Source organism: Bombina bombina, chromosome 3, assembly GCF_027579735.1.
Source record: "Bombina bombina isolate aBomBom1 chromosome 3, aBomBom1.pri, whole genome shotgun sequence".
Taxonomy (NCBI): Eukaryota; Metazoa; Chordata; class Amphibia; order Anura; family Bombinatoridae; genus Bombina; species Bombina bombina.
The window spans coordinates 39556793-39619706 of NC_069501.1; the positions used below are offsets into that span (position 1 = coordinate 39556793).

Sequence of the window (62914 nt, forward strand, 5' to 3'; positions counted from 1 at the left end):
ATAGTTTTTGCCATGCGACTATGATGTTCTTAAGCATAGATTGATAAAAGATGTTGGATGGTAGCGCGGTTAGAGGGCAATGGAGTAGAGCCTTCAAACCGAAGGGGGCGACCAATTCTGATTCCCCGGAAAAGGAGGAAATTTGCTCCTTTTCTGATATCCAGTCTATCGCGATCCTGGCGATACACGCCAAATTGTAGGCCTGGATGTTGGGGAGAGCCAGCCCCGCTGCGAGCTTGTTATTCATAAGTCGATGGCATGCAATTCTGGGTTTAGAGCCTTTCCATAAAAACCGCGCGCATGCTTTATTATACTTCATAACATCTTTTTTGTGCAAAAAAAGCGGTATGTTTTGTAAGACATATAGAAATTTAGGGAAAATAACTGATTTGATCAGCATCACTCGAGCCGAAAGTGATATGGGCAATCCAGCCCATTCATCTAATTTTTTACCACATTGTTCCAGGCAGTCCGTAAAATTTGCCTTATACCATTCCGCTGGATTACGAGATAATTTCAAACCTAAGTATGAAATTTGTGGAACTTCCAAGAATGGATGGTCTATACGGGATAAGGGATCTTTATGTATCCACAATAGCTCTGATTTTGAGGTATTTATCTTATACCCAGATATCTCTCCGAAATCCGCGACGATACTCTGTAAAGTTGGCAGCTCTGTATTCAAATTAGATAAAAATAAGAGTAGATCATCTGCGTACAGAAGCAAGACGTGTTTCTTCCCTGCCAATGGAATCCCCTCTAACTCTTGACGCAGTAATATAGCCAAGGGTTCTAAACTGATGTTAAATAAGAGAGGGGAGAGGGGACACCCCTGCCTAGTCCCTCTGTGTAAAGTCAGACGTTGGGATAAAACATTATTAATAATTAGTGCGGATGTTGGAGCACTATAAATTAATCTGATATACTCAATAAATTTTCCAGATACACCAAATTGCTCCAGGGAATATAACAAGTGATCCCAATCAACACGGTCGAATGCTTTCTCTGCATCTACCGTTAGAATTGCTTTATCTATGTTCTTATGTTGATTGGGAGACGCCCGTCCATTCCAGTACGATTCGATTAGTATTAATAATTTGCGCATATTTTTAACAGGATTTCGTCCAGGCATGAAACCTGATTGGTCTCCATGTATTATACTCCCAATGCATGGTTTCAGCCGGTTGGCGAGAATAGAAGCCAAAATCTTATAGTCCGTATTTAGGACAGATATGGGCCGATACGAATTGGGTATCTCAGGGTCTTTGCCCTTTTTCAAAATTAGTGAAATATTTGCGGCAGCGAAGTACTGGGAGCAACTTGAGTTTTCTGAAAAATAGTGATTGAATAGCTTTTCTAATACCGGTACCACCTGTGGTTCTAAAATTCTGTAAAATTCGATAGGGAACGAATCGGGTCCGGCAGCTTTATTTGGTTTGGCCTGTTTAATTGCAGTTGTTATCTCCTCCTCAGATATATTAACATTCAGAGAGTTTCTCATATCTCCTGAAAGTTTTGGAACCTTTATCCTCTGCCAAAATTCTGCTTTCTTACTTGGATTTGGGGTCTCAGATTTAAATACCTCTTGGAAATATTCCACAAATACCCTTTCAATATCAGGGTGTTTCGTGTAACGTGCAGTACCCAGTTTAATTGCTGGAATGGCTTGCCTTAGAGCAGGTTTGACCAATCTGGCCACAAATTTTGCGGATCTTCCTTTATGACCGCCATACAATGCTTTCACTCTAATATCCTCCTGTACACTATTTTGTTTTATATGGATATCACGCACTGTCTTGGCGTTTACATATGTCTCCCAATGTTGTTTCATGGGATTACTAATATATCTTCTATATGCATTTTTAACTTGATTAGCCATCTGTCTCTCTACCTGAGTATATTTCCTTTTCAAAGAAATCATATATGCTTTTATTTCCCCACGCAAGACAGCCTTAGAGGCTTCCCAAAATACCTCAATCTTGTCAAGGTAGTTCCTGTTGTTTTTTGAGTATTCGTCCCACCTAGATTTTAACCAATTCTGAAAGCTTACATTATTATTTAAAAATTTGGGGAAGGGAAAGCGGATACCACTTATATTTCTTAAAGCCATATTGCATGACAATGAGATAATCGCGTGATCCGATAATATAATATCTTCAATTTGTGAGGTCCAGTTCCAACCAAGGAGAGAGTCTGAAATCAAAAAATAATCGATCCTGGACAATGCCTGTTGCGCGTGAGACATGCATGTAAATGTGCGACTATCTGGATTCTGAGAGCGCCAGATATCGATTAGGCCTAGTTGTGAGCAAAATTTATGGAAAATACGAACCTTTCTGCATCTCGCCCGCATTGATCTTTTTTTCAGATTATCCAATACGGTGTCTGAAATCAGATTAAGATCACCAGCGATGATTAAATTATTACCTATAAATTTATGTAATGTACATGTTAGCATAGCCCAGAAGTTATAGTCTATTTGGTTCGGACCGTAGATATTGCATATTACATAGCGTATTTTATTAATTTCGATTTCCAATATTAAAAACCTCCCTTCCGGGTCTGCCTCCACATTATGCACCTGGTAATTCAAGTTTTTGTTAAGTAATATGGCCACCCCTCTTTTTCTGGATGTAGCGGGCGCTGCCACCACCTCCCCTACCCATTTGGATTTAAGTTTGGGAAATTCTTGGGGTTTGAGGTGTAATTCTTGCAGCAGCACTATATCAGGTCGGAATCTACCCAGATGTTTAATTATAGATTTACGTTTCATGGGGGAGGTTACACCCCCCCACATTCCAAGACAGAAGATTTAATTTATTTTCCATAATATTTTAAGCGTATATTAAGAAAGAGTAGGCAAAATACATCCGGGTGAACAGGTCGGTAGGAGGAAGAGGGAGAAAAGAAAAATGAAGGGGACGAGAAAAAAAAAAAAAGGGAATAACCCATCAACTTTCTCACAATAAAGCAGATACAATAAACAGATACATAGTAGACCAAACATAAACAACAGAAGAAAAAAATGAAAGCCAGAAGTTGCTTTACTGGCTACTTTATGGGACCCCCTCCTCTCTGCAGAAAGTCTCTGCTTCCATGACATTATTCAATGTGAAGTATTTACCCTCTCTCAGTACCACCAATCTCGCAGGATACATTAATCTGATATTAAAATTTCCCTTCTGTAATCTGCCATAAAAGAAAGACATGTCTCTTCTCTTAGCCAGAGTTTCTGATGAAAAATCCTGGAAGATCAGTAGTCTGTGAGAGCGAAACACTAAGGGGTTACATTTTCGATAATATTGTAGATATAGCATCTTGTCCTGGAAATTAAGAAATTTAAATATAACTGGTCTGGGTCTATTGCCCACATTGTCTTCTCTACGTGGCCCTATCCTGTGCACCCTCTCTATCTGGAAGGGGACAGCAGGAGCCGGAATCTGCAGGGCCTGAGGAAGCGTAATAGACACAAAGGCCATCAGATCTTGAAACTCTGACGTTTCTGGGAGGCCTATCACTTTCAGGTTATTTCGTCTTGAGCGATCTTCAAGATCCTCAATCTTTGCTTGTAATGATGCAATACTTTTTCTATGCGCCTCAGTAATAGGCTCCTGTACATTAAATCTATCCTCTAAATCCGAGATCCGATTTTCTGCTTCCTCCATCCTTGCGGAGAATTGTCTAACTTCTGCAGTAAGATTTGAAATTTCGGATCTAATTTCTAATTTTACAGATTCGAATTGAGGAGTTAGAATTTTTGCCACCTCGGTGGCAAACTCTGCCATATTACTGGTCATTAAGGACGGTAAGCTTTTATCTAATGGAGTGTCAATGCTAGCATCCAGCGTCCTGCTGCCCCCTTTCTTATCTTTAGATTTAGGCGGCATATTGGAGGGAGAACTCTTTTGGTGCATGTACCTATCCATAGACTGCTGCTTACTACTAATAATTACATTTATGAGAAAGAGAGAGAAGAAAAAAAAAAAAAAAAAAAAAAAAAAGGGAAAAGATGGGGGAGATGGGGGAGTTTTATCCAAAAAGTGTATTTAACACTTAATTAGCCCTAACCTGTATCGTCTAACAAATAATCAATGATCAACTTTTTATATATAGAACGATTAGGGTCTTACCCTGCTTAATTTCTATTTTCCAGGCTTTGTATTGTGTACTATAAACTCACCCTATGACCGTGTATATTCTAATCTAACATCTTAGGTAAATTTATGGTGCATTTATTTATTAAACTTAACACTATGTGTGAGGAGACGCAGATGCAAGGGATTTCAAAACCTGTTTTTAAAATACTTCTATCTTAACCCTTGTTATACTATCGTGTTATTCCCTTTAAAAAAATTTCTATGCAAATGTCTAATCGGTGAACTCACAAAGGGGAAGAAGAGAAAAAAAAAAAAAAAAAAAAGGGAAAAAAGGGAAATTTTCTGTGAATCAAATCGTGATTTGTAAAGCGTATAGTTTAGTTTATGATACAAGAATCTGTAAACTTCCTAAAATAGTGCAAGCTTATTAAGTTTATTAGTAGATAACCCTTGACAAAATAAAAAAAATTATTCTAGGACCCGCACTCAGGTCATAAGGATATTATAGACAGTGTAATTCAGTGTAATCTAAACAATATAATTGTGGACAATATGAACTTTTCTTTAAGTAGAGGGAATATTGTCTGGCTTCAAAACTTTACAGTTAGGCACAGTGGTATGTATAAACTGTAACAAAAACACAGATTGAACAGATAATACTTAAATTGTCCTAAGCATTTTACCTCACTATTACATATATACAGTCACAACTTGCTTATGCACTATATCAAGGAGAACACTGCCTGGACAGATTGTAATTAGACTATCCTATACTGCTTTTATTACTAGCATATCAAGGTGCCTGTCTTATATAGAAAGCATATTATCTGCCTCAAAAAGTTTGTACAGCTACATATAGCTATAAATATTCAGTAAACACACAAGGGAGACAGGCTAAATAGATTGTAATTAAACTCTCTTATAGGGCTTATTAAGGTGTTTCACCTGTGTGTCTCTCTTATATATCTAAACTCTGCTTTCAGTACATCTGATTTCAGGAGTCTGTATATATTGTACCAAAAAAAAGAAACCGCAGACTAAATAGATTTAAGTTTCGTTATCCTAACCAATTTAAGGCAAAAATCACTCTGGTACCTGAAAATGTAAATCAAAACAAAAGATACTTTTATAGAGTGTCAAATATAATACTGTGGTATATTTATACCAAGTAGTAAACTCTATATTACACTACACAATATATTTATTCAGATGTTTATTTCCAGGTCGAGTCTCATATCTCCCTGATTATATTAACTCAGGAAAGTCTAAGTGCGGGCACCAGCTAGCCCAGATTATTTGATGTTTACACCCATCTGAAACAGGGTTTGTGAATTACAGTCAAATATAATCTTGAAGGCAAGGAGAGGTGTATAACAGTATGTTAGGGCATATCATACCAACAAGGATGCCAATGTATTTTATGGGCGCATATTAGCCTTAAGAAACTGAGTTTAGTATCTCACCAGCAACGATCTGTCCTCACCCAGATTCTGTGTAGTCCAGCCGCCCAAACGCTGCTGTATTTACCTTCTTTCGATGAAGTTCTAGGGATGTATAATATCCGGATCACCGTAACTGCCCAGGTAGGGCTGAAGCTTCCGAGCGGGAGGGCACACCCGAGTTCTGCAGCCACCTCTTCGCCCCCAACACACACTGCTACACCAGGGAGCAGCGTGTGGGGTACTCTGTCTGCTGACCACTCTGCTCCGGAAATGAGCTGCAAGAAGATCCCCAGGAAAGGGGAGAGAATTCATCCGCTGCCGCTGTAATCCCGACAGCGCACCCGGACTCCACCACGCCTTGCGCTCAAGTGCGGCTGCAACCCTTCTCCCCGGGACCAACCGCGGGGCCCGGCCTCAGCGTTCACAGCGTTCCCCTCTGTGTCTCACTTGTCGAAGCACCGGGACCAGCAACCACCGCAGAGACACTGGCGCACCGGACCTCCGGCGGGGGTAAGTAATAGCCTCTGTAATAGTCTCTGCAGTGAAGATAGAAAATATATGCCACTTTTAAGCCTGGGTTAAGTCAGGGTTGAGTCTGGGTTAAGCTGATGTCAAGCCCTGTAAATCCAGCCACAGGGCAGAGGGGTTTCCCACATACACAGTAGAGCCACCGTGAACTTGCTTGGCCTGTTGATTTGGCATATGTGGTGCGTCTTGACCATGAGTTCAGGCTGTGTATATAGGATAGGTACTTGTATTGCCCCACCGTCTATGTACAATAAAACTTGTGCTTCAGCCAACAAGCACGGACCGGGCTGCTTTGGGGGACTTCTGTTGCAAGGATCCGAGGATCCCAAATCCGGGCCGGATAGAGTTTCCACGGCCAAGGAAAATTCGGCAAACAGCTGGCAGGTAGTTTTTCTCCAGGCAGCGTGTACCTGGAGCGGGAGCTAACACCTGTGTTACCTGTGTGCTCCGCCTCCAGCAGGAAGTCCTCAAAAAATTGAGCAGTGGGAGGGATCAGCAGAAGATTCCAGGTCTGAGCAGCGCTTGAACCCCATGGGTGCCCAGCCATGCTTCAACAGTACCCAAAATATATAGAACCCAAACACACTTAAAGAGAGTGTTAGCCTTACTGGAATAAAATCAAAGAAATTTGGACTGAATAGAACCAAATAAATATCAAAGAAAGCTTAACCTGCCCCTTGCCAGCCAAGCTGGAATACGGCACGTACATCGCAATATTAGGGAGCTGATTTTGAACTGAAAAATTTCCATTATAAACATGTTACTTGGGAAAGAATTCAGGAATTCGTTCCTTAACAAGAACAACCAAACTAGTATAAGCTTAAAGTTTTAGTCTTAGAACTCAATCTTGAAGCAGTGACGTGCAGTAATAGGAGGCAGGGGAGGCAGTGCCTACCCTGTCCAATGAGGGAAAAAAGATTTGAATTCATATTTATTAAAACAAAAAAAAAAGTGTTTTTTACTTCATTAATATTTTGTCCACGCCCACCCTCACCCCAAGGGTACCCTCCCCACCCCCATGGCGATACTTATTATGGTACTGCGCTTTGCGCATGCGCTGTGCAAAAATTCACTATCCATATTCCATTGTTGCGCAATTAGGAGGCAGTGAGCCGGTCCGCTGCCCTCCATTAATTGCGCAACATGGATCTGGAGCTGCGCCACCCACTGGTGACTCTTCGGGCCCTGATACAAGCTCCAATGGAGGCGGTTCTCAAAACCGCCTCCATGATGAGCTAGGTCACTTCAGCCAATCACAGCTTCAGCAGCACTGCGGGGAGGCGTGCCTGCTGGGCTGCTGATTGACAGGTGTGGGCCATGTGACCATTTTGACGTGTCACATTGAGCGCGCTGACAGATCTACTGGCGGGAAGACTCAGTGTCAGTAGTGGAGGGAGCTGCTGAGAGAGTCTTGTGCGTGCGTGCCGCCGACCACTGCTGCCTAGTGCCTACTGCCCCAGTTGTTGTGTGGCTGTCTGGTGGACTAGTGTGGACCAGGACTAGTCACAGAGGAGTTGCTGCCAGTGCCTGCCCACTGCCTGGAGGAGACTGAAGTCAGACTCAGGAGGAGCCGGAACGGAGGACTGCCTAATAGTGCCAGACCCAGTGCCATTGACTGACTACCCTGGACCTGGAAAACACCGGTAACTGTAAGTACTAGTAGTGATCGAGAGTAAATGCCCTGGGGCAGCCTGGCCAGAGTGAGGTGTGTGGCTACTAGTGTAGAATTCATACATGCTGGAGATACACAATGTGTTGGCAGGGCACCAACAACACTGCAACGTTGAGTTCCATCAGGTATACTTTTATATTGGCCATGCTGTGTGCTCACTACTCAGGGCAGGTCCGGTGCAACTGCAAACTGCTGTCTGCCACACTCTGCATCCATTAACTCCTGCAGTAGTACGAGGAGCCCAATTAGTATACAGCTACAGACAGCATGTCAGTGACAGAATGATTTGTGAGTAATTTACTTACAATAGTCAGCTAATCATTTTTTTCTAACAACTTAGTAAATCACTCACAAATCATCCTGTCACTGACACGCTGTCTGTAGCTGTATACTAATTGGGCTCCTTGTACTACTGCAGGGGTTAATGGATGCAGAGTGTGGCAGACAGCAGGTGTTTAGACTAAGAGAACATAATCATCTTAATGTAATATTTTGAAAGATCACCTGATCTCCCCCACAGCAGTCATCAGTGAGTGCACGGAATCTTTTTACACTGGTGCTGCTGTAGGAAACCTGGGTGGAGCTCAGCTTAGACAAGAGGTAACGCTGGAGTTAGCTGTGAGTGAGTATCAGTAACTCATATATTGTTGTCAGGGCTTTAGAGGTCTGAAGCTTCCCACAGTACCTGGTCTGCTCTTTATAGTCTCCCCTCCTCCCTGCTCTCATTTCCCCCATTCCTTCTCAGGGCTGTGTTGTATCTGTCTTCCTGCTGGTAGATATGGCTGCTGTGCAGAGCATGTTTACTGAAGGGAAATCACATGGAAAAAGGGTTTCTGAGGGTAGGGGGTTGGGGATTCCTATTTAAAAATAGATATTTTCTTTACTGAGTCAGCAGCTGCTTGTATTATAGTAATCCTTTAAGACAACTCCAATGCTTCTGTCTAAAAATATGAGGTTGCCTATATGTGTATGTTTTCCCACAGTACTTGTGTTTTTTTTTATATAAAGTGACATATTGAGATGTATGGGAGTTGAGAGAATCAGTGTATCTGTGTTTTGTATCTGTATGAGAGTGTGTGTGTGCATCTGTATGAGAGTGTGTGTGCGCGCATCTGTATGAGAGTGTGTGTGTGCATCTGTATGAGAGTTTTTGTGTATCTTTATGAGAGTGTGTGTGCATCTGTATGTATGAGTGTTTGTGTGCATCTGTATGAGTGTTTGTGTGCATCTGTATGAGTGTTTGTGTGCATCTGTATGAGTGTGTGTGCATCTGTATGAGTGTGTGTGCATCTGTATGAGAGTGTGTGTACATCTGTATGAGAGTGTGTGTGCGCCTGTATGAGTGTGTGTGTGCGCGCATCTGTATGAGTGTGTCTGTGCATCTATATGTATGAGAGTGTGTGTGCATCTGTATGAGAGTGTGTGTGCATCTGTATGAGAGTGTGTGTGCATCTGTATGAGAGTGTGTGTGCATCTGTATGAGAGTGTGTGTGCATCTGTATGAGTGTGTGTGCATCTGTATATATGAGAGTGTGTGTACATCTGTATGAGAGTGTGTGTACATCTGTATGAGAGTGTGTGTACATCTGTATGAGAGTGTGTGTGCGCATCTGTATGAGTGTGTGTGTGCATCTGTATGAGAGTGTGTGTGCATCTGTATGAGAGTGTGTGTGCATCTGTATGAGAGTGTGTGTGCATCTGTATGAGTGTGTGTGCATCTGTATATATGAGAGTGTGTGTACATCTGTATGAGAGTGTGTGTACATCTGTATGAGAGTGTGTGTACATCTGTATGAGAGTGTGTGTGCGCATCTGTATGAGTGTGTGTGCGCATCTGTATGAGTGTGTGTGCGCATCTGTATGAGTGTGTGTGTATCTGTATATATGAGAGTGTGTGTACATCTGTATGAGAATGTGTGTACATCTGTATGAGAGTGTGTGTGCATCTGTATGAGAGTGTGTGTGCATCTGTATGAGTGTGTGTGCATCTGTATGAGTGTGTGTGCATCTGTTTAGTTTAGAGTGAATAGAGCGCTGGAACTATCAGATCCCAAACTCCCTATAAACATAAGTTCCTTCCAACTTATATATATGTGAAATGTTCAGAAGAATATGTGTAGGAATAGGGGCGTGGTGCACTTAAGGGATGTAGTCAATATTTAAGAGAAAGTTTTTATTAATTTTTTACTTAGTAAATATTGCTGGGTCTAGGTGACTGTTTTTGAAAGTGTAGAGGGGAAAAATTAAAACTTATTTTGTGAATACAAACAAGTGTGTAAAGTGTGTTTAAATCATATATATGTGATGCCTTTTATAATATTCTATTCTAATAATTGTGTATTTATGTGGAAAATAAAATAGGCAATTTTGTTTTTTTCACGTGTCTAGTTTTATTATATTATTTACAGTAACCTTATATAGGATGTTGTGTTCCTAGTCCATAAAAGTGCATTAATTGCGTGAATTAACTATATTTAGAATTGTAGTGAAAGCGATTATTAGTGCTGTCAATTTCCCAAAAAGATTGTATGAATGTTAAAAGGCTAATATCTTAAATAAAATATATCATAAAGACCTATGAAAAACAATAAAGAATCATAAACGACTTTACCTTTTGAAATTAAATCAGCAGAAAATTTATTTAAAACATGATAAAGATAAAAAATATTTGGTAATTACCACTGGATGTCAGAAATTTCTCTGGGACGTCTCCCAGATGTAATATGGGTATTTAAATGGCCATATGTAAAAACTCAATATGTGTCAATTTTCTACATAAAAAATTACTAAACACAAGACAATATTAGAAAATGTGTAAAAAATGTCCGTATTGAAAGGTCAAAAGAAAAATCCCAAATGTCTACTTTTATTATGTTATGAGGATTGGTAGGCTCAAGGTAAGTATTTGTATCCTTTGCTTTTTATACTTTGCTGGATACCGCTCTTGATGTTATATATGCGGCACAAAAACAAGAAGTAACTTTATATGCCAAACGTAAGGCCGGATTTTTTGCTTTTACACACAATTTGTGATCCAAAACAAATAAATTTTCCTATACCGCTCTTAGTGCTATGCACGCGGTAATACCGGAGGCTTATACTGTCCTTCAAACAGGTTAGGATTATTTTGCGTTCACCTTTACAAGATCTTGATAAAGCTCTGGTAAGAGCGAAACGCGTCGAGCTGTGTGACCTTTATTTTATCTATGAACTCATATTCATATTTTATTGTGATTGATTGATCATTAAAAATAACCCGGGTTATCATCTTATATCACTATTCCACTGGAAAAATTGGGGAATTGTAAAGGACCTACATTAACTGCGTGCATAGCACTAAGTGCAGTTTTAACTTCTCACACCAAGGAATACAAAATGTCATTGTACACAGCGATCTCACCGGCATTGCAAGACGACCTCCCACGAAGGAGTGTGACGTCAGACGCCAGGAGCAGACAACGAGGCGAGTGAACAGCATGGAGAAGCAGTAAGCGCCCAAAAAAAGTGTGGTCTCCCTCAACAGCAAGAACTGTGAGTAAAACAAAATTGATACGAACATTGTAAAGGTGAACGCAAAATAATCCTAACCTGTTTGAAGGACAGTATAAGCCTCCGGTATTACCGCGTGCATAGCACTAAGAGCGGTATAGGAAAATTTATTTGTTTTGGATCACAAATTGAAAAAACCCCAGCAAGAGTGTGTGTAAAAGCAAAAAATCCGGCCTTACGTTTGGCATATAAAGTTACTTCTTGTTTTTGTGCCGCATATATAACATCAAGAGCGGTATCCAGCAAAGTATAAAAAGCAAAGGATACAAATACTTACCTTGAGCCTACCAATCCTCATAACATAATAAAAGTAGACATTTGGGATTTTTCTTTTGACCTTTCAATACGGACATTTTTTACACATTTTTTAATATTGTCTTGTGTTTAGTAATTTTTTATGTAGAAAATTGACACATATTGAGTTTTTACATATGGCCATTTAAATACCCATATTACATCTGGGAGACGTCCCAGAGAAATTTCTGACATCCAGTGGTAATTACCAAATATTTTTTATCTTTATCATGTTTTAAATAAATTTTCTGCTGATTTAATTTCAAAAGGTAAAGTCGTTTATGATTCTTTATTGTTTTTCATAGGTCTTTATGATATATTTTATTTAAGATATTAGCCTTTTAACATTCATACAATCTTTTTGGGAAATTGACAGCACTAATAATCGCTTTCACTACAATTCTAAATATAGTTAATTCACGCAATTAATGCACTTTTATGGACTAGGAACACAACATCCTATATAAGGTTACTGTAAATAATATAATAAAACTAGACACGTGAAAAAAACAAAATTGCCTATTTTATTTTCCACATAAATACACAATTATTAGAATAGAATATTATAAAAGGCATCACATATATATGATTTAAACACACTTTACACACTTGTGTGTGCATCTGTATATATGAGAGTGTGTGTACATCTGTATGAGAGTGTGTGTGCATCTGTATGAGTGTGTGTGTGTGCATCTGTATGAGTGTGTGTGCATCTGTATATATGAGAGTGTGTGTACATCTGTATGAGAATGTGTGTACATCTGTATGAGAGTGTGTGTGCATCTGTATGAGTGTGTGTGTGCGCATCTGTATGAGTGTGTGTGTGCATCTATATGTATGAGTGTGTGTGTGCATCTGTATATATGAGAGTGTGTGTACATCTGTATGAGAATGTGTGTACATCTGTATGAGAGTGTGTGTGCATCTGTATGAGTGTGTGTGTGCATCTGTATGTATGAGAGTGTGTGTGCATCTGTATGAGTGTGTGTGTGCATCTGTATGTATGAGAGTGTGTGTGCATCTGTATGAGAGTGTGTGTGCATCTGTATGAGAGTGTGTGTGCATCTGTATGAGTGTGTGCATCTGTATATATGAGAGTGTGTGTACATCTGTATGAGAATGTGTGTACATCTGTATGAGAGTGTGTGTGCATCTGTATGAGAGTGTGTGTGCATCTGTATGAGAGTGTGTGTGCATCTGTATGAGAGTGTGTGTGCATCTGTATGAGTGTGTGTGCATCTGTATATATGAGAGTGTGTGTACATCTGTATGAGAGTGTGTGTACATCTGTATGAGAGTGTGTGTGCATCTGTATGAGTGTGTGTGTGCATCTGTATGAGTGTGTGTGTGCATCTGTATATATGAGAGTGTGTGTACATCTGTATGAGAATGTGTGTACATCTGTATGAGAGTGTGTGTGCATCTGTATGAGTGTGTGTGTGCGCATCTGTATGAGTGTGTGTGTGCATCTATATGTATGAGTGTGTGTGTGCATCTGTATATATGAGAGTGTGTGTACATCTGTATGAGAATGTGTGTACATCTGTATGTATGAGAGTGTGTGTGCATCTGTATGAGAGTGTGTGTGCATCTGTATGAGAGTGTGTGTGCATCTGTATGAGTGTGTGTGCATCTGTATATATGAGAGTGTGTGTACATCTGTATGAGAGTGTGTGTGCATCTGTATGAGTGTGTGTGCATCTGTATGAGTGTGTGTGCATCTGTATATATGAGAACATCTGTATGAGAGTGTGTGTGCATCTGTATGAGTGTGTGCATCTGTATGAGTGTGTGTGTGCATCTGTATGAGTGTGTGTGCATCTGTATATATGAGAGTGTGTGTACATCTGTATGAGAATGTGTGTACATCTGTATGAGAATGTGTGTACATCTGTATGAGAGTGTGTGTGCATCTGTATGAGTGTGTGTGTGCATCTGTATGAGTGTGTGTGTGCATCTATATGTATGAGTGTGTGTGTGCATCTGTATATATGAGAGTGTGTGTACATCTGTATGAGAGTGTGTGTGCATCTGTATGAGAGTGTGTGTGCATCTGTATGAGTGTGTGTGTGCATCTGTATGTATGAGAGTGTGTGTGCATCTGTATGAGAGTGTGTGTGCATCTGTATGAGAGTGTGTGTGCATCTGTATGAGAGTGTGTGTGCATCTGTATGAGTGTGTGTGCAACTGTATGAGAGTGTGTGTGTGCATCTGTATGAGTGTGTGTGCATCTGTATGAGTGTATGTGTGTGCATCTGTATGAGTGTGTGTGCATCTGTATGAGTGTGTATGAGAGTGTGCATCTGTATGAGAGTGTGTACGCATCTGCATGAGAGTGTGTGCGCATCTGCATGAGAGTGTGTGTGCATCTGTATGAGTGTGTGGGCATCTGTATGAGTGTGTCTGTGTGCATCTGTATGAGTGTGTCTGTGTGCATCTGTATGAGTGTGTGTGCATCTGTATGAGTGTGTGTGCATCTGTATGAGTGTGTGTGCATCTGTATGAGTGTGTGTGCATCTGTATGAGAGTGTGTGCGTATCTGCATGAGAGTGTGTGCGCATCTGGTTTCTCCTTTTACAAATAAGGCAAGTTGGAGTTTGACTACTGGAGAATAGCTGCAGTTAAAAGGATGTTAATTTGTTTTAAAACATTAAAGGAACACAACATTTTTCTTTTATGTTTCAGATAGAACATACAATATTAAATACTTTTACATTTTACTTATGTTATCCAATTTGCTTTTTTCTTTTAGTATCATTTGAAAAGCATACCTAGGTAGGCTAAGGATCAGTAATGCACTACTGGGAGCAGCTGGTGAGTGGTGGTTGCACATATATGCCTCTTGTCATTGGCTCATTTAATGTGTTCAGTTAGCTCCCAGTTGTGCATTGCTGCATATCCTTCAACAAAGGATAACAAGAGAATGAAGCAAATGTACTAATAGCCTCACTAGCCTCTGACCTCACCGCACGTCACTGTCTTGAGTGTGTGTGTGCGCATCTGTATGAGTGTGTGTGTGCATCTATATGTATGAGTGTGTGTGTGCATCTGTATATATGAGAGTGTGTGTACATCTGTATGAGAATGTGTGTACATCTGTATGTATGAGAGTGTGTGTGCATCTGTATGAGAGTGTGTGTGCATCTGTATGAGAGTGTGTGTGCATCTGTATGAGAGTGTGTGTGCATCTGTATGAGTGTGTGTGCATCTGTATATATGAGAGTGTGTGTACATCTGTATGAGAGTGTGTGTGCATCTGTATGAGTGTGTGTGCATCTGTATGAGTGTGTGTGCATCTGTATATATGAGAACATCTGTATGAGAGTGTGTGTGCATCTGTATGAGTGTGTGTGTGCATCTGTATGAGTGTGTGTGTGCATCTGTATGAGTGTGTGTGCATCTGTATATATGAGAGTGTGTGTACATCTGTATGAGAATGTGTGTACATCTGTATGAGAGTGTGTGTGCATCTGTATGAGTGTGTGTGTGCGCATCTGTATGAGTGTGTGTGTGCATCTATATGTATGAGTGTGTGTGTGCATCTGTATATATGAGAGTGTGTGTACATCTGTATGAGAATGTGTGTACATCTGTATGAGAGTGTGTGTGCATCTGTATGAGTGTGTGTGTGCATCTGTATGTATGAGAGTGTGTGTGCATCTGTATGAGAGTGTGTGTGCATCTGTATGAGAGTGTGTGTGCATCTGTATGAGAGTGTGTGTGCATCTGTATGAGTGTGTGTGCAACTGTATGAGAGTGTGTGTGTGCATCTGTATGAGTGTGTGTGCATCTGTATGAGTGTATGTGTGTGCATCTGTATGAGTGTGTGTGCATCTGTATGAGTGTGTATGAGAGTGTGCATCTGTATGAGAGTGTGTACGCATCTGCATGAGAGTGTGTGCGCATCTGCATGAGAGTGTGTGTGCATCTGTATGAGTGTGTGGGCATCTGTATGAGTGTGTCTGTGTGCATCTGTATGAGTGTGTCTGTGTGCATCTGTATGAGTGTGTCTGTGTGCATCTGTATGAGTGTGTCTGTGTGCATCTGTATGAGTGTGTCTGTGTGCATCTGTATGAGTGTGTGTGCATCTGTATGAGAGTGTGTGCGTATCTGCATGAGAGTGTGTGCGCATCTGGTTTCTCCTTTTACAAATAAGGCAAGTTGGAGTTTGACTACTGGAGAATAGCTGCAGTTAAAAGGATGTTAATTTGTTTTAAAACATTAAAGGAACACAACATTTTTCTTTTATGTTTCAGATAGAACATACAATATTAAATACTTTTACATTTTACTTATGTTATCCAATTTGCTTTTTTCTTTTAGTATCATTTGAAAAGCATACCTAGGTAGGCTAAGGATCAGTAATGCACTACTGGGAGCAGCTGGTGAGTGGTGGTTGCACATATATGCCTCTTGTCATTGGCTCATTTAATGTGTTCAGTTAGCTCCCAGTTGTGCATTGCTGCATATCCTTCAACAAAGGATAACAAGAGAATGAAGCAAATGTACTAATAGCCTCACTAGCCTCTGACCTCACCGCACGTCACTGTCTTGAAGCCCAGAGTAACAGTTAAGAAATATGGATTTTTTTCTTTTTTTTTTAAAAAATCACAAAATTCTTCTAGCTAAAATAGCTAAAGACATAGATTAACCCACATTTGCGAAAATATTCAATAAAATGAAGACACAAATGAAATTATTAGCATGATAGTCCAGTTAAAGGACCAGTCAATACAGAGGACTTGCATAATCAATAAATGCAAAACAACAAGACAAATGCAACAGCACCTAGTCTAGTAAATGTTGTCCCTTAAGAATGCTAAAATAAATCATAATCTGATACTTGATCTTAAAGTAAACAGAACAAAAAATGAAGCAATTGCAACATCCAAATAAATCACAGGACCAAGAAAAGTACCTGAAACTAAATAATTTTCCATAAATAAGATACAACCATCTAAAGGAAAATAAATACTATTTTGCTATAGAAACAATAGCATAATTAGTAGGAGTAGAGAGAGCCCCAATAAATTGGAGAACCCTCCAAATTGAATTTAACTGCTGGCAAAGAATATAGTTTAAAACCTTTGAAGAAGGAATAAAAGAAAATGCTCAGCCTATTCCATTCCCTAGTATGAGGAATTGGAAAGAAAACTTCTGAAAACACAGAAGAATAAATAAGCAGAAATAGTGTCAGCTAGTCTTAAAGAACTAGTTACCTTAATATCCAAAATAATCAACACCTTTTCAACAAAGAACAAATGTACTTTAATAAAAAAATAATAAAAAAGTAGATTTGTTAGTGTCAATATCTGATGAAGAAAATTCTGAAAGAGAAAAAACATCATCAGAGAAGGATAAATCAGTATGTTGTTGGTCATTTGAAACTTCAATAATTAAAAAAGAAGTGAAAAAGACCTAAAAATTTTATTAGAAGGCACGAAGTCAGACAAAGCCTTTAAAATAGAATCAGAAAAATATTTCTTATAAATCTTCTAAATATTTCTTGTACATAAGATGTAAGAAATGGCAATAAAACATAAATACTCATGGATTCTGCATGTAAAAGTATATCATAATAACTTATTACAAACCATAGCTAAAGATAAACATTTATAACATTTAAAATAAATGAACTTAGCTTTGGTAGAACTGAACTCAGTTAAGCGTTTTTCCAGAAGTAGCTTTTGATCCAGGGTCAATCTGAGACATCTTGCAATATGTAATAGAAAAAACAACATATAAAGCAAAATTGATCAAATTCCATAAATGACAGTTTCAGGAATGGGAAAAAAATGCCAATGAACAAGCTTCTAGCAACCAGAAGCAATAAACAATGAGACTTAAATAATGTGGAGTCAAAAATGACGCCCATATTTTTTAGCGCCAAAAAAGACGCCCACACTATTTGGTGCCTAAATGCTTTGGCGCCAAAAATGACGCCACATCCGGAAACGCCGACATCTTTGGTGCAAAAAAACGTCAAAAAAATGACACACATACAAACAACTTCCGGTGACAAGTATGACGCCGGAAATGACTAAGAAATTTTTTGGGCCAAAAAAGTCCGCGCCAAGAATGACGCAATAAAATGAAGCATTTTCAGCCCCCGCGAGCCTAACAGCCCACAGGAAAAAAAAGTCAAATTTTAAAGGTAAGAAAAATTGAATATTCAAATGCATTATCCCAAATAATGAAACTGACTGTCTGAAATAAGGAATATTGAACATCCTGAATCAAGGCAAATAAATGTTTAAACACATATATTTAGAACTTTATATAAAAGTGCCCAACCATAGCTTAGAGTGTCACAGAAAATAGGACACTCATCTACATATAGTAGAAAGCCAAACCAGTACTGAAACGAGAATCAGTAGAGGTAATGGTATATATAAGAGTATATCGTCGATCTGAAAAGGGAGGTAAGAGATGAATCTCTACGACTGATAACAGAGAACCTATGAAATAGACCCCGTAGAAGGAGATCATTGAATTCAAATAGGCAATACTCTCTTCACATCCCTCTGACATTCACTGCACGCTGAGAGGAAAACCGGGCTCCAGCCTGCTGCGGAGCGCATATCAACGAAGAATCTAGAACAAACTTACTTCACCACCTCCACGGGAGGCAAAGTTTGTAAAACTGATTTGTGGGTGTGGTGAGGGGTGTATTTATAGGCATTTTAAGGTTTGGGAAACTTTGCCCCTCCTGGTAGGAATGTATATCCCATACGTCACTAGCTCATGGACTCTTGCTAATTACATGAAAGAAAAATATTCTCACAGGAGGTCTTACTCTGAATCCTATTCGATACCCTTGAGAGACAATGCTCTGAATCCATTGATTTTGGACATACTTTATCCAAACATCCTTGAAAAAACGTAATCTGCCCCCTACCAGCTGAGCTGGAATGAGGGCCGCACCTTCATGCGGATTTAGGGGCTGACTTAGGTTTCTTGAATGACTTGGATTTATTCCAATTTGAGGAAGGTTTCCAATTGGAAACAGACTCCTTGGGGGAAGGATTCGATTTCTGTTCCTTATTCTGACGAAAGGAACGAAAACGATTAGAAGCCTTAGATTTACCCTTAGGTTTTTTATCCTGAGGCAAAAAAACTCCCTTTGCCCCAGTAACAGTTGAAATAATTGAATCCAACTGAGAACCAAATAAATTATTACCTTGGAAAGAAAGAGATAGTAATCTAGACTTAGATATCATATCAGCATTCCAAGATTTAAGCCACAAGGCTCTTCTAGCTAAAATAGCTAAAGACATGGATCTAACATCAATTTTGATAATATCAAAAATGGCATCACAAATAAAATGATTAGCATATTGCAGTAAGCGAACAATGCTAGATGTGTCAGAATCCAATTCTTGTTGCGCTAAATTTTCCAACCAAAAAGTTGATGCAGCTGCAACATCAGCCAATGAAATTGCAGGCCTGAGAAGATGACCTGAATATAAATAGGCTTTCCTTAGATAAGATTCAAGCTTCCTATCTAAAGGATCCTTAAAAGAAGTACTATCTTCCATAGGAATAGTGGTACGTTTAGCAAGGGTGGAAATAGCTCCAACAACCTTGGGGACCTTTTCCCAGAACACGATAGAAATTGCTGGTAAAGGATACAATTTTTTAAACCTTGAAGAAGGAATAAAATAAGTACCTGGCTTATTCCATTCCTTAGAAATCATATCAGAAATAGCATCAGGAACAGGAAAAACCTCTGGAGTAACCACAGGAGGTTTAAAAACAGCAAATAAACGTTTACTAGTTTTAATGTCAAGAGGACTGGCTTCCTCAACATCCAAAGTAATTAACACTTCTTTTAACAAAGAACGAATATACTCTATTTTAAATAAATAAGTAGATTTGTCAGTGTCAATATCTGAGGAAGGATCTTCTGAATCAGATAGATCCTCATCAGAGGAGGATAAATCATAAAGTTGTCGGTCATTTGAAATTTCATCGACTTTAGGAGAAGTTTTAAAAGACCTTTTACGTTTACTAGAAGGCGGAAATGCAGACAAAGCCTTCTGAATAGAATCAGTAACAAATTCTTTAAAATTCATAGGTATATCATGTACATTAGAAGTTGAAGGAACTGCAACTGGCAATGTACTATTACTGATGGAAACATTTTCTGCATGTAAAAGTTTATCATGGCAACTATTACAAATGACATTTGGAGATAAAATATTCACAATCTTACAACAAATGCACTTAGCTTTGGTAGAACCGACGTCAGGCAGCAAATTTCCAACAGATACTTCTGAGGCAGGATCAGATTGAGACATCTTGCAAAATGTAAAAGAAAAAACAACATATAAAGCAAAATGATTAATTTCCTTATATGACAGTTTCAGGAATGGGAAAAAATGCAAATAGCATAGCCCTCTGACATAGAAAAAAGGCAAGAGGCAAACAGCAATATGGTTAATTAATGAAAAGTTTGGTGCCAAGTATGATGCACAACGTAACAGAATTTTTTTTGGCGCCAACAACATCCGGAAATGACATACTTGCGTCACTAACGACGCAGCCATGTGTAATACTCTGTGTCAATTAAGAAGCCGGAAATGACGCACTTGCGTCAACGGACGTACTTTTGCGGCAAAAAAATTCTCACGCCAAAAATGACGCAATAAAGTCTAGCATTTGGCGCACCCGCGGGCCAAGTACTGCCCGCAATTTTCAAGAAAAAGTAGTCAAATTGCAAAAGACTAAACCCCAGGTAAGAAAAAATATTTCTTAACTTGTTTACTTTCCCCAAATATGAAACTGAAATATATGAAGTCTGCACAAGGAAATACATGAACCTGACTCATGGCAAATATAAGTACAATACATATATTTAGAACTTTATATAAATGCATAAAGTGCCAAACCATAGCTGAAGTGTCTTAAGTAATAAAAAACATACTTACCAAGAGACACCCATCCACATATAGCAGATAGCCAAACCAGTACTAAAAAAGTTATTAGTAGAGGTAATGGTAAATTGAGAGTATATCGTCGATCTGAAAAGGGAGGTAGGAGATGAATCTCTACGACCGATAACAGAGAACCTATGAAATAGATCCCCGTTAGGAAAATTATTGCATTCAATAGATAATATTCTCTTCACGTCCCTCTGACATTCACTGTACTCTGAGAGGAATCGGGCTTCAACAATGCTGAGAAGCGCATATCAACGTAGAAATCTTAGCACAAACTTACTTCACCACCTCCATAGGAGGCAAAGTTTGGAAAACTGAATTGTGGGTGTGGTGAGGGGTGTATTTATAGGCATTTTGAGGTTTGGGAAACTTTGCCCCTCCTGGTAGGATTGTATATCCCATACGTCACTAGCTCATGGACTCTTGCCAATTACATGAAAGAAAAAAAGTTTTTTTTCCTTCGGATCTTCATTTGACCAAGAGAAGCTTTAAAACCCATTAACAACCTCGTTGGGAACTATTAAGAATCAGGATATTTGTCTTTTTTTTTTTTTTTTAAATAAATAAAATCAGATTGAATGTGCTTACATGAATCTGAGTTTTTCAATGTGTATAACAACACACTATAACAGCACGACTGCTTTGTTGATTGCTTAAGATTATAGTTGGAGTGTATCTTCTTCTCTGTTCCATAAACGCATCGTGTTCTGGTGAAGGGGAAAGGGAAAAAAAAGAACCAAAAACATACTTCCCATTATCCTCAACGGATTATACAGGATTCTGTAATGGAGCTCAACTTTTTTGATGTGGTGTTGTGACATTGGAGAAAGTCACTATCCAGAGCCTGTGTGGCTGCAACTTATACTCCATCCAAAAACCATGACAATTGCTAAGCAGTTTCTATTTTAGAATTACTTTCTGCTTCGAAGATGCTTGGATTTTCTAGGACAATCTACCACGTCCATCACTTTCTTTTACGTGTCGAGTCATCCCTTGGGCCCGCTCCAGAGGATCCTAGAGTATTTCAATACCAAAATGCACCCATGTGGTTTTCAATTTTGGCTGGAATATCCCTTTAAATGGAACAGTATTGGAACCAGATTGGGGTATTTAAATGGAATATGTATTGGAAACCAGATTGGGGTATTTAAATGGAATAGTACAGGAACCAGATTAGGGGATTTTTTTAAATGCATATTAAACTGAGATGGTTTAATTAGATAATTATAACAGCAGTATAATATGTAGATTGCAGTAGTGTTAGATGTCAGTAAAAACATTGGGATATATCATCACCTCCTCTCACCACCTTGTTACTTACAGGGGTGTTAATAATAAGTCCCATTATATTGCACACTGCGCTTGAGATCCTATAAAATATAGTAGGGTTCAATTTTAAAGGGACGTGAAACCCAATTTTTTTTCTTTCACGATTTAGAAAGAGCATGCTATTGAAAACAACTTTCTAATTTGCTTTATTATCTTCATATCCTTTGTTGAAAAGCATATATAAATAGACTAAGTAGTTACTGATTGTCTTCTGCACATAGATTCCTTGTGTGATTGGCTCACCCATGTGCATTGCTTTTTCTTCAATAAAGGATACATAAAGAATGATGCTAATAAGATAATAGAAGTAAAATTAGAATGTTGTTTAAAATTGTATTCTCTATCTGAATCATGAAAGGTTGTATGTACCTTTAATGTCCTGTCTATAACATCAGACATATCTTCTGAGAAATTAAAGTAAAAATATCATTTCCTGGGGTGAATATGCACCTATATCTATAAGAACAAAGATCAGGTGTGCACTGAATCATAAAAAGACAACACAGTTTATTTCTGCTACATTAAACAAATCATTTCAGTTTGTGATGTCCCATTGTGTAATATTGCTGGGCACCGAGTGCTCTTCCAGTCTGGGCAATGTCTTCAGCCAGTCCTGGCAGTCTTTCTCCCATGGGGAGTAGCAGAGGGATCTTGTCTTGGGTCAGCACCAATGATCCCCATATGTCCTTTATTATTGCTGCCTCTGTCTAATGAGACATCCCCTTCTCAGTATCCTGAGCCATTGCTTAGTCATAGTGAAGACTCTTAAAGGACCCTCCTCCGAAGCGCTTGCGGTCTGTGAATCCAGTAATCTGTAGGAAGGAGGAAAAGCTTTAGCACAGATGTTGATAACATCATTTCTACATTAACCCATAGCTGCCTGGTGGGTCTGTTGTATGAAACAGACACTGAGCAGAGGAGATCAAGGAGAATAATAATCACTAAATAAAAGAAGCAGCAGGTTAGCCAGGCTACTCAAGCTAATGACTGGTAATGGTTTATGGTTAAGAAGTAACGAGGAGCAGAAAAAAAGTGTAACAGACAATTTAATTTTGTGTTATTTATTCACCATGGCTCAACTATCTGAGAAGCTGTTTGTGCACAGGAATGCTGCGCGCCACAGGAGCCAATGAATAAAAACACAACAAACAGCAGTTAATGGCTGATAGCAAAACAAACATATTTTCAGAGGTATTTTACTGCAACAGCTGGAAAAATATATGACAGTGATATTGTTTTATGTTCCATTTAATACAATATTATGTCCTGCCCAGTGTCTAAATGGCTGAGCCTCTTCCAGACACAGATATCATACTACAGCAAGCAATAAGCATGGCCCTTTGTCTTATCTTACGGGATTCTTTTTGCTTTCAGGTAAAGTCGCAGAGCTCATATACATTTAATATACGCTGTGTTACCTGCTACAGGCCAGCTGGTATCTCACAGCCATTTATCTCCTACCTTTATTCCTACACTGCAAATCCCATCTGGTCTTGAGATGAAACAACACATTTGTATATAATCTGAGACCTGGGGAACTGCAGGGAATATAATGATCCTTATTTTATATTCTAGAGGACTTCGATCCTTTCTGATGGGAACTATAAAGTAAAGCTTAGATGCTCTGAAGTAACAAACCACAATTTATCTGCTCCACCCCGGAGCCAACCCTGCTCACAGAGTGCACAGAATACTTCCTGCTTCTACAAAAACGGCATGTTTTTCTTTACCTGATCAAGTGAACAATAATTCTGTACAACTAGATAAAATAAAACTAGAACCAATCAGATATAGATATTTTCCTGACATGGTGCCCATCTAAAGAAATGATTCTGCAGAAGTTACAGAATAAAGAAATCCTTACCGTATTCCCCTCACGTGAGAAGTATCTTTTCTCAATCACCTGTAGAGGAAGACAGAGTCAATAAGAGTAGGCCCAGACATCAGCCCCCAATTTATGGTCACAAACAAGTCTGGAATATTTTGTTAAAGGGCCACTGTAAGTAAATATTTTCTATGCCTGTTACTAACTAACTACCAAATACGCTTTTTACCAATAGCATTTCATTAACATATCTCTACCGTATATCAGAAATCTTGTCTGCAAATTTAATTGTTTTCCAAACCCACTCCGTGGGTACCCTTTGCTCTGTACCAATCCCTTTACAATACCTAGGTTTCAAAATGGCGCTTTAAACACAAAGTTATTGGTTTAAGTATTTTGAACATGCAGTGCTGAAAATAGTGGGCAGGATAATGTGACATCATCGGCGAATAAAATATATAACTTTTAGAACGTTATGAAACTTCGTTTTGGAGAAAATATAGGTCAGTAGGTTTTAATTAATGTTTATTAACTTTAATATGTTAGTTGTTTAGCTTAAAAATTATAACAGAAAGTAATCCTTTAACACTGAGTTAACTCGCTCACTATGGCTCCTGCCTCACTGGGATACATCATTTTATCTTCTTGGACAGGGTTTCTGGTTCTTATGAATTGGTTGCTATGTTCTAACACATTTTGAGCTCTCTGACAAAGTGATAACTAGCAGGAAGTCTAATTATAAAGTCTTCTTATGGAACAATCAGAATATGATTTTTTTTATCATCCAAATCCTTAGAACAATAGAGAACACCTCTAATACTGATCAGAAATGATACAATCTTAAAAACTATGGAAATGTCACAAGATATCCTAAAAGATTATTTTCAGCCTTCACTGTAAGCCACATTTCGGCTGCTAAAGCCTAATATGTCACATTTGTGCCAGTACACGTTGGCTTATGAACAAGATATGTTTTTGTCACTAAGAGTTACAACTCACTCTTTTATATGGGTGCTCGTCTGCTGGGTCAGTAAGAGCCTACTGTAGAATCCATTTGTAAAGCAGCTGCATGGTTGTGTTTACATACTTCAGCATTCAACCAGTTTTTTTTCAAATGGTCATTCCATTTAATTACAGGTATCACAATATAATGTCATAGAAAAGTTTTTTTTTTTACATAGTGTTCATTTTCTGTTTTCATATTGAGAGTGATCAAATATAAACCTCAAACACATTTTCCCCCTATCTAGTTACAAATACCCAACTATCTGTATCTGTAAATTTCTCACCATTATTTTTATTCGTCCTCTGTTTTTAACTTTCCTTAAAAGCTTAAAAGGGACAAACTACTCCAGAATTATTATAGTTTATAAAATACTGTCTGTTTATTGAGAGTGATCTGTTTTACTTTATGTGAATTAAAAGTTATGTGTTATCCTTATTTCCTCCAGCAGTGTGATGCCTTGGTTTCAAGTCTTAATTGATCCTTCGGTTGTGGGTTCAGGTTTTTCTTTGCTGCCTATTATAGTTTATAAAGATAAATAATCCCTTTATTGCCCTTTCCCCAGTTTTACATAACCAACACTGTTATATTAATACACTTTTTACTTCTGTAATTACCTTGTATTTAAACCTCTGCAGACTGCCCCCTTATCTCAGTGCTTTTGACAGACTTGTATTTTAGCCAATCAGTGCTGACTCATAAATAACTCCACAGGAGTGAGCACAATATTATCTAATATGACACACATAGATAACTAGCGCTGTCTAGCAGTGGAAAAACTGACAAAATGTCCTGAGATAAGAGGCGGCTTTCAAGGGCTTCGAAATTAGCATATGAGCCTACATAGGTATAGCTTTCAACAAAGAATACCAAGAGAACAAAGCAAATTTGATGATAAAAGAAAATTGGAAAGTTATTTAAAATTGCATGCCCTATCTGAATAATGAAAGTTTAATTTTGACTAGACTGTCCCTTTAAGTTATATAGCTTTGACTTCTTCAAATATATGGGGAATATATGGGGAACTTAGAATATATGGGAATAAGAAAGTGACAATACTGTGCTGAACTGGAAAACTAAATCAGTGCTGAAGCAGCAAACAAACTGTTACACAGAGAAAACCTCACCTTGTCAAAAAACCTGCTCAGTTTGACAGCGTTGGATGATCCTGCAGCCAGGTACTTGGTGCTGGTACAGTCCTGTGTAGAGAGATTGGTGTCGGTGTTATACAAAGCATAGTATCCTGTGTGCGTTTATTATTGTAAAACACATAGAGCTGCCGCTTGTCACATCCATCACAAGTCTCAGCTGTGAGTTTTTACTGGAGGAGGCAAACGCTAACAGGCCAGGTCTTTCCCTTCTGGCAGGCGCTAACAGGCCGGGTCTTTCCCTTCTGGCAAGCGCTATCAGGCCAGGTCTTTGCCTTCTGGCAAGCGCTATCAGGCCAGGTCTTTCCCTTCTGGCAAGCGCTATCAGGCCAGGTCTTTGCCTTCTGGCAGGCGCTATCAGGCAAGGTCTTTCCCTAATGGAATGTGTTAACAGGCCAGGTCTTTGCCTTCTGGCAGGCGCTAACAGGCCAGGTCTTTGCCTTCTGGCAGGCGCTAACAGGCCAGGTCTTTCCCTGATGGAATGTGTTAACAGGCCAGGTCTTTCCCTTCTGGCAGGCGCTAACAGGTCAGTTCTTTTCCTTCTGCCAGGCGCTAACAGGCCAGGTCTTTACCTTCTGCCAGGCGCTAACAGGCCAGGTCTTTCCCTTCTGGTAGGTGCTAACAGGCCAGTTCTTTTCCTTCTGGCAGGTGCTAACAGGCCAGGCCTTTTCCTTCTGCCAGGTGCTAACAGGCCAGGTCTTTCCCTTCTGGCAGGCGCTAACAGGCCAGGTCTTTCCCTTCTGGCAGGCGCTAACAGGCCAGGTCTTTCCCTTCTGGCAGGCACTAAAAGGTCAGGGCTTTTCCTGTGTAAGCATGCATGTGTAAGTGCACGCGCATATCTGTGTATGCATGTGTAAGTGCATGTGCATATCTGTGTATGCATGCATGTGTAAGGGGAGACAGCCATGGTTTCATATCAAGCTCTCCTGTTCCTCATACCGAGCATGATGGCTTTCCTGTTGAAGACGTATATAAGGTATTGGGTAATAAATCACCTTATCTGTTCTCTTTGTATCAAATACAAACTTGAATGTGTAATGTATTTTGTAAAAAGGAGAGAATATTCAATGTTTACACGAATGATGTAGTTTGTGCCTGTGACAGTGTAATTAGAATAATAAAGGATAGCAGCAAACCCTTTATTTGTTACTAATACTTATATACAGGATCAGACAGGTTACACATGTAATGTGACATCACTTTCTGTGCCAGCTATTGTCAAACAGCGGAGAGAGATACAGACCTTAGTGAGAAAAACAGGAGTAATCAAATAAACACTGACCAGATTTATCTCCTCAGCATTGAAATCCTCTGCCAGAAACGCGGTGCGCGTCAGAACCTCATTGCGTTTCGCTTCTGGGATTTGGTCCAGTTTGGTCCCAATGACCAGCAGTGGTATCTGGCTGTCTGCAAACTGTTCTCGGTCATAGTCTCTGAAGGTTCAATGTGATAAATCAGATTATTAGTGCACAAGCTCAAACTGTCTGCTGAAGTTTTAGACTGTAAGCAGGGTCACGTGGCTGCATCAGTGTTGTCATATTCATTCTGTGCAGGACTAGGTTTTTAGGTTTCCTGAGTTATTCAGTGCAGGATTGTCACCTACACTAGAGTTGACCAATGTAACTGAGGCCATTACAAATATTAAAGTTGCTGTCTTCTTTATAAGCATGATTTTGGCTGTGTAAAGCAAGGTAGAATTTGTCATTTAGTACACAAATGCCCCAGATGTACAATCTAATTTAAAGGGACAGTTTACCCAACAAATGAAACATTTTTAAATGAAAGAGCATAACGTTTTTAGTATGATAGCTTGGATTAATATTTGTAATCCGTTTTGTTTTGTAAGCATTTAATTTTTAAAAACACTGACTCAGATATGGCTTATTTCTTCCCACATAAAAACATAATTTATGCTTACCTGATAAATTCCTTTCTTCTGTAGTGTGATCAGTCCACGGGTCATCATTACTTCTGGGATATTACTCCTCCCCAACAGGAAGTGCAAGAGGATTCACCCAGCAGAGCTGCATATAGCTCCTCCCCTCTACCTCACTCCCAGTCATTCGACCAAGGACCAACGAGAAAGGAAAAGCCAAGGGTGAAGTGGTGACTGGAGTATAAATTAAAAAATATTTACCTGCCTTAAAAACAGGGCGGGCCGTGGACTGATCACACTACAGAAGAAAGGAATTTATCAGGTAAGCATAAATTATGTTTTCTTCTGTTAAGTGTGATCAGTCCACGGGTCATCATTACTTCTGGGATACCAATACCAAAGCAAAAGTACACGGATGACGGGAGGGATAGGCAGGCTCTTTATACAGAAGGAACCACTGCCTGAAGAACCTTTCTCCCAAAAATAGCCTCCGATGAAGCAAAAGTGTCAAATTTGTAAAATTTGGAAAAAGTATGAAGCGAAGACCAAGTTGCAGCCTTGCAAATCTGTTCAACAGAAGCCTCATTCTTGAAGGCCCAAGTGGAAGCCACAGCTCTAGTAGAATGAGCTGTAATTCTTTCAGGAGGCTGCTGTCCAGCAGTCTCATAAGCTAAACGAATTATGCTACGAAGCCAAAAAGAAAGAGAGGTAGCGGAAGCTTTTTGACCTCTCCTCTGCCCAGAGTAAATGACAAACAGAGAAGACGTTTGTCGAAATTCCTTAGTTGCCTGTAAGTAAAATTTTAGAGCACGGACTACATCCAGGTTGTGCAGTAGACGTTCCTTCTTTGAAGAAGGATTTGGGCATAAAGAAGGAACAACAATCTCTTGATTGATATTCCTGTTAGTAACTACCTTAGGTAAGAACCCAGGTTTAGTACGCAGGACTACCTTATCCGAATGAAAAATCAAATAAGGAGAATCACAATGTAAGGCTGATAATTCAGAGACTCTTCGAGCCGAGGAAATAGCCATTAAAAATAGAACTTTCCAAGATAACAACTTTATATCAATGGAATGAAGGGGTTCAAACGGAACGCCCTGTAAAACATTAAGAACAAGGTTTAAACTCCATGGTGGAGCAACAGTTTTAAACACAGGCTTAATCCTGGCCAAAGCCTGACAAAAAGCCTGGACGTCAGGAACTTCTGACAGACGTTTGTGTAACAGAATGGACAGAGCTGAGATCTGTCCCTTTAAAGAACTAGCAGATAAACCCTTTTCTAAACCTTCTTGTAGAAAAGACAATATCCTAGGAATCCTAACCTTACTCCAAGAGTAACCTTTGGATTCACACCAATATAGGTATTTACGCCATATCTTATGGTAAATCTTTCTGGTAACAGGTTTCCTAGCCTGTATTAAGGTATCAATAACTGACTCAGAAAACCCACGTCTTGATAAAATCAAGCGTTCAATTTCCAAGCAGTCAGCTTCAGAGAAGTTAGATTTTGATGTTTGAAGGGACCCTGTATCAGAAGGTCCTGATTCAGAGGTAGAGACCAAGGTGGACAGGATGACATGTCCACCAGGTCTGCATACCAAGTCCTGCGTGGCCACGCAGGTGCTATTAGAATCACTGATGCTCTCTCTTGTTTGATTCTGGCAATCAATCGAGGAAGCAACGGGAAGGGTGGAAACACGTAAGCCATCCTGAAGTCCCAAGGTGCTGTCAGAGCATCTATCAGGACTGCTCCTGGATCCCTGGATCTGGACCCGTAACGAGGAAGCTTGGCGTTCTGTTGAGACGCCATGAGATCTATCTCTGGTTTGCCCCAACGTCGAAGTATTTGGGCAAAGACCTCCGGATGAAGTTCCCACTCCCCCGGATGAAAAGTCTGACGACTTAAGAAATCCGCCTCCCAGTTCTCCACTCCCGGGATGTGGATTGCTGACAGGTGGCAAGAGTGAGACTCTGCCCAGCGAATTATCTTTGATACTTCCATCATAGCTAGGGAGCTTCTTGTCCCTCCCTGATGGTTGATGTAAGCTACAGTCGTGATGTTGTCCGACTGAAACCTGATGAACCCCCGAGTTGTCAACTGGGGCCAAGCCAGGAGGGCATTGAGAACTGCTCTCAATTCCAGAATGTTTATTGGCAGGAGACTCTCCTCCTGACTCCATTGTCCCTGAGCCTTCAGAGAATTCCAGACGGCACCCCAACCTAGAAGGCTGGCGTCTGTTGTTACAATTGTCCAGTCTGGTCTGCTGAATGGCATCCCCCTGGACAGATGTGGCCGAGAAAGCCACCATAGAAGAGAATTTCTGGTCTCTTGATCCAGATTCAGAGAAGGGGATAAGTCTGAGTAATCCCCATTCCACTGACTTAGCATGCACAGTTGCAGTGGTCTGAGGTGTAAGCGTGCAAAGGGTACTATGTCCATTGCCGCTACCATTAAGCCGATTACCTCCATGCATTGAGCCACTGACGGGTGTTGAATGGAATGAAGGGTGCGGCAAGCACTTTGAAGTCTTGTTAGCCTGTCCTCTGTCAGGTAAATCTTCATTTCTACAGAATCTATAAGAGTCCCCAGGAAGGGAACTCTTGAGAGTGGAACGAGTGAACTTTTCTTTTCGTTCACCTTCCATCCATGTGACCTTAGAAATGCCAGCACTAACTCTGTATGAGACTTTCGTCTAGGTATGGAGCTACCGAGATTCCCCGCGGTCTTAGTACCGCCAGAAGAGCACCCAGAACTTTTGTGAAGATTCTTGGAGCTGTAGCCAATCCGAATGGAAGAGCCACAAACTGGTAATGCCTGTCTAGGAAGGCAAACCTTAGGTACCGATAATGATCTTTGTGAATCGGTATGTGAAGGTAAGCATCTTTTAAATCTACAGTGGTCATGTACTGACCTTCTTGGATCATAGGTAAAATTGTCCGAATAGTCTCCATCTTGAACGATGGAACTCTTAGGAATTTGTTTAGGATCTTTAAGTCCAGGATTGGTCTGAAAGTTCCCTCTTTTTTGGGAACCACAAACAGATTTGAGTAAAACCCCTGTCCCTGTTCTGATCGTGGAACTGGATGGATTACTCCCATTAACAAGAGCTCTTGTACGCAGCGTAGAAACGCCTCTTTCTTTGTCTGGATTGTTGACAATCTTGACAGATGAAATCTCTCTCTTGGAGGAGAGTATTTGAAGTCCAGAAGGTATCCCTGAGATATTATCTCTAGCGCCCAGGGATCCTGAACATCTCTTGCCCAAGCCTGGGCGAAGAGAGAAAGTCTGCCCCCCACTAGATCCGGTCCCGGATCGGGGGCCCTCAATTCATGCTGTTTTAGGGGCAGCAGCAGGTTTCCTAGTCTGCTTGCCCTTGTTCCAGGACTGGTTAGGTTTCCAGCCTTGTCTGTAGCGAGCAACAGCTCCTTCCTGTTTTGGTGCAGAGGAAGTTGATGCTGCTCCTGCTTTGAAATTACGAAAGGAACGAAAATTAGACTGTCTAGTCTTGGCTTTGGCTTTGTCCTGAGGCAGGGCATGGCCTTTACCTCCTGTAATGTCAGCGATAATCTCTTTCAACCCGGGCCCGAATAAGGTCTGCCCTTTGAAAGGTATATTAAGCAATTTAGACTTAGAAGTAACATCAGCTGACCAGGATTTTAGCCACAGCGCCCTGCGTGCCTGAATGGCGAATCCTGAATTCTTCGCCGTAAGTTTAGTAAGATGTACTACGGCCTCCGAAATGAATGAATTAGCTAGTTTAAGGACTCTAAGCCTGTCCGTAATGTCGTCCAGAGTAGCTGAACCAATGTTCTCTTCCAGAGACTCAATCCAGAATGCCGCTGCAGCCGTGATCGGCGCAATGCATGCAAGGGGTTGCAATATAAAACCTTGTTGAACAAACATTTTCTTAAGGTAACCCTCTAACTTTTTATCCATTGGATCTGAAAAAGCACAGCTATCCTCCACCGGGATAGTGGTACGCTTAGCTAAGGTAGAAACTGCTCCCTCCACCTTAGGGACCGTTTGCCATAAGTCCCTTGTGGTGGCGTCTATTGGAAACATTTTTCTAAATATCGGAGGGGGTGAGAACGGCACACCGGGTCTATCCCACTCCTTAGTAACAATTTCAGTAAGTCTCTTAGGTATAGGAAAAACCTCAGTACTCGTCGGTACCGCAAAATATTTATCCAACCTACACATTTTCTCTGGTATTGCAACTGTGTTACAATCATTCAGAGCCACTAACACCTCCCCTAGTAATACACGGAGGTTTTCCAGTTTAAATTTAAAATTTGAAATATCTGAATCCAGTCTGTTTGGATCAGAACCGTCACCCACAGAATGAAGTTCTCCGTCCTCATGTTCTGCCACCTGTGACGCAGTGTCTGACATGGCCCTAATATTATCAGCGCACTCTGTTCTCACCCCAGAGTGATCACGCTTACCTCTTAGTTCTGGTAATTTAGCCAAAACCTCAGTCATAACAGTAGCCATATCCTGTAATGTGATTTGTAATGGCCGCCCAGATGTACTCGGCGCTACAATATCACGCACCTCCCTCTGAGCGGGAGATGTAGGTACTGACACGTGAGGCATAACTCTCCCCTCGTTGTTTGGTGAAATTTGTTCAATTTGTACAGATTGATTTTTATTTAAAGTAGCATCAATACAGTTAGTACATAAATTTCTATTGGGCTCCACTTTGGCATTGCAACAAATGACACAGGTATCATCCTCTGAATCAGACATGTTTAACACACTAGCAAATAAACTTGCAACTTGGAAATACAATTCAATTAGAATAATATTAAAACGTACTGTGCCTTTAAGAAGCACAGAAGATCTATGACAGTTGAAAATTAATAAATTGAAACAGTTATAGCCTCAATCCTTGTAAACAACACAACTTTAGCAAAGGTTTAATCCCATTAGCAAAGATAACAAATTCTGAAAGCAGGAAACAAATTACAGAATAAACGTTTTTTTATCTCAGTCAAACTATAATTCTCACAGCTCTGCTGAGAGAAATTACCTCCCTCAAAATAAGTTTTGAAGACCCCTGAGCTCTGTAGAGATGAACCGGATCATGCAGGGAATACAATGAGTTGCTGACTGAAATATTTGATGCATAGTAAAAGCGCCAAAAAACGGCCCCTCCCCCTCACACACAGCAGTGAGGGAGAACAGAAACTGTCAGAAAACAGATTAAGCAACTGCCAAGTGGAAAAATAGTGCCCAAACATTTATTCACTCAGTACCTCAGCAAATGAAAACGATTTTACATTCCAGCAAAAACGTTAAACATAATCTCTAGTTATTAAACAGCTTTATGTATTTCTTACAGTGTAATTCTAGTGAAGTACCATTCCCCAGAATACTGAAGTGTAAAGTATACATACATGACATTATATTGGTATGGCAGGATTTTCTCATCAATTCCATTGTCAGAAAATAAAAACTGCTACATACCTCTATGCAGATTCATCTGCCCGCTGTCCCCTGATCTGAAGTTTACCTCTCCTCAGATGGCCGAGAAACAGCAATATGATCTTAACTACTCCGGCTAAAATCATAACAAAAACTCTGGTAGATTCTTCTTCAAACTCTGCCAGAGAGATAATAACACACTCCGGTGCTATTTTAAAATAACAAACTTTTGATTGAAGATATAAAACTAAGTATAATCACCATAGTCCTCTCACACATCCTATCTAGTCGTTGGGTGCAAGAGAATGACTGGGAGTGACGTAGAGGGGAGGAGCTATATGCAGCTCTGCTGGGTGAATCCTCTTGCACTTCCTGTTGGGGAGGAGTAATATCCCAGAAGTAATGATGACCCGTGGACTGATCACACTTAACAGAAGAAATTTTCTGTAGACACTGGAAGACCTTAGTTATAGTCAAGCCACAGTCTCGTTAATTTCTTCCTAAAAGCGCATGCGCCACCTCTTTCCTGACGTGTACAGAGAGAGAGAGAGAGACTCCCTGTTTTAGACTGATACATACAGTTAGGTGGGTGGCAGAGGAAGTGAAACATTGTAAGTGAGTGGCAGAGGGAGCAATACAATGTAAGTGGGTGGCAGAGGGAGTGATACATTGTAAGTGGGTGGCAGAGGGAGCGATACATTGTAAGTGGGTGGCAGAGGGAGCGATACATTGTAAGTGGGTGGCAGAGGGAGCGATACATTGTAAGTGGGTGGCAGAGGGAGCGATGCATTGTAAGTGGGTGGCAGAGGGAGCGATGCATTGTAAGTGGGTGGCAGAGGGAGCGATACATTGTAAGTGGGTGGCAGAGGGAGCGCTACATTGTAAGTGGGTGGCAGAGGGAGCGATACATTGTAAGTGGGTGGCAGAGGGAGCGCTACATTGTAAGTGGGTGGCAGAGGGAGTGCTACATTGTAAGTGGGTGGCAGAGGGAGCGCTACATTGTAAGTGGGTGGCAGAGGGAGTGCTACATTGTAAGTGGGTGGCAGAGGGAGCGCTACATTGTAAGTGGGTGGCAGAGGGAGCGATACATTGTAAGTGAGTGGCAGAGGGAGCGCTACATTGTAAGTGAGTGGCAGAGGGAGTGCTACATTGTAAGTGGGTGGCAGAGGGAGCGCTATATTGTAAGTGGGTGGCAGAGGGAGTGATACATTGTAAGTGGGTGGCAGAGGGAGCGATACATTGTAAGTGGGTGGCAGAGGGAGCGATACATTGTAAGTGGGTGGCAGAGGGAGCGATACATTGTAAGTGGGTGGCAGAGGGAGCGATACATTGTAAGTGAGTGGCAGAGGGAGCGATGCATTGTAAGTGGGTGGCAGAGGGAGCGCTATATTGTAAGTGGGTGGTAGAGGGAGCGATACATTGTAAGTGGGTGGCAGAGGGAGCGATACATTGTAAGTGAGTGGCAGAGGGAGCGATGCATTGTAAGTGGGTGGCAGAGGGAGCGCTACATTGTAAGTGGGTGGTAGAGGGAGTGTGGCAAACCTAGCCACTTCTGGACTATAACGTAAGAAAGGTTGTCTGTGACAGACCCTTCGGTCAGGACTGAAAGTGTTAACTTTATTTTCTAACCACAAGTGGCTGGCTCCAGCTACAATCTAATTAATGCTTAGCATTCTAGTGTTTGATCACCCCCAGAGAGAAACGCCTAAGTGATAAGGAGAGTCAAGAGTGTCCTGTGGTTGAAGTGTTTAAGTAATATAATCCTATTGTATCATGTCAAGGGCGCTTCTCCCTTTTATCTAATGTACAACATTCTTTCAACCCCCATCTGGGGGGGGGGGGTCAAAAACCTGTATAAATCTGTATGCTGCCTTCAAATAAAGTGTTATTCTGTTTAAAACCTGAAAACTGGCTGGGTTGTGAACTGCTGATTCCCTATGCAGGACATTGTTCCCTGGTGTTAACCCTTGGTATCCGGTTGGTACCGTTACAATTGGTGGCAAGCGACGGAATGAACCTTATCGCCCAGAAGAGCAACTACACAAGCCAGTAACCTCAGGAAGAGGGGGATTACTACAATACTGACTAAGATGGAAGGAGTACCAGGGACCGAAGTGAATGGAGATGGATTATTCTAAGCTAAAGAGACAAACGTAAAAGGAACTGCTAGAAGCCAGGGGAAAGATAGGCAGCAGCAAACCCAAGGCTATATTAATTGCTGAGCTGATGGAGGGAGACAGAGCTCGCAGCGCTACGCCTCCAGCAGCCATGGAGGAGACCCTATACCAGAGGGAAATAAGGACCAGGCTGGAATTTTTACCCCAACCTGTACCACGGGATATGCTATCCGTGGTAATGGCAGATGTGCAGGAGTACGTGATGGCACACAGTCCGCGGAATGCATCCTCCCGAGCAGAATCCATTTTGGACGCACTCAGCAACCCAGTAAGACCCAAAATCCCATACCATGCATTTAAAATGTTTTGTGAGGAGAAGGATGAGATTGATGGGTATTTACAGGATTTTGAGAGACTGTGCGAGTTACATGATTTGGAGCAGTCCGTATGGGTGCCGGTGCTAGCAGGCAAGCTAGCCGGTAGGGCAGCGGAAGCGTATCGCGCTGTACCCAGGGAGGACAGCAAGGATTACGCTAAAGTGAAGAGAGCGATCTTGGAAAGATATGCCATTACCTCAGAGGCATACCGGCGCAAGTTTAGAGGCCTGCGCAAGCCAGAAAGAGATTCCCATGCAGAGTGGGCCCACAAGCTGGATCAAGCATCTCAGGGGTGGATACAGGCCAGCCAAGCTACCACCATGGAAGAATTGCGACAACTGATGCTGTTGGAGCAATTCTTTAACGGCTTGTCCCCAGAAGCCCAAGAATGGGTGAGAGATCGAAAACCCCTCACCTTAACCGAAGCAGCCAGATTAGCAGACCAGCATTTTGATGCCAGGAGGCACCATGGACTACAGCCTAACAACGGACGGGCTAATATACAATGCCACACCTGCAAGCAGTGGGGACATATGGCACGTGAGTGCACCCAAAATCGGAGCAGACAAGCTTGGAACCAGGTCAGACCGAACCTGGCCCCAAGGGCGGCTGCTCACCATTACCAAACGGAGCCAGCCGCTCATGAGGTGTTGAGCACCCAAGCCGAGGAACCCCTGGGAATTCTGCATGAGGTGATGTCGGTCCAGGGACTTCGGGATTCGGGAGCTACTTTAACCCTGATAGCTCCCCATTTGGTGCCGGATACAGCACCCACTGGCGGATCCGTGGCAGTACGAGGGGCAGGGGGAGCAGTATACCGATTGCCCACTGCTAGAGTGGAGTACAGACCCCCAGTCACCCCAGCAGCTGCCAGTTACCAACCCCCGGCGCACCGCTATACCACACGGCCTCCGGCCACGAACTACCCTCAGAGAGCCCGGTTCAATTCGCGGGGCTACTCACAACCTATTCGGTGCTTTGGATGTAAGCAACTAGGGCACAAAAGACCAGAGTGTCCCCTAAATGCAGCGAATCAAGCACAGTCCTGGAGAAGACCCGCTGGCGGAATCCCACATAATCCTCAGCCTGTGGCCCGCTACGTAGAGGCGCCAGAATGCTGGGGCAGCCTACATGAAGCAGACCCCGTGCAAGCTGCCCACCGGAATAACCGGCAACGGGTTAAAGTGAATGGGAAGGAGGTCAGTTGTCTACGGGATACTGGTGCTACCATGACCTTGCTTCAAGAGAACTTGGTGCCTAGGTTAGTTAAAAATAGAAAGAGCCGGAATTTTATATCCGCAATCAAAACAGAAGGCAATAGATATTTAGATTCGGAAAACATAAGTCAAGTTTTTCATGCATTTTATAAGAAAATTTATAATAAGGTCAATATCAATATGGATAACCTAGAAAAATTTTGGACAAAGATAAAAATGCCTATAATCCCGTCTGAATATCTTAAAATTTTAAATGCACCGATATCAGGGGAAGAAATTCTCAAAGCAATAGAAAAAATGAAAAAGGGCAAAGCGGCGGGCCCGGATTTGTTACCCGCAGAATATTATAAAATCTTAGCAGATGAAATTAAAATTTCATTGGAAAAATTATACAATGACTATTTCTGCTCTAATAATCCTATGTCTAAATATTTCGCGGCGGCTAATATTTCTTTAATCCTGAAAAAAAATAAAGATGCGGAAAATCCGGCCTCTTACAGACCGATTTCTGTACTGAATAGTGATTATAAGATTTTAACTTCTATTATCGCGACTAGGCTTGCTAAAGGGTTAGAATATATTATACATCCCGATCAGACGGGATTCATGACTGCCAGGAGTTCGCTAAAAAATATCCGTAAGGTTACTTTATTATTAGACTATTTCTGGAATCTGGAAAAGAGTAAATTAAGCAAGAGGTCTACTGATCTCGCACTACTTACGCTTGACGCAGAAAAAGCGTTTGATTCGATCATATGGTGTTATTTATTTCAGGCTATGGAAAAATTCGGTTTAAAGGATCAGTTTATGCTCTTTGTCCGCAAAATATATGATTCTCCGATATCCTATCTTATAGTTAATGATGCTTTGTCACCAAAATTAACACTCGAAAGGGGTACTAGGCAGGGATGCCCTTTATCCCCTCTACTATTTAATATGGCACTTGAACCGCTCGCAATCTGGTTGAGGGATAATTTATCAGGGGTTTCTTTTGGTTCTCATACGATGAAAGTATTACTGTATGCGGATGACTTGTTACTAGTTTGTGAGAATACCCCACAAACTATGCCACTAATTCAATTCATGTTAGCCGAATTTAGTTCTATCTCCGGCTATAAAATAAATTTTGAAAAAAGCGAACTTTTATGGGTAAATAAAGTTAGGGCGAGCTGTCAATCTCATCCTTTTAAAATAGTAGAGTCCTTTAGATATTTAGGTATCATACTGCATAAAAATCCACAAAAATGGTATAATTTAAATTTTCATCCAATTTTAGAGAAGGCAAAGAAAGATCTAGAGCTCTGGGCCGCCTTTCCTTTATCTATCTCTGCTCGAATAAATTTAATCAAATCAATTATGCTTCCACGTATTTTATATCCATTACAGAATCTACCTCTACTGCTTGCCAATAGAGATATACAGTGTTTTCAAAGATCTGTATCCAGGTTTATATGGGGAGGAAAAAACCCACGTATTTCTTTAAATAAACTAATGCAGAAGCGTAACGCGGCAGGCTTAGCTCTTCCCAATCTTCGATTTTATAATCTGGCTACGTTAGCTAAAATAGCGTTAGATTGGATTACAGATTCTAATAATTTTGCAACTATTGATATAGAAAGTTTTCTTATACAACCTTTTGCTTTAAAAGCTCTGTTACATTGTACTTTAAAGTCACTTACATTTAAGGTTAGATCAATGATTACAATTAAAAATATTGTTATAGCGTGGCAAAGGTTGTGTAATATCATGCAAATTGAACCACACTTTTCGAAATTCTTACCTATAGTTGGGAATCCAGACTTTAAGCCAGGGTGCCAATATAAAATGTTCAGATTATGGGAAGAGAAAGGGCTTATTAATGTAATCCAAGCACTTAATGAAAACATGGAAATGCTTCCGCGAGAAACCCTCTTTAGTCAATATGGCTTGGATAGGAGTAATGATTTTGCATATCTCCAGCTAGCTCATTTTTGCTATAAACAGAATCTCGTTATGGACGTAATGGATAAATGGGCAGACCTTGGCATCTGTATTAATAAATTTAGGAATGGTAATACATCTATCTCTTTATTATATGATCTGTTGCTGGCTAAACAAAGCTTACCTGTGTTAGAGAATTTATGTAATAGTTGGATGAAGATATTGCCTAGGTGCGAGGCAGACACCATTAAGCAGAGTTTGATTCTTTGGATAAATGTGTTATTCCTACAAGCTGGAAAGAGTCACATTTTAAACTTGTTAATAATTATTATCTGACACCTTTCAAGATGTCACGTTTTTTCCCTAACCAGGTTTTTGTTTGTAATCGCTGCCGGTACCCTAAAGCGGATATGTTACACATCTTTTGGCTTTGTCCTAAAATATTTCAGTTATGGCAAAAAATCCAGTATTGGATTACCCAGATATTTAAAGAATCATGGCAAATATCTCCAGAGCAGATATTTCTCTTTGAATTATCCAAGGATATGCCAGTGCATTTTCAATATGTGGTTAAAATCTCTATTTTAATAGTAAGATTTCTCATCATTAAAAATTGGCTGGCCCAAGAAGCGCCCTCTATGGGGGCATTCCTTAAAGAGATTCAAACACATATAATATTTGAATCTTTTTATAAAAGATTAGCCTCTGAAAAGAAAATAGCAAAATTTATTCATACTTGGTTACCTATAATTAAATCCTATTCGCTTGCTATACAAAAACATATTCTTAACCCTTTTCTTAGCTCCAAATGTTTTGCTGACTTGGTAGTCTTGAATGAGTTTCCACCGATGTGGGTTTCAAATTTTAGAGAGGTAGGGTAGGGGACGATGGGTGGGGGGCTGCTGAGTGAGAGGAAGGAACCCCCCCCTTTTTTTTTTTTTTTTTTTTTTTGTGTCTGTGTCTGTGTTTGTGTTTATTTGGTTTGTTTTATTATATTTGTTTTATGAATTAGAAAATATCTCAACTGCTATTGTAGGAGGTCATGTAGCAGGTATAGTTCATAATGAGGTTCAAATTGTGACATATAGACAAACATGTTTTATGTTATTATTGCAAGATATGCACCAAAGTTATGTTTTGTTCTGTTATCATGCTGTTGACCTCCTTACTTGATGATTATTGTATATGATTTTTTGAGTGAGAATAAATAAAGGTAAAAAAAAAAAAGAGAACTTGGTGCCTGAGAAACAGCACACTGGAGACACTGTGGCTGTGAGGGTAGCAGGGGGCACTGTGTTCCGCCTACCTGTTGCCAGGGTACATTTGGATTGGGGAGTGGGCGCTAGACTTGTGAATGTGGGGGTCAAGAAGGACTTACCTGCTGATGTTCTCCTTGGAAATGACTTGGCCCCCCTTGTTTCTGCCTATGCTCCCATGGATCCCGCTAATGTTAACCCTGTGACTACCCAAGCCCAGTCCCTCCGGGAAGAGACGCTTCCATGTTTGGGGTGGGGGCAGTACTGAGCCAAGTTGGAGCAGATGGCGGAGAACACCCCGTAGCTTACTTGAGCCGAAAGTTGTTGCCCCGGACATCCCCAAGCCGATCCGTTGGGATCAGACTGTGTATGCCGGCTTGGTTCTGGGGGAGCATTGTGGCAAACCTAGCCACTTCTGGACTATAACGTAAGAAAGGTTGTCTGTGACAGACCCTTCGGTCAGGACTGAAAGTGTTAACTTTATTTTCTAACCACAAGTGGCTGGCTCCAGCTACAATCTAATTAATGCTTAGCATTCTAGTGTTTGATCACCCCCAGAGAGAAACGCCTAAGTGATAAGGAGAGTCAAGAGTGTCCTGTGGTTGAAGTGTTTAAGTAATATAATCCTATTGTATCATGTCAAGGGCGCTTCTCCCTTTTATCTAATGTACAACATTCTTTCAACCCCCATCTGGGGGGGGGGGGTCAAAAACCTGTATAAATCTGTATGCTGCCTTCAAATAAAGTGTTATTCTGTTTAAAACCTGAAAACTGGCTGGGTTGTGAACTGCTGATTCCCTATGCAGGACATTGTTCCCTGGTGTTAACCCTTGGTATCCGGTTGGTACCGTTACAGGGAGCGATACATTGTAAGTAGGTGGCAGAGGGAGCGCTACATTGTAAGTGGGTGGCAGAGGGAGCACTACATTGTAAGTGGGTGGTAGAGGGAGCGATACATTGTAAGTGAGTGGCAGAGGGAGCGTTACATTGTAAGTGGGTGGCAGAGGGAGCGTTACATTGTAAGTGGGTGGCAGAGGGAGCGATACATTGTAAGTGGGTGGCAGAGGGATCGATACATTGTAAGTGGGCGGCAGAGGGAGCGATACATTTTAAGTGAGTGGCAGAGGGAGCGTTACATTGTAAGTGGGTGGCAGAGGGAGCGATACATTGTAAGTGAGTGGCCGAGGGAGCGATACATTGTAAGTGGGCGGCAGAGGGAGCGATACATTGTAAGTGAGTTTTTAGTGTCCTTACATATGGAGTTGAAAAGGACAACGGGGGTGAAGTACACTGGGAGACGGATAACAGGCTCACTGACAATACAGGCTCATTAAACAAAACAAAGCTATCTTTAGTATATAAATATGTACACAAACACGCATAGTTGTAAACACACACAGATACATACACAGTGGTACCAAATATTATTACAATACAATTACACCTTGAGAGTTTCTATAGTGCACACAAAATGTAGTATGTATCTCTGATAAACACCCTGTAAATCTCTTGAGAAAGTTTGCTATGGTGGCAGAGGAAACGCGTTGAGTGGGAGGTGTTCCTGCATACGGACATTCTGAGTTTTATTCCTAATTAGTTTGCTATATAAAGTCTGGCGAGTATACGAACAGAGGAAAGGTTCCGATTTCCACAGCTACAAAGGTTACGCTTGATAAGCTAACGATATGCCTATTTTTTCTACTATCTTGTGAGTGCATATGTATGCACATGTTATTTGTTCCAATAAATTATTTAGCAACTGTGAATCGGGGTTGCACTTGAGTTTTGTGTTACAGATCTTAACTTCAAGGAAAAACGCCAACAGCACGTTTTTGATTTGAGCAGCAGTATCCAGTTCACCAAGTGAATTTAATAAGAATACAAAGTCTGACTTAGATCTACAAGGACAAAGAATTCAAGGTTTCTTCCCATGTTTGACATGTAAATCTTGTAAGTTCAGTAAGAAAATTAAAAAAGTCCCTTCAACCAAAAGTAAATATATCCATTCCATTAATGAAAATATAAGATGTACTGATAGGAACGTTATATATCTGATACAGTGTTCCTGTGATTTTCAATATTTAGGCCAAACGAGTAGACCATTAAGAGACAGAATTCGTGAACACCTCCTTAACATCAAATGGGGTAATGAAAAACATCTATTGTCCAAACATTTTAAGGAGGTCCACAATCAGAAACCAATAGGCCTAAAATATTGGGGAATTAAGAAATTAATAAAAAATAGAGGTGAAATACTTGAGAAAGATCTGCTATTACCTGAAGCAGAACTAATATTTAAATTCAAATCACTTTCACCCAATGGATTAAATGCTGACTTTGATCTCAATCCATTTATTTAATCATAATTGTATCTAACTATTCCTATTTTCTATATTTTGTATATTTTTTTCAGAAATATTCTCTACAGACAGGAATTAATAATATAGAATATAAAACTATCAGGAACTATTTGAATTTTCTTGTTGGTAATAGACAAGGGCTAGTTCCCTTTAGCTATAAGCAATATTGTTCAATCCACTATTTTATCTCATTTGTATACATCTTCATCTTAACGTTTTAGATATTATAGGTATAATAATACAATATGCTAAAACTGGTTTTAACATCTATTCTTCTTAGACAGGATTATCTCTAATATCCATTTACATATAACTATTAATTTAAACGTATTAGATTTTTTATTGTAACTATACCTTTTTTATACCTGTTGCCTGTATCATTTTATATGGTTCGTATCTTTTTTTAGAACACCTCACATTATAAAATAATTTTTCGTATGTATATATTTATCCCTTCCAAATTTGGGACTTTTTTCTCTGTCAGTTTTTTACTTATAACTCCCAAAAGTAAATAAGGAACACTAAGGAGTTAACATCTATTGATTACTAATTACATCTGGACTAATCCAATAGAAAGGAGGAGACCATTGACTATAAAACTACTACAATTTGCATCCACTAGTATGAATTCTTTTTGATAAAGGCGCATGAGTGAGCGCCGAAACGCGTAATTGAGGATACAACTTGTGGATGCCATCGGTAATAGTGCACTTTACCCGCTATAACTTCATCTACTACAGGATCATCTTTTAGAAGACCCCCCAGTACTCCGTTTTTAAGATACCCGTACTGAAAGCCAATCCTGGTTGTTGGAACAGTCACGTGATCGGGTATTGTACGTGCAGACGTTGCACAGACGCTGGAGCCCGGTATTGAGAATCTACCAGGAGCAGAGATACACAGGTCTGCAGCTGCATAGCAGACGGAAAACAATCAACAAACGGAGGTCCGGTAAGAGGAGCAGTGGGGGCTATTTTTATATACATCATTTTGAAACATTTCCAGTATTTTACTCATCGTCTTAATTCAAACCAGTGAACATTGCCTACAAGTTTCAGTGAACTTATTTGGAAGGGATTTAATTTTTTGGACATTTTATCTGTATGTTTTGATTTTAATTTTTTTGTGGCCACACTTATATACTTATATATTTTTTCTGAATTAAGCGCTTAATTCTTAGTGTCTTATACCTGTTCTAATTGTTCGTATCGTATTTGCATTATTATTTACACACGACGCACAAACTTGATGCACTTTAACTTTGCACTTATCCAACCTATTGTAAAGTATTTCCTGCACACTTAGTAATGCATCCAATTGGATCTTATTCATTCTATAATTACAGTTGAACACGGCACATTTCAGCTTATTTGCACTGTTAGTCTAGTGAATTTTTTATGTTATTCTCTCCTGTATTAAATTTTTAACTCCTTAGAGTATTTTAATAAATTCAATATACTTCCGTACCTAGCTTGTTTAGCGCTCCTCTCTTTTTTTTAGTATTGTATCCAGTTCGCTATCAGGCTATTACCAGGAGAGGATTGTGTGTGACATACCAATGTGAACTCACCCTACTCCCTGGAGTCTCCTGGCATATAGGATTACCAAATTGGTGACTATATATTTCACAGTAATGATTCACTGAGACTGGCAGTTTATTTACTCCGCAGTATACAGTATCTTTGCACTGCATTGTTTTCCACCTTCTACAGCATGTACCTATTTATTAATATTTATTGGTTTGCAATCTATCCAGAGGTTCCAATAATATTTTTTTGCAACGTAAATTGATACTTTTCTTTTTGGTTCCATTCTTAATCCCATTTCAACGCTGAGTTATTTGTGTGTTGTTACGGTTACCCTTAGTCTCGCTGAGAGATGGACCGCTTAGTAGCCTGGATCCCTATTGCTAAAGAGGGGAGAAGCTGCTTTCCATAGTATTCTATATGAGTCTCGCAAATATAGAATAATCTCCCTTAGCTGCAGTACAGCTAGGATACCCTTCTGCCCACAAAAACGAGTCAACGCTGCGATTGAGGGTCAAACAAGAACTCAGGACTGGGATGCCCAGCCTGCTTTTTATTAAGGTTACATGCACACAGGGCACTCCCAGGGGGAGAGGGGGGGAAGCACAAAATCCCCCATCACACATTTAGATAGAGAACACTGTCCTTTGACAGGCCACAATAGGATTACAGTACTTAAGATAACAAGTTTACAAGTTCATCTTATCAATTAGCAGTCTGGCTCCAGAGGTGATTAGACAATAGTTTCTAAAAGCTGAAAAAAAAAAAGAGTTAACTCTTTATGAAATGATACTTGTTACGGTTTTCTTGGAGCCCTTCTTAGGCGCTGGCTTGCTGGTTCAGGCATTGCTGCTGGGAAATAAGCTCTTCACAACAAAATAACTAATGCTTCTGTAACATGTGTGTTTCATGTATCTCTGATATATAGGTGTACCACGGAGCCATTGCGGGTTTGGTTCCAGACCACCGTAATAAAGTGAATATCGCAATAAAGTGAGTCGCACACATTTTTTGGATTCCCATTGCATATAAAAGTTATGTTTACACTATAGTGTAGTCTATTAAATCTGCAATAGCATTATGTCTAAAAAACAATGTACATACCATAATGTGTATATATGTGAAAAATGGCGCCAATAGAATTGCTCGACACCTTTCCCTTCAATTTGTAAAAAAACACAATATCTCCAAAGCACAAGCAAAGCTCAATAAAACAGGTTTGCCAGTCTGTATTAAAGGATAAATACTACATGTACAAAGTAAGAGTTACTCATTAAGCTAAATAATCCGGTAACATGAGACAACATACATTAGGTTAGAGAGCGGCACATAACACATATACGCACCCATTGGTCACCAGGACACCCGTTGGCTGAAGGTCTCTGTTCAGAGCTTCTAGTGACCAGCGATATAAATTCTGAGAGGATTTCTTGTTTGTTAAGTCATGAATGAGAATGATACCTGAATAACACAATCAGAATAAATACTGATTATTACACATAGCAGGATGAGTTTCTGCACATTGCTACCTCTTATTTACTGAAACCAGACTGACCAACAATAACAAGAGAATCCATTAGCAGAATGTAGCCCCCTAGTTATTCAGTGTATCTCTTCCGGAGAGGAATATCAGATCATTTAACAGCAGAGACACAAACTCACTTACAGTAAAGCACTGATTTACAGTCACAGCAGAGAGACATGGTCCCAACATTATCTATCTATCTCACTGCCTTTATATCTGTCTGTATCCATCTATATTACTATCTTTATATATGTCTGTATCTATTTATCCATCTATATCTATCTATATTACTATCTTTATATCTGTCTGTATCTCTCTATTTATCTATCTTTATCTATCTATCTTACTGCCTTTATATCTGTCTGTATCTATTTATTCATCTATATTACTATCTTTATATCTGTCTGTATCTATTTATCCATCTATGTTACTATCTTTATATCTGTCTGTATCTATTTATCCATCTATATCTATCTATATTACTATATTTATATCTGTCTGTATCCATCTATATTACTATCTTTATATCTGTCTGTATCTATTTATCCATCTATATCTATCTATATTACTATCTTTATATCTGTCTGTATCTATTTATCCATCTATATCTATCTATATTACTATCTTTATATCTGTCTGTATCTATTTATCCATCTATATCACTATCTTTATATCTGTCTGTATCCATCTATATTACTATCTTTATATCTGTCTGTATCTATTTATCCATCTATATCTATCTATATTACTATCTTTATATCTGTCTGTATCTATTTATCCATCTATATCTATCTATATTACTATCTTTATATCTGTCTGTATCTATTTATCCATCTATATCACTATCTTTATATCTGTCTGTATCCATCTATATTACTATCTTTATATCTGTCTGTATCTATTTATCCATCTATATCACTATCTTTATATCTGTCTGTATCTATTTATCCATCTATATCTATCTATATTACTATCTTTATATCTGTCTGTATCTATTTATCCATCTATATCACTATCTTTATATCTGTCTGTATCCATCTATATTACTATCTTTATATCTGTCTGTATCTATTTATCCATCTATATCTATCTATATTACTATCTTTATATCTGTCTGTATCTATTTATCCATCTATAGATATCTATATTACTATCTTTATATCTGTCTGTATCTCTCTATTTATCTATCTTTATCTATCTATCTTACTGCCTTTATATCTGTCTGTATCTATTTATTCATCTATATTACTATCTTTATATCTGTCTGTATCTATTTATCCATCTATGTTACTATCTTTATATCTGTCTCTATCTATTTATCCATCTATATCTATCTATATTACTATCTTTATATCTGTCTGTATCTATTTATCCATCTATATCTATCTATATTACTATCTTTATATCTGTCTCTCTCTATTTATCTATCTATATCTATCTATCTTACTGCCTTTATATCTGTCTGTATCTATCTATCCATCTATATCTATCTATATTACTATCTCTATATCTGTCTGTATCTATTTATCCATCTATATCTATCTATATTACTATCTTTATATCTGTCTCTCTCTATTTATCTATCTATATCTATCTATCTTACTGCCTTTATATCTGTCTGTATCTATCTATCCATCTATATCTATCTATATTACTATCTCTATATCTGTCTGTATCTATTTATCCATCTATATCTATCTATATTACTATCTTTATTTCTGTCTGTATCTCTCTATTTATCTATCTACAGTATATCTATCTTACTGTCTTTATATCTGTCTGTATCTCTCTATCTATCTATATCTATCTATCTTACTGCCTTTATATCTATCTGTATCTATCTATCCATCCTTATACACACATTATATTTCGAATGTAAGCTCACAAGTCCACCAGTCCTCTTGATCAGCTAACATAAAGATGGTTTACAGCTTACTGTGACTAAAGCGCAGAGCCCTCTACCTGTTATGATTCATGTAAATGTATAGTAATTATTGTACTTCACAACTGTATACTTTATGCTACAGCCTCTAGATGAGGCTTTGGAACATCAGGTTATATATTTGATTGTACCCGTCTTCTATATAACTCCAAAGTTACACAAAAATCCTAAGACATCTCCCGAGAGCGCTATTGTGGCCGGCATAGATTTGGTCCTAAGTAATGCTGCTAACTTTTTATATCGGGTGTTGTCACCCTTGGTTGCCGTGGGTAAATCCTATGTAAGAGATACAAGTGAATTTCTTGGTAAAATTAAATCATTTGGCAATATTAAGGAAGATGTTGTGGTAGCCACATAAGATGTGACCAGATTATACACGTATTCCCCACCAAGAGGAAATTGGAGTCATGTGGCCAATACAACACAAAACAGGATAAATCTGTTGGAATTATTTTGACTTATAACTATTTCATCTTTGATGGTACTTTCTATATGCAGAAAACAGGCACTGTGATGGGGTTGAGTGTGGCCCCATCATATGCTTTCCTAGTGATGAATAGCATTGAGGAACATTATGTGCATACTAATGTTAGTTTTCAACTAAACTGTATAGCATGGTACTGCTATATAGATGATTTGTTCATCTTCTGGTGTGGTTCAGCTGAGTCATTTACATTTATTAAATTAAATTTAACAGTTCTTTTTTTAAATTTATATCCAAGAATGATTACAATCAAACTGAATTTCTAAACACTTTAGCGGATAAAGAAGGAAGTGTTTTAAAGAATGACTTATATGTTAAGCTAACTGACAGGCATTTTGACCCTTATAATGTATTTAAAAGTGTGCCAAAATCACAATTCTTGAGAGTCGAAAGAATCATGTCTTACCCGAAACAGAGGGATTTGAGATTAGATGAAATGTAAATTAAATTTAAGCAAAGAGGATATACAAAAGATTAACTTTTAGGAGTAATTTACACTGCGTATTGAACCTTAGGGGTAGAAATAACTACCAGAATAGGATGACCTTTGTCAGTACACACAATACACTTAGCACGGATGTTCATAGGATCCTTACCAAGAATTGGCATATACTACAGGACACATGCTCTAAGATGAAGGAATTTAATGAGTTACCTGGGGCTGCTTATTGAAAGGGCCATGTCTATGGCAAAAGATTAGTTAGAGTGTTAGTTCCCCTTAGTGGTAAAAGTACTCCATATTTTGGTAAACCTAAAAATTGGACGTATCCATGTTTGAGCTGTGCACATTGGAATAGTGTTATTAAAGTTTTTTTCCAAAAGAATCTCAGACAGAAGCTGTTATTAAAAGGGATGACATTTCTCATCCATATACAGGAAACAAAGTACAAAATCAAAGGTTTTTATACATGCAATTCTTCTTATGTAGTTTATGCTTTAAAATGCTTGTGTGGACTGTTATACATAGGTGAAACAACCCAGAGAGTTAGGGATTATATAGGAAATCATAAGTCTAATATAAGGAACCCTGACTTAAATTATCTTCCAGTCCAAAACTGTTTCATACTATGAGCCAACAAACCAATCAGTTGGAATATGGTCCTGGATAGGGTAGAAAGAAAAATCAGAGGTGGCAACAGGCAGAGATTTGCTCTTAAAGAAGCTAGATGGACTTGGAAATGAAATGCATTTAGGCAATATTAACATGTCATAATACAGTTTATATATATGTAACCTAAAGATAGTTTTATACTTTTTCAATACTGTTATATACTTAGTACCCTGAAAAAGATAGTACAGTACTGTAATCAGAAAGGTAATATTTGTTGTTTTTAAAAATAAATATTAATTAAAAAGTTTGTATTTCAGAATAAGTTTGGATTTTGGAATTCCGGATCTGTACCTGTACATAACAGGGCTGTCTCTCTGTGCTACAATAAGGTATTACTGTGGCAGAACATGTAACGGCACAACGCATGAGAACCTCACCATTTACAGCATTGTAAAACACGGCTCTTGTGCTCTTCACACTGCTGGCGCTGCCAACCGATCCGCCAACGTCCCACAGCTCAATATAATACGTCTTCTCTTCAGGCGTCCCTTCTCGGTACTCATGAATCTGACAAGGAAAAAAAATCACTTATAAGCAAGAGAGACTCCTATGTAATCTACCGTTATATGGCCTGACAGATTATGGCCATGTCTGTGTTAGTGGAGTTTGTCGCTCCCGCTGGATATATAATGTAGTAGGGACAGGGTGCACTTACTGTTACAGGTAAGTTAGACTTATTACTAAGACCAAGAAGATCAGACACCTGTAGAGCCATAACTCACAGCAATATAAACACATACAAAACATGCATATGAGCTTGAAGGACACGTAACACTGAGATTGTAATATGAAATATTGGTTTATAATAATAATAATAAATAATAATATTATTATCATCATTTATTTGTATAGCGCCGCCAAATTCTGTAGCGCTGATATGTTTATATGTAGTAAAAACATTTGTAATATACATTATTTATTTTGTTTGCTTTTGTGCAACAATTGCACTTGTCTTATACTCCCTAGAGAGGCCGAAAAGCAAATTCTGTATCTTGCAAATTGCCTAAACCAGCTACAACAGAGTTTCCTAACTCCAGTCCAGATCTGATATTCCTTTTTGTGCTGTTGTTTAGCATCAACTGCACTCAAGCAGGAAATCGTTTAAAGGGACAGTCTACTCCAGAATTTGAATTGTTTAAAAATAGATAACCCCTTTATTACCCATTCCCCAGTTTTGCATAACCAACACAGTTATATTAATATACTTTTTACCCCTGTGATTATCTTGTATCTAAGCCTCTGCAGGCTGCCTCCTTATTTCTGTTCTTTTGACAGACTTGCATTTTAGCCAATTGGTGCCCTCTCATAAGTAACACCACAGGCGTGTGCACAATTATCTATATGGCACACATAAACTAGCGCCCTCTAGCTGTGAAAAACTGTCAACTGCATTCAGATAAGAGGTGACCTTCAAGGGCTTAGAAATTAGCTTATGAGTCTACCTATGTTTAGCTTTCAACTAACAATACCAAGAGAACAAAGTAAATTTCATGATAAAAGTAAATTAGAAAGTTGTTTAAAATTACATGCCCTATCTGAATCATGAAAGTTTAATTTTGACTTGAGTGTCCCTTAACTCTTGTACAAATTGTATTGTAGAAGCATATATAAAATGTAATGTAGAAGCATATATAAAACAATTCTAAATGCAAATGTCAATCGTTTTGATAAGTTGATGGGTAAACAAATAAGTTCAATAAGTGATATATTCCCCTTGGTTAAACATGATGATAAAAAATCAGGTGAAAAAATCCAGTGCAAAAAAGAAAATAAAAAATGAGAAACAATCACAAAAATTAATTCAAATCTGTGAAGCAGTGGGAAAGGTGTAAAATGTGATATAGGGATCCCCAAAAAAATGAAAAAATTAAATATAAATGTGTAAATACCAAAAATATCCAAAAAATAGAAAAATGTGGAAAAATGTTAAAAATAAATTAAAAATGGAAATAGTGCATCCAAATGTCAATAGTAAAAATAGGTGTATATAATCCAAATGGGTGTCAGTTAATGAATGTCAATAAGTGATCCTCCTTACGAGTGTAACCGTGTGAGTGAAGATGATCTTTCCTTTAGCTGGATAATTGTGTTTTTCTTTCTGTATTATCTTTAATAATTCCTGTAATTTAGAAAAGTGACATAGTGCAATAACATTTAAAACCATAAGTAATAATGAAATAATGCTCACCAATTTTGTCAACGCGTTTCGGCCTATTTAACAGACAAAATTGGTGAGCATTATTTCATTATTACTTATGGCTTTAAATGTTATTGCACAATGTCACTTTTCTAAATTATAGGAATTATTAAGGATAATACAGAAAGAAAAACACAACACTCTTAAGGAGGATCACTTATTGACATTCATTAACTGACACCCATTTGGATTATATACACCTATTTTTACTATTGACATTTGGATGCACTATTTCCATTTTTATTTTATTTTTAGTTTCAATATTTATTTTGAACATTTTTCCACATTTTTCTATTTTTTGGATATTTTTGGTATTTACACATTTATATTTAATTTTTTCATTTTTTGGGGATCCCTATATCACATTTTACACCTTTCCCACTGCTTCACAGATTTGAATTAATTTTTGTGATTGTTTCTCATTTTTTCTTTTCTTTTTTTCACTGGATTTTTTCACCTGATTTTTTATCATCATGTTTAACCAAGGGGAATATATCACTTATTGAACTTATTTGTTTACCCATCAACTTATCAAAACGATTGACATTTGCATTTAGAATTGTTTTATATATGCTTTTATATATGCTTCTACATTACATTTTATATATGCTTCTACATTACAATTTATATATGCTTCTACATTACATTTTATATATGCTTCTACATTACAATTTATATATGCTTCTACATTACATTTTATATATGCTTCTACGATACAATTTATATATGCTTCTACGATACAATTTATATATGCTTCTACATTACATTTTATATATGCTTCTACATTACAATTTATATATGCTTCTACATTACAATTTATATATGCTTCTACATTACAATTTATATATGCTTCTACATTACAATTTTATATGCTTCTACATTACAATTTATATATGCTTCTACATTACATTTTATATATGCTTCTACATTACATTTTATATATGCTTCTACATTACAATTTATATATGCTTCTACATTACATTTTATATATGCTTCTACATTACATTTTATATATGCTTCTACATTACATTTTATATATGCTTCTACATTACAATTTATATATGCTTCTACATTACATTTTATATATGCTTCTACATTACATTTTATATATGCTTCTACATTACAATTTATATATGCTTCTACATTACATTTTATATATGCTTCTACATTACAATTTATATATGCTTCTACATTACAATTTATATATGCTTCTACATTACAATTTATATATGCTTCTACATTACAATTTATATATGCTTCTACATTACATTTTATATATGCTTCTACATTACAATTTATATATGCTTCTACATTACAATTTATATATGCTTCTACATTACAATTTATATATGCTTCTACATTACAATTTATATATGCTTCTACATTACATTTTATATATGCTTCTACATTACAATTTATATATGCTTCTACATTACATTTTATATATGCTTCTACATTACAATTTATATATGCTTCTACATTACAATTTATATATGCTTCTACATTACATTTTATATATGCTTCTACATTACAATTTATATATGCTTCTACATTACATTTTATATATGCTTCTACATTACATTTTATATATGCTTCTACATTACAATTTATATATGCTTCTACGATACAATTTGTACATGTTTTAACTATATTTTATTGTATTTTTAGTTTATTTGTAACATGGATCCATGATATTAGGTATTAAATGTTTGAATAATAAGATGTGACAAAACCAATCTCGCCACTGTACATTGGAGGGCCTGTTATGGAACATTCTTTGGGCTGGAGGTACATGGGCTTAAGGATACCCAGAGACTGCATGGAAATATGGAATTTTATATGCTGGACACCCCATGTACTTTCATACCTCTGTCTTATGTCTATGTCACCCTGTATCCATAAATACAGGATGGGTACAGGGTGTGAGTGCCCCTTGTGGGAGCAATTGTGACTCTATAAGCAAAGTGGGCATAAAAGACTTTATAGCTAATAAGAACTGTTCCTATATTCTGTAATAAGATGTATTCTATGTATGTTTAAGATCTGATTGTGTCTCAGGAGTCTGTCTGGGTAAACTGATTGTGTCCTTGTGTGATTATGTTAACTAGACTGCCCAACATCAGATTGTCTGAGTAAACGTTCTTCCCTAGTTAATTAACTTAATATGTTAATCTGTTTTACCTGTGAATAGACAATTGTTTGATGCATTGTTCATATGTTTGCTTTACTGTTAAATCAATGCCCTTTGTAACCTGAAGCGAGGGTGTATAAATCTGTGTGCTGCCTTCAAATAAAGCAGATATTCTGTTTTAAACCTGAAAACTGGCTGGTTTGTGAATTGCTGATTCCCTATGCAGGACGTTGTTCCCTGGTATTAACCCTTGGTACACTGTTGGTACCGTAACATTGGTGGCAGCGACGGAATGAACCTTATCGCCCAGAAGAGCAACTACACAAGCCAGTAACCTCAGGAAGAGGGGGATTATTACAATACTGACTAAGATGGAAAAGAGAAAAGTAAATTTTGCAGCTTTTAAAAACTTCCTGGAAACAGAAGGAGAGATTGATGGGTACCTTGCGGATTTTGAGAGGCAATGTGCACTACACAAGGTACCCGCAGAGGACTGGGTCACGATATTATCTGGAAAATTATCCGGCCGGGCCAGAGAGGCTTTTCGGGCCATTCCAGATGAGGAAGTCAGGGATTATAATACTGTAAAAGAGGCTCTGCTCTCCAGGTATGCGGTTACACCGGAGGCATACCGGAGACGGTTCAGAGACACTGTTAAATTAGCTGGAGATTCCTACCTTGAGTGGGCATGTAAGGTGCACCGCACAGCAGCTCACTGGATAGCGGGGTGCCAAGCCATATCTGGGGAAGAGGTGCTGCAGCTATTCCTGTTGGAACATTGCTTCGACAAATTACCCGCAGGAGTTCGAGAGTGGGTTCGGGACCGTAAACCCTCCACCCTGCAGGAAGCGGCTCGCTTGGCAGATGAGTATACGGATGCCCGCAAACTGGACACTGCTACCACTAAGCCCCCTGCTAGAGTGGAGTACAGACCCCCAGTCACCCCAGCAGCTGCCAGTTACCAAACCCCGGCGCACCACTATACCACACGGCCTCCGGCCACGAACTACCCTCAGAGAGCCCTGCGGTGCTACTCACAACCTATTCGGTGCTTTAGATGTAAGCAACTAGGGCACAAAAGACCAGAGTGTCCCCTAAACGCAGCAAACCAAGCGCAGTCCTGGAGAAGACCCGCCGGCGGAATCCCACGTAATCCTCAGCCTGCGGCCCGCTACGTAGAGGCGCAAGAATGCTGGAGCATCCTACATGAGACAGACCTTGTGCAAGCTGCCCACCGGAATAACCGGCAACTGGTTAAAGTGAATGGGAAGGAGGTCAGTGGTCTACGGGATACTGGTGCTACCATGACCTTGCTTCAAAAGAACTTGGTGTCTGAGAAACAGTACACTGGAGACACTGTGGCTGTGAGGGTAGCAGGGGGCGATGTGTTCAGCCTACCTGTTGCCAGGGTACATTTGGATTGGGGAGTGGGCGCTAGACCTGTGAATGTGGGGGTCAAGAAGGACTTACCTGCTGATGTTCTTCTTGGAAATGACTTGGCCCCCCTTGTTTCTGCCTACGCTCCTATGGGTCCCGCTGATGTTAACTCTGTGACTACCCGTGCCCAGATCCGTGCAGCAGAGACTGACCCACCTGCTGCTAAGCCCCAGGACGCTGAGCTCAGTAAATCTCTATCCGCTATTGATATGTGGAGGTCCCGTTACAATGCGCTGATGAAGGAGAAGAGGAGCGCAGAGGAAAAAGCACGTTTAGAACAGGAATCTCTGCTAGACAAGCTGCACCGACAGACTGCAGAAAACACCAGCTTGAGAGTGGAACATGAAACATTAAAGACAAACTTAGTGACACTGGAGGAGAAGCTGACGCTGGCTCATAGTGAGGTGCAGCAACTCAAGGGCACCCTATGTCAGTATGAAGGGATTGTGGATACCTATAAAGAGCAGGTACAGAAAACTCGTAAAGAAGCTGATGGGATTTTGAAGGACTGTTTGGCCCTGGTCTGGGCACTGAGGAATTTGAACCCTTGTTTGTATGGACAGGAATTCTCTCTCATAACGGGAATACAGATGGATTGTCCCAGCAAACTGACATGCCTACCAGGCGCTCTGGTGGTATATGCCACAGTATATACCCTGGACAGCCGAGCATGACAAACCAGAGGGAGAGGAGTTTGATGGTCCTGTCCCCCAGCAACACGGCTGTTTAGCCAAAGGGGAGACGATTGGTCTCCCCCTCCAGCAGCACAGCTATGTATCCGAAGGGGAGACAGTCGGTCTTCCCCTCCAGCAACCAGGCTCCCACCAGGCTACTTCCATGGTAGTGCTGGCACCCGGGCAGAGTACAGCTGGTCTCTGCCCACCTCGCAACCCACCAATTCAGCGTACCAGTCCCCCACACAGCTGTGGTGAGGCACCTGGACATGGACAAGTTTTCCCCGTACTCAGGTGTAGTAACCATTTATTGTGGGTGGGCTGTACTACTAATTGTGTTTTATGGGTGGGTTGCTGGACTAACCAGGGCACTGACCGGCAGGAGGTCAGATACCCTGTTAGTCTGTTTGGAAAAGGGGAGAGATGTGACAAAACCAATCTCGCCACTGTACATTGGAGGGCCTGTTATGGAACATTCTTTGGGCTGGAGGTACATGGGCTTAAGGATACCCAGAGACTGCATGGAAATATGGAATTTTATATGCTGGACACCCCATGTACTTTCATACCTCTGTCTTATGTCTATGTCACCCTGTATCCATAAATACAGGATGGGTACAGGGTGTGAGTGCCCCTTGTGGGAGCAATTGTGACTCTATAAGCAAAGTGGGCATAAAAGACTTTATAGCTAATAAGAACTGTTCCTATATTCAGTAATAAGATGTATTCTATGTATGTTTCAGATCTGATTGTGTCTCAGGAGTCTGTCTGGGTAAACTGATTGTGTCCTTGTGTGATTATGTTAACTAGACTGCCCAACATCAGATTGTCTGAGTAAACGTTCTTCCCTAGTTAATTAACTTAATATGTTAATCTGTTTTACCTGTGAATAGACAATTGTTTGATGCATTGTTCATATGTTTGCTTTACTGTTAAATCAATGCCCTTTGTAACCTGAAGCCAGGGTGTATAAATCTGTGTGCTGCCTTCAAATAAAGCAGATATTCTGTTTTAAACCTGAAAACTGGCTGGTTTGTGAATTGCTGATTCCCTATGCAGGACGTTGTTCCCTGGTATTAACCCTTGGTACACTGTTGGTACCGTAACATAATCATTCATATGTTAATAAATGTTTGACTAATAATCATTCACTCGTTAGATTCTTCCTTTGCCTCTAGTTTGGCGCTCTTGGATCATTTGTTATATTTGTGTTCTCTTTAGGGTCAGCTAGATACCCTACTTTCCAGGAGCTATAAGGAAGTAGGTTGAGCGCTGGTAGACATTTTAAACACCCCTTAACTCTAGTTTGTTGGGTACCTGGAGGGCTGGAGCTGAGAATCACTGGCTTGCACAAAGCAGAGGTTTACAGTACTTCTGCAAATCAGTGATAGCTACAAATGTATAGTATGTAGAGCTTCTGCAATTCAGACATTCTAATGTAATAAGTGCATGCCATTTCTCCATTAGTAAGCCTAGATTTCTAGGTATGTAACCCCCACAAAGGGGTTAGACACATAATTAAAGTCCCAATTAAGAGTGACAAACCTGGAACTCCTGAGCAGGCGCCTGCCAGTGATTCAGTCAGCAGGAGGCTGTTGTACAACCCTGTCAGTAGCTGGTTGTGTTTGGCTTGGGAACTGAAATGCTTGTCAGCTCCTGGTCATGACTTTACCTATGTGTTTAACCTATTTGTGAAGATTAAACACATCGTTATCTAACCTTAAAGGGATAGTCTAGTGAAAAATAAACTTTTATCATTCAGATAGAGCATGCAATTTTAAGCTACTTTCTAATTTACTTCTATTATCAATTTTTCTTCATTCTCTTGGTATCTTTATTTAAAAAAGCTGGAAAGTAAGCTTATGAGCTGGCCTATTTTTGGTTCAGCACCTGGATAGCGCTTGCTGATTGGATGGCTACATTTAGACACCAATCAACAAGCGCTACCCAGGTGCTGAAACAAAAATAGGCCGGCTTCTAAGCTTACATTTTAGCTTTTTAAAATAAAGATACCAGTGAACAAAGAAAATTTGATAATAGGAGTAATTTTGAAAGTTGTTTAAAATTACAGGTTCTATCTGAATCATGAAAGTTTAATTTTGACTAGACTATCCCTTTAACTACAAAAAAAAGTGAACTCAAAAAGAGGTATAATTATCCCATAATCCTCTACTAAAACATTGCTAAGAGTAACACTAGGACTAATTAAAAAAAGATGGCCTTGGGGCTAAGGTAGGTCTCATGCAAAACAAAGGGCAGTCAATATATACTTCACAATCAGTTTCGTCAGGCGCTAAGGGAGGAGGGAAGAATGGAATTCCTCAGCATTCACATACAAGCCCACCTGTGTGCGCTGAAAGGCGACCTCCTGTCTGCAAGCGCCCTGGGAGTTAACTATGCAGCCAATTTCTGACTATAACCTATTGCCAATCACATCACTCACACACAAGTTTCAATATTTCAGTGCTTCATATTTCATAACGATACAAGTACTGAGTGAATACTCTCTTATTTTGTAACCATAAAGAAAGTGGTATCATTAACAACATGCGCCCCTTAGCCCCGCCCACCATAAGGATTGTTGATTTTATTAGCGGCACTCTCAGACTGAACTGGGTACACATCCTATTACCCTGCAACATGCTCAGCTTTTAATCTTAGCTGTGAGTTTGCGAGTGCTGGACTTTCTCTGTGTGTTGTATTAATTTAATTAATTTTTCCCTATGGGCCTTGCACCCAGGCTTGTCTGGGGTTAACTGCCTGTGACTCTGGGGACAGCACAGCTTCCTGAGATTGCTATTGAGCACCCAGGGCTGAGCATGGTCATAGGATCTGTACCTAGTCCAGTCTGAGAGTGCAGTCCTCTTCCGTGTTTTGTATATACAGTTTATTATTATTACTCACTCAAACTTTCTTTTATTACAGGTGCAAGAAGGGAAGAAGGGAAGAAGCAAGATTAAGCTTCGAGAAAAGGAAATGTAGCAATAGAAAGAGAATGCACACAAATACCAAATGGAATAGGCCAGTCAGTTTGACCTCCATTGCAGGGAAATTAATGGAAACTCTTTTAAAGGAAAGACTTGTATCTTTCATTCAGACAAACAACTTAGAAGACAAAGGACAGCATGGTTTCACTGCTGGAAGATCATGCCTGACTAATCTAATTGATTTCTTTGACCATGTAACTAAAATAATAGACCAGGGAGGAGCCGTAGATGTTGCATATCTAGACTTTAGCAAAGCATTTGACACCGTCCCACAAAACAAACTTATTCACAAAATGTATTGCCTTGGAATAGATGCTAAGATTGTTAAATGGGTAGAATGCTGGCTTAAAGACAGATGGCAGAGGGTTTCAATTAATGGAGTACATTTCAATGAGGCATCAGTTACTAGTGGTGTTCCCCAAGGGTCAGTTCTTGGGCCTGTTTTGTTTAACATGTTCATAAGTGATATTGGAAGTGGGCTTTGCTTGTTTGCTGATGATACAAAAATTTGTAACAGGGTAGATGTTCCAGGAGGAGTTGATCAAATGAACTGTGATATTAATAAACTAGAGGACTGGTCAAATAAATTTAATATTACCAAGAGCAAAATTATGCATATAGGATCCAAAAACCAATTATAGTCTCAATGGTACATTACTGACTGTAACTAAAGAAGAAAGGGACTTGGGAATTATTATTTCAGATGATTTAAAATTTGGTAACACAATGCCGCAGTGTAGCCAGCAGGGTGGTGGATTCATGGAATGAACTTCCATTTGAAGTGGTAAACACAAAGACTGTAAAGGAATTTAAAAATACCTGGGACATGCATAAGGCTATCCTAAGGAAAAAGTAACATGTAATATGGGTAGACTTGATGGGCCTTTTTGGTTCTTATCTACCGTCAAATTCTATGTTTCTATATATATTATGTTAAATACAATGGGTTTGCGCACGAGTAAGGGAGTTTTTTCAATTTTTCACTCTCTTTTGAAGTCTTATGGGGAATACGTTAATGAGGTTGTGATATTTGAAGTTTGTCTTTTTGTGCGTCGGGTTAGAGCTTGTGCAAAACCTTTTTACTTTTAACTTGTAATATGCACACTAACTGACTGCGCAAAAAGCTAACTTCTAGCGAAGTTAACGTGCAAGCAGGAGCACTAAATAGCAAGGCACTTGTAATCTAGCCCTATATCGGGTTAATCGGGCTATACAAACTCAAAATTCACATTTTCACACCTTGGTTATAACAGAATGATGGTCTCTACCAGCTTCCTTTATGTCCGATACTCACCCTCACATCAACCGAGCAGCCAACTGTCCATGAGGGATTTCCAAGGACCTGGTTCTGACACAGCAGATGGACAAAGGATGATTTTCCAACGCCTGTAAATAATAGTTATATCATTAACAGGAAATTGTGGGTCAGATTACACCATCATCTAATAATTATTTGTGAAAAAACACCATATGGGGCATTTTGGGAATCATAACAAGGTAATAGAGAAGGTAAATCTACATTTAGTGTGAATAAGGTTGTGTTTACTGGGACATTTCACAACATATGATAAGAGCCACTAGGCTCTGGCAATCAAACATAGCTTGTTCTAAACAGCCAGCGCCCTCAAAACAGAGTGACAAGGTACAGCCCCCTTCCTCTGCCCAGTCCCAACCCACCTACAGACCAGTGCATACCCAGTTACAGACCAGTTGCGATCCAAATATATACCAGTTCCAACCCAGCTGCAAACCAGTGCCGACCCAGTTATATGCCAATGCTGACCCACCTACAAACCATTGCCAAAACACCTACAAACCAGTGCCTACCCAGTTACAGACCAGTTGCGACCCAAATATATATCAGTTCCAACCCAGCTGCAAACCAGTGCCGACCCACCTACGAACCATTGCCAGCCCACCTACAAACCATTGCCGACCCACCTACAAACCAGTGCCGACCCACCTACAAACCAGTGCCGACCCACCTACAAACCAGTGCCGACCCACCTACAAACCAGTGCCGACCCACCTACAAACCAGTGCCGACCCACCTACAAACCAGTGCCGACCCACCTACAAACCAGTGCCGACCCACCTACAAACCAGTGCCGACCCACCTACAAACCAGTGCCGACCCAAACACATACCAGTTCCAACCCAGCTGCAAACCAGTTCCGACCAGTTATATGCCAATGCTGACCCAAATATATACCAGTGTCAAACCAGCTGCAAACCAGTGCCGACCCAGTTACTGGTTATAATGACCTAAGCAATGAAATCCTTAAAAGTCTGAGAAAACATTGGCACATTTTAAGCACATGTAACCCCCTAGTTAAAGAGTTTCAAACTGCATTCATGACAGCCTTTAAACTGAGTTGTAATTTACGTGACTCGGTTAAAGCTGATATTGGTACTTTGAAGGGTAACACACAGAGCTATTTAAGTGAATAAAACTTTGGTTGTCTCTCTTTTGTGCACCTTGGTGTCTAATAAATTTCTGAATTATCCATGAACTTTTTGAAGTGTTGAGTGTTGCTGTCTCCTTGGACTGTGTAACTGACCCAGTTATATGCCAGTGCCGACCCACCTACAAACCACTGCTGATCCAGTTATATGCTAGTGCTGACCCAAAGATATACCAGTTCCAACCCAGCTGCCAACCAGTGCCAACCCATCTACAGACAAGTGCCAGCCCAGCGCCGACCAGGTTACAGACCAGTTCCGACCGAGTTACAGACCAGTTCCGACCGAGTTACAGACCAGTTCCGACCGAGTTACAGACCAGTTCCGACCGAGTTACAGACCAGTTCTGATTGAGTTACAGACCAGTGCCAACCCATCTACAGACCAGTGCAGACAAGTGCCGGCCCAATTACAGACCAGTGCTGACCCAGTTACAGACTAGTTCTGACTGAGTTACAGACCAGTGCCAACACAGTTACAGACCAATGCCAACCCATCTACAGAACAGTGCAGACCAGTGCCGGCCCAGCTACAGACCAGTGCCGACCCAGCTACAGACCAGTGCCGACCCAGCTATAGACCTGCGCAGACAAGTGCTGGCCCAGCGCCGACCCAGCTATAGATCTGTGCAGACAAGTGCTGGCCCAGCTACAGACCAGTGCGACCCAGCTACAGACCAGTGCCGACCCAGCTATAGACCAGTGCAGACAAGTGCCGGCCCAGCTACAGACCAGTGCCGGCCCAGCTACAGACCAGTGCCGGCCCAGCTACAGACCAGTGCAGACAAGTGCTGGCTCAGCTCCAGACCAGTGCTGACCCAGCTACAGACCAGTGCAGACCAGTGCCGGCCCAGCTACAGACCAGTGCCGGCCCAGCTACAGACCAGTGCCGGCCCAGCTACAGACCAGTGCCGGCCAGCTAAAGACCAGTGCCGACCCAGCTAAAGACCAGTGCCGACCCAGCTAAAGACCAGTGCCGACCCAGCTAAAGACCAGTGCCGACCCAGCTAAAGACCAGTGCCGACCCAGCTACAGACCAGTGCCGACCCAGCTACAGACCAGTGCCGACCCAGCTACAGACCAGTGCCGACCCAGCTACAGACCAGTGCCGACCCAGCTACAGACCAGTGCCGACCCAGCTACAGACCAGTGCCGACCCAGCTACAGACCAGTGCCGACCCAGCTACAGACCAGTGCCGACCCAGCTACAGACCAGTGCCGACCCAGCTACAGACCAGTGCCGACCCAGCAACAGACCAGTGCCGACCCAGCAACAGACCAGTGCCGACCCAGCAACAGACCAGTGCCGACCCAGCAACAGACCAGTGCCGACCCAGCTATAGACCAGTGCCGACCCAGCTACAGACCAGTGCCGACCCAGCAACAGACCAGTGCCGACCCAGCTACAGACCAGTGCCGACCCAGCTACAGACCAGTGCCGACCCAGCTACAGACCAGTGCCGACCCAGCTACAGACCAGTGCCGACCTAGCTACAGACCAGTGCCGACCCAGCTACAGACCAGTGCCGACCCAGCTACAGACCAGTGCAGACCAAGCTACAGACCAGTGCCGACCCAGCTATATACCTGTGCAGACAAGTGCTGGCCCAGCGCCGACCCAGCTATAGATCTGTGCAGACAAGTGCTGGCCCAGCTACAGACCAGTGCGGCCCAGCTACAGACCAGTGCCGATCCAGCTATAGACCAGTGCAGACAAGTGCTGGCTCAGCTCCAGAGCAGTGCTGACCCAGCTACAAACCAGTGCAGACAAGTGCCGGCCCAGCTACAGACCAGTGCAGACAAGTGCTGGCTCAGCTCCAGACCAGTGCTGACCAAGCTACAAACCAGTGCAGACAAGTGCCGGCCCAGCTACAGACCAGTGCCGGCCCAGCTACAGACCAGTGCCAACCCAGCTACAGACCAGTGCCGGCCCAGCTACAGACCAGTGCCGGCCCAGCTACAGACCAGTGCCGGCCCAGCTACAGACCAGTGCCGGCCCCGCTACAGACCAGTGCCGGCCCCGCTACAGACCAGTGCCGGCCCAGCTACAGACCA

At 40.1% G+C, this 62914-nt stretch overlaps 1 protein-coding gene across 1 annotated transcript; it reads right to left on the minus strand.

The window, feature by feature from the left end:
- Positions 1-22340: 22340 nt before the first annotated feature.
- Positions 22341-60090, minus strand: LOC128652197 (rab-like protein 3). The gene is made up of 8 exons (XM_053705138.1): positions 60075-60090; positions 59692-59783; positions 49349-49478; positions 45256-45370; positions 27112-27262; positions 25809-25880; positions 23718-23756; positions 22341-22665 (listed from the first exon to the last, which is right to left on the minus strand). Exons 1-8 carry the CDS (start codon positions 60088-60090, stop codon positions 22600-22602), a joined length of 681 nt encoding a protein of 226 aa, XP_053561113.1. The 3' UTR covers positions 22341-22599.
- Between the last annotated feature and the right edge of the window lie 2824 nt (positions 60091-62914).

Excerpts from the sequence above, each read along its gene's own strand:
- LOC128652197 (XM_053705138.1), bottom strand. Across the intron at positions 23,757-25,808 it reads TGAGCAGGTTTTTTGACAAG|GTGATTGAGAAAAGATACTT; the intron begins GTGAGGTTTTCT and ends CTTCCTCTACAG. Across the intron at positions 22,666-23,717 it reads TCTCACGTGAGGGGAATACG|ATTACTGGATTCACAGACCG; the intron begins GTAAGGATTTCT and ends TCCTTCCTACAG.